General features: G+C 29.7%; 2 protein-coding genes and 1 long non-coding RNA gene across 4 annotated transcripts; 1 reads left to right on the forward strand and 2 right to left on the reverse strand.

The window, feature by feature from the left end:
* Positions 1-18,292: 18,292 nt before the first annotated feature.
* Positions 18,293-22,410, reverse strand: LOC103496619 (uncharacterized). Of its 2 annotated transcripts, none has more exons than XR_539175.3 (4): positions 20,175-22,410; positions 19,819-19,965; positions 18,905-19,170; positions 18,293-18,804 (listed from the first exon to the last, which is right to left on the reverse strand). It is a non-coding gene; the product is annotated as an uncharacterized LOC103496619 (long non-coding RNA). The 2 variants fall into 2 exon arrangements; XR_539174.3 differs by having other exon boundaries at positions 18,331-18,804; positions 19,796-19,965.
* Positions 22,411-32,773: 10,363 nt separating this feature from the next.
* On the reverse strand, positions 32,774-35,175 carry LOC127148636 (RING-H2 finger protein ATL74). The gene is made up of 2 exons (XM_051082788.1): positions 33,866-35,175; positions 32,774-33,750 (listed from the first exon to the last, which is right to left on the reverse strand). Exon 2 carries the CDS (start codon positions 33,677-33,679, stop codon positions 33,071-33,073), a length of 609 nt encoding a protein of 202 aa, XP_050938745.1. The 5' UTR covers positions 33,680-33,750; positions 33,866-35,175; the 3' UTR covers positions 32,774-33,070.
* Positions 35,176-58,272: 23,097 nt separating this feature from the next.
* Positions 58,273-60,013, forward strand: LOC103496617 (expansin-A8-like). The gene is made up of 3 exons (XM_008458552.3): positions 58,273-58,673; positions 58,978-59,290; positions 59,378-60,013. Exons 1-3 carry the CDS (start codon positions 58,556-58,558, stop codon positions 59,679-59,681), a joined length of 735 nt encoding a protein of 244 aa, XP_008456774.2. The 5' UTR covers positions 58,273-58,555; the 3' UTR covers positions 59,682-60,013.
* Positions 60,014-72,089: the final 12,076 nt, after the last annotated feature.

Here is a 72,089-nt window from a genome sequence, read left to right on the forward strand (position 1 = left end):
GAGAAGACTTATATTCATTTTTTTTGAAAAAAAGTAAAATAAAAATAAAGTAAAATAAAGTAAATAAATAAAATTAAAAATTAAATAAAAATAAAAATAAAAAATAAAAATAAATAAAGGATAAAATGTTGTATCTACCGACTTTTTAAAGATTACCTCCCCATTGGATCAAAAAAAATTGCTGGAGTTTTTGGGAGAAAAAGGGCAGAATGGAGAGGGAAGAGTTTTGACAAAATGAAATTTAGAGAGAATTTTAGTAAAAATTAGAGTTGGATTGATTAATTTTGAAAGAGAAGTGGTTAGTAGAAAAAATAAAACATAAAAGAATATGTAGGAAATATTAAGATAATTTGTAACAAGAATCAAAACAAGTTATTTTTTAGATGCAAATTTAATTCACAAACAAAAAGTAGAATGAAAGGGGAGAAACTTTCAAAGAAATTGAATACTCATTGCCCTCTTACCTCTTAGAAGATGACTCTTCCATTGGATCAAAAAAAATTGTTGGAGTTTATTCTTACGACGCAAAATTTATGTCAAGAAAAATTAAATAACGACGCAAAAATTGTGTCATTAAAAATTCTTCATTTGTTATTTTTAACGACATATTTTACTTCTACCCCATCCTTTTTTTTATTTTTAACGACATAATATTTTGATTACTAGTGTCGTTAAAACCTAAATTTGTACTAGTGGATTTACAAAAATGTACTTTGAAACCTTCTTCAAATAAGCTAAACACGTCTAGCATTCAAACCGTACTTAGTTTTTCTTGGAATATCGAGAAGCGTACCTAAAATATTCATGCAAACGTTTTTCTCGATATGCATCACATCTAAACAATGTCTAACATGAAGATGCTTTCAATAGAGGGGCTTGAAAAAAAGCAAACCTCCTATTCCAATAACTGTTGGTGCTTCCTTTAGAGTGTTTTCTTTACTTGTTTATTTTTCCTCTTTGAAAGTCAAGATCTTTAGTTTTTTCAATACAACCTCTCCAAAAAAAGGTGCGGGAATACTTACAAGTTCTCGCTGACCATTAAACGATTTCTTTTGACGACGAAAAGGATTATTATGTGGTAGAAATTTCTGATGCCCAAGTTATGCCATTTTTTTTTCCATATTTCAATTGTATTGAAGATGTGTTATCTTCACAAATTGGACATGCCTTATACCCATTCACGCTACATCCACTAAGGTTTCCATATGCTGAAAAAAATCATTAATCGTCCATAACAGAATTGTTCTTAGGTTGAATAGTTCCTCATTATAGGCATTGTAACATTACACACCACTTTCCCACAAAAGTTTTAAATCATCAATCAATGGTTCTAAGTATATCCCAATGTCATCTCCTGGTTGCTTTGGACCCGAAATCAAAATTGATAACATCATGAACTTTCGTTTCATACACAACCATGGGGGAAGATTATAAATCACCATCACGATTGGCCAACAACTAAACTTAGAGCTCATACCACTATACGGATTTATTTCTTCTGCTGACACTACATGAAGATTCCTAGGTTTAGAATGAAAATTTGGCCCCATGGTGTCGACTAACTTCCAAGCTGGAAAATCAGTAGGGTGTCGTAATTTATTGTCAATTTCTCTTTCATAGCATGCCTAGTTAAGTTTTTAGCACATTCAATACTTCTAAACATCCATTGAAATCGTGGAATATGTGAAAAGTACCACATTATTTTAGCAGAAATTTTCTTTTTCTTATTTGCATCTTTACCATATTTCCACCTAGACTCATCGCATTCAGAGCACACAATTGTGTTGGCATATTCCTTTCGATACAAGCAAAAATCATTAGGGCATGCATGAATCTTTTCATACTCCATTCCTAGTGCACCTATTCTTTGCTTCATACATTGATGTAGGGAAGTAATTAGGAGAAGGTAAGATGTCTTTTAACGCTTTTAGTAGTTATGAGAAACTAATGTTACTCCATCCATGTCTAACTTTTAAGTTATACAACTTCACTAATGTAGACAATTTGGTAAATTTTTAGCATCCTTCGTATAATGGCTTTTCAACATCATTGAGCAATTTCTCGAAACCACTTGGATCCTTTGAATATTGCTCATGAGCAATTTCAATCATTTCTTTTATATCTCCAACATCATTCTCTTCATACATACGCTTAGAGGATTCTCCATGGAATGATAAATTAGGAAGTTCTTCACCATGCCAAAATCAAATCTTCTAACTTTCATCAATGCCATTAAAATATAAATGATCCTTTGAATATCATTGGCTTTATGTTTTGACAATCTACTCTTTGACATCCACGATTTATCCATACTTATAATATGTCAATCTTGGATCTACAAAAAAAATTTACAATATCCAAAATTAGGTAACTCATGCAACTTACTATCCTATCAACAAACAAAACCCTATTCTAGTAGTAAGATCATTTACATCAAAATCAAAGCTCAAATTAACAAGCAATTTACTCTTCGTCAAGGCTAATAGTAGTCTCAAATCAATGATTCTAACATAAAACATAAACGAACTTAACTACAAACTTTACAATCTCAAACCAAAAGACAAAATTAACTTATAAAAAGTCTTATTCACCATACCCAACACGTGGTTTGATTTAAAAACACTTTAAAACTTCAATCGAGCAACACATCCAAAATCTTACTTAAAATGGTCCCAAACTTAATTGGCAATATGGTTTCAACTTTTAAACATCTCTAAAACTCAAATCTAGAGCTCTACATACAAATTTCACATACATTAATCAAACATCACATTGAAATTTATGCAAATTAGTCTATCCTATCAACAAACAAATTTCAGTCAAACGTAGATCAGTAACAAAAATCCATCAACATTTCAGTCAAACATCACATTCAAATGTAGATTGGTAGCATCTCTACCATAGTAGTTCAAAACAAACGTCACACAGAAGTCAAACAAACAATAAATTAAAAAAAAAAGTAAATTACCTAAGGCCTAAGTCAAGCTATTAGGTATTTAATACGAAAACTAAATCAGTCCATCGATGTAACAAACTCTAAGTTCATAGAGGAGAAGAGACATACCAGCGAATAAAACAAACTACAGCGAAGGTGAAGATCCGAGCTTAGGTTGAAAACAAGAGTTGGGGAGAGAATGGTGTTAAGAGGAATTTCAGAGTGCCTTGCATCGTCGTGCATCTTTGTTTTTTAGCGTCTGTGTGGCCAACGTCCAGAATGGTTGTGCGTTTAGGTGGCTGTGTGTTTAGGTGGTTGTGGATCTGTCGTAGAGAACTGCTGGCGAACTATAGAGAGTAATGGGGTTAGGTATCATGAGGAATGTCGGCATCTGTGATGATGAGAACATACTGCGGCGGCCAATGTAGATAGATCAGTGTGAAGAGGCGTGAGCAGTCGGCAGAAGTGGAGATTATGGAAGCGTGTGGTGACAGTTTTTGGAAGAGAAATGGGGAGATGAAAGGGTTGAAGGGAAAGTTTTAATAAAATAATTTATTTTAATAAAATAATTTTTAATAAGTTTAATTTAATAAGCTTATTTTATTAATTTTATTTTAATAAATTTATTTTAATAAGTTTATTTAATAAAATGAGGGAAATAAAAAGTATTTTTATACTTTTTATTTTTATATTTTTATATTTTTAATACTTGACATTTCCAAAGCAATTTTAAATAAAAATGTTAACTATACTTGACGTTATTTCCACGTCAAGTAAATGTTAACTATACTTGACGCAAAAACAACATCAAATAAAATCCACACTATACTTGATGCTAAACAACCGTCAAGTAAAATTTATACTATACTTGAGCGAAACAAAAGGTCAAGTAAAAGCTTACGTAAAATAATTCAAAAATTTTGTTTTCTTCAAACTATACTTGATGAGTTTTTCGCGTCAAGTAAATGTTTGCAATACTTGACACGAATAAAACATCAAGTAAACTCTCCCTTATACTTGACGCGAAAACAACGTCAAGTAAAAAATAACGTAAAATAGTTCAAAAAATTTCATAAAAACTCTGCTTTTTTTAGACTATACTTGACGTTTTCCTTTAAAATGGTTAATAATTGACATTTTTTTAATAAAAATATCAAGTATGTAAAAGTAGCTAGTGTTAGATAAAGTAGATTTTGTAGTAGTGTATGGGAATGCTTAACGTCGGAGCATAGAGCAGAGTCTAGAAAAGCATATGGAAGCATAGGCAACCTCCTATACACAATCGTTAATACATCGATATTGCGAGCTTTGTCACGTTTCTAATACCCTACGTTGAAGTGTTTCACGTTCAACATGTTTGACTTAACTCTTACTATAGAAGAATATATCAAGTGCTTATTAGCCTACCAGTTGACAGACGAAATATGCCTTATATTTATAACCGAAGTTGACTCTACAATGGTCACTATCAAAGTTTATGGGTGACATTCAATCTGCGATAAAGAAATAAATGAAGACAAAAGAAGGTAGAAATTGTATTCCCATCAATTATCTCGTCAATCTTATGTGTGGTTGTTTATCAGGGAAGAAGGGTTTGTCTCTCGTTACGTTATGTATCTAAAGAACAATTATTTTTCTTAATTAAAGGGTATGTAGAAGAAGAGGTGGTTAAGATTTTTGATGGAATAGAATGAGGAGTAAACCTTGTTATCCCAATTATGGCAGACTTTCAGATCACTAAATCATTGTCGAATCCAAGGCAAAGGAAAATTTTTCACTTCTGCGCCTATGCTTTTTATTTGGATTTCCAGTCATCTAAGGTGTCCTAATAATTTTAAATATTCTTAGATAAAATTCAGTAGTCTGTGGAATAATACAAGAAACACTATCAGAGAATTCAATAGTGCACATTGGGATCCAAGTTGTCCTAAATTTGAAATTTTGATGCATTTTTTCAGCCATTTAACGACAGTGAAAGTAGTTTAGAGAGCTTCTTGGGTGCTCACAAGTCCTTTGACATATAGTTGTGGAAAATTGACTTTTATCCCACTGTTAGGCCTATGAGAGGAATTGCTTATTCTCTTCTTTTGGTACTACGTCAATCATGGTCAAAACAATTCGCGCCAATTATATGTGGGCTAGAGGTTTGGAAATTCTCATATGAGTCAGACGTGGCAAATAAAAAAAAATTCATGAAGCAATTGAGGCATGGAAATTCGTAGAGAAAATGAAGAGTTTGCGACCTTGTGAGAGTACTACAAAACAAATATTTGAAGAGCATCCATGTAAGAAGTTTTAGTTCCAAGCATAGTATTGAAGAAAAATCATGACGATAGAGAAAGGGATTTGAAGCGGTTAAGAGAAATGAATTGTGTTTTGGCAATAGAGAAAGAAAAGTTGAGTGAAGAAGTCAAGAGATAGTTCAACAAGTTGTTAGTGCTCAAAGAGATTTGGATAAGGCAAAACGAAGTCAATCAGAGCTGGAGAAGAATAACAATTCTTTAAACACTGAAGCAATCCAAGTGAGAAAAAAGAATAAGAGATTATTAAGGAACATTTCCAACTTGCATGAAGAGAACATAAGCTAAAAAGGTATGCATTACAGATTTGATACAGGAAATAAAAGGATTGAATGGGATTGCTATAGAATTCCAAAATGCACTACATGAACAAGTCACAACATCTTAAAAGATCGCTGTAGAGGTTGAGGTTCTACAACAATCAGTTAAAGAATACAAGTCTCAGCTTATGGAAGCGAAAAACAAAAATAAATTTCTTCAAGAAGCCGTCAACAGTTTTGAAGGCTAGTTGTTGATATGTCACAAGGCAAGGGAAGGCGCAATAGATGACTATGCTCAATTAAAAGAAAAATATCATGAAATGTCCATAGATTTCATGATATGGAGGAACAAGTACGACATAATGAGACGCAAGTATGATGGTGCTAGAGGTCACACGGAACAAGGAGTTCAGAAATTAAGACAAATGATGAGGATGACAAATTAATTTTTAGTGTAGGCTACGATTCTTCGACAAGGCATTATACCAACACACGACACAAACAGAGAATTGTCTCATTTTCTTGGAATCATAGGGCCTTGGACATTTTGGATTCTACCATTAGGTGTTAGAGTGATGTATTTTGCATTGTACTTTTTTTCATTTTAAAAGTAAACTAAGTCTGGTCCCTGACATTTTACATTCATGTAATCCTATTTGAAATAAAATTATTCTACTTCTCCTTCTTTCTCCACTCTTGTTGGTTGAATCATTATTCTCTTTTTAAAAAGATAAAAGGCAAAGACTTGCAAAAGTAGCCTAAGGTTCACCTCCTCAGCATCCATATTGGACAAGAAGAAAGGCTAGAATAATGGATGAGTAAACCAATGATCAGGTTCAAGTAGTCCGTCAGAACGTTGAAGGATTAAAAGATCACTGATCCTGCTTTAGAGGCAAGAAGGATGATGACCCCAAAGAAAAAAGAAGGAGAAGTACACGAGTTGAGCTCGACTCAAAGAGTAGCGACACATGTATCCTCACCAACTATGGGAAAAACAAGTCACTCTCCTAGTTATCAGAATGGAGGTCAAAGCCCATTCAGTTAGTTAACTCAAAGAAATACAAGAAACACAAGAAACAACTAAAATAATGAAATATGGATGCTGAGGAGGTGAACCTTGAGCTACTTTGCAAGTTTAGAACCTTGAGCTCCTTCTATTCCTTCAACGTCCTGACAGACTACTTGAACCTGATCATTGGTTTACTCATCCATTATTCTAGTTTTTCTTCTTGTCCAATATGGATGCTGAGGAGGTGAACCTTAAGCTACTTTTGCAAGTTTTTGTCTTTTATCTTTTTAAAAAGAGAATAATGATTCAATCAGCAAGAGTGGAGATAAGAAAGAAAGAGAAGTAGAATACTTTTATTTCAAATAGGATTACATGAATGTAAAAAGTCAAGGACCAAACTTAGTTTACTTTTAAAATGAAAAGTAAAATGCAAATACATGACTCTAACACCTAATGATAGCATCCAAAACGTCCAAGGTATTATCCTGTGATTCTTAGGAAATGAGACAATTTTATGTTAGTGTCGTATGGGTATAATGCCTTGTTGGAGAATCGTAGCTTACACTAAAAATTGATCTATCATCCTCGTCATTTGTCTTAATTTCTCAACTCCTTGTTCCATCTGACCTCTAGAACCATCATACTTGCGTCTCATTATGTCATACTCTTCCCTTCATGAAATCTATTGACATTTCATGATATTTTTCTTTTAATTAAGCATAGTCATCTATTGCACCCTCCCTTTCCTTGCAACATACAAGCAATTGGCTTTCGGAATTGTTGACGACTTCTTGAAGAAATTTGTTTTTGTTTTCTGCTTCCATAAGTTGGGACTTCTATTCTTTAACTAATTATTGTAAAACCTCGACCTCTATAATGATCTTTTGAGATGTTGTGGGTTGTTCATGTAGTGCATTTTAGAATTCTCTAGCAATCCCATTCAATCCTTTTATTTCCTGTTTCAAATCTATAATGCATAACTTTTTATTTTTTGTTTCAAATCTAATTAGCTTCGGCTCTCTTCATGCAAGTTGGCAATGTTCCTTGATAATTTTTTATTCTTTTTTCTCACTTGGATTGCTTCAGTGTTTAAAGAATTGTTATTCTTCTCCAGCTCTAATTGCCTTCTTTCGCCTCGTCCAAATCTCTTTGAGCACTAACAAATTGTTAAACCCATCTCTTGACTTCTTCTCTCAACTTTCAGTTCTTTGTTGCCAAAACACAATCCTTTTCTCTTAACCACTTCAAATCCTTTTCTCTATCGTCATGATTTTTCTTCTATACTATGCTTGGAACTAAAGCTTCTAACATAGTACTAACTTTAATCCCATCCCTAGATGCTCCCCAATTATCATACTTCCATCGTACTCTCACAAGCTAGCAAACTCTTCATTTTCTTTATGAATTTCCATGCCTCAATTGCTTCATGAATTCTTTTATTTGCCACATTTGACTCATATGAGAATTCTCAATCCTCTATCCCACATACAACTGGTACGAAGAGATAAGCAATGCCTCCCCCCTCCCCTATAGGCCTAATAGTGGGATAAAAGTCAATTTCCCACAGCGGTATATAAAGGAACTTGTGGGCACCCAAGGAGCTCTCTAAACTACTTACATTGTCGTTAAATGGCTGAAAAACTATATCCAAACTCCAAAATTTTGGAACACTTGGATCCTAGTTTGCACTATCGAATTCTCTAATAGTGTTTCTTGTATTATTCCACAAACTACTGAATTTTATCTGAGAATATCCAAATTTATTAGGATACCTTAGATGACTAGAAATCCAAATAAAAAGCATAGGCTTACAGGTGAAGAATTTTCCTTTGCCTTAGATTCGATAATGATTTAGCGATCTGAAAGTCTCTGTCATAATTAGGATAACAAGGTTTACTCTTCGTTTTATTCCAACAAAAATCTTAACCACCTCTTCTACTGCATACCCTTTAATTCTAGGAAAAATAACAGTTCCGTAGATACATAACGCAATGAGAGACAAACCCTTCTTCCCTGATAAACAACCACGTGCACAATTGACGAGATAATTGATGGGAATACAATTTCTACCTTTTTTCGTCTTCATTTGTTTCTTTATCTCAGATGCATGAACGTCACCTATAAATTTTGATAGCGACCGTTGTAAAGTTAACTTTTGATCATAAATATAAGCCTTATTTCTTTTGTCAATTGGTAAGTTAATAAGTACTTGATATTCTTCTATAGTAGGAGTTAAGTCCAAACACGTTGAACGTGAAATACTACAATGTAGGATCCTAGAATTGTGACAAAGCCCGCAATGTCAATGTATTAACGATTGTGTATAAAATGTCACCTATGCTTCGATATGCTTTTGTAAACTCTGCTCTATGCTCCGATGTTAAGCATTCCCATAAACCTTTTAACTCTTTCAGGTTATTATTAACGAATTCTAGCTAACAAGTCTTTGGAAGTGGAACTTTTAATTTCTTTGCCCAAAGCACCGTTGACTCTAGTTGAAATTGTTCCAACCACTGAAATATGTCCTCTCACGAGTCTTCACTAGGAATCAATTGGGCAACTACCTCAGACACGTAAGTATCTACCATCCTAGGGCCAGGTTTAAATAAGGATGAATCTAGAAGTAAATGTCAAATGAAAGAAAGAAAACAATCAAATAATGCAATGGTTCAAACAAACTTAGTGAAGTTAATGCTAGTATCCTATCTGACACATGCCTTCAAAATAGTGTATAGTCACTCTTGATCACACAACCAAATTGTATGAGAACTTTTCGTGTACCTGCACAGGAGCAACAACTTCTCGAAGGTCAAAACTACTACATTCTCGATCTAAACCTATAGGTACAACTCGGGTAGAGGACTTATGATAGTGTGCGAGATTAATATAATAAGGTAGGAAAATTAACATTCTTAAACATATGAATTAACATGATATGCGCATCACAAAGAGTGAAGTTGAGTTTAAGTCCTAAAGGATAAAAGGCCCCCAATTTGATCACAACACTCGCACGCGATTGCATGACCAAATTGAGTGAGAAATTTTTGTGTGCCTACACGAAAACATAAGGTCAACACTACTCCATCCTCGTTCTAATCCTATAGGGTAGAGCTCGGACAGGAGTCTTGTGATTGTGTGTGAAACAATAATAAACAAAACGCTAAAACAAAAAGAAAATAAAACAATGAAAGAAAAGAAAAATAAATATACAAAAATCAAGACAAAGAAAAGGCCAAACTCTCAAGGTGGAACCTCATGTTCCCTGCAAAGTCGCCAAGCTGTCGTCACGTACACGAGACGACGCAGAGCAGCCGACGTCCTTAAAAAGGGTTAATTTTAAAACAAAAAAGGGAGTCGTCACCAATCTTTTTTACGGTGTGATTGGACACTAAAATAAAGTAAATAATTTAAAATAAAATAAAAATGATATGCAAAAAGAACTATAGTTGAGTTTGAATGTCATTTATGTATGGGAAAGGTATTAGCACCCATTAACACCTGTTTAGAAAATGGTGGTCAAATTTAATTTCTTAAATTGAAATCATTATTTAAATAATATTCATTTAGAAAAAATAAAATTTTTGTTTTATAAATATGTCTTATTTCATTGCTCATCGCTCAAATATTTGAAGCAATGACCCCATAAAATAAGTAAAATACATTCCATCAATTAGACTATATTGAGAAAAAATTTCTCACCTTAAGAGAATGAAAAATTATTACAATTTCTCAAAATCTATGATAGGCTAGTCTTTAAATTAAGACATTGATTAATTTCATTTTTTCTTGGGATCGAATCTCAGACTTCCAAATATATTAATCTCTCACCTTAAGAATTAAGAAATAACATAGTCCTATAAATTTCTAGATTCCAACATAAGATTTTTTGTTAGCAGAATCGATGTGAGTTATTAAAAAAAAGTTGATTAAAAAACCATATGAAATATAGATTTAATTTTGAAATTTGAAAACACATAAAAAAAATATAATTTTAAAGAAAAAATTCTAAATGGTTTAAAAAATGAAATTTAATTAAGAAAGATTTCAAAACTATTTATGATTGAAGTTAAAATATTTTAAAACTTCGAGAAATTTTAAATAGATATCAAATAGAGAATGATGCATAATATAACAAATAAAATCAAATAAGCCATACAACAAATTAAGCAAATAACATAAGATTTTATTTTGGGGTATTTTCAAAAATATAAAAAAGCGGCAAAATATTTACAATCTATAGAGCAATTCAAAATTCCATTTGCCCACTGTGTAAAATACTAAAAATGTCCCTCCAACCACACAGTCAATAAGCGCGTGTAATATATTTGCGATTTATACGCGATCGTTTAGATATGGCTATAATTTATACGCGATCGTTCACATACGGTTCAATATATACGCGATCGTTTAAATATGGTTCAATATATACGCGATCGTTTAGATATGGTTCAATATATACGTGATCGTTTAGATATGGCTACAACGCGATCATTTGGATATGGCTACAATTTATCTTTTCAATTACATCGTTTAATTTTGTTACACGATCGATCAGATTTGGAGACCCAAATCTAAATGATTTTTTTTTTTAATTTGGTACACGATTTTTTTAATTATTTTGCTACACGATCGTTTAGATTTCTTTACACGATCGTTTACTTTTTTTTTTTACACGATCGTTTACATTTGGCTACTCCGATTCAAATGAATTTTTTTCAAGATTTTTTATACACACAATCGTTTACTTTTTTTAAACGATCATTTACATTTTGCTACTTCAATCTAAATGATTTTTTTTCAAAATTCTTTATACATAATCTTTTATTTTTTTTACACAATCGTTTACTTTTGTTTTTACACGATCGTTTACATTGGACTATCCAATCTAAATGATTTTTTTCAAGATTCTTTATACACAATCTTTTAGATTTTGCTATTTTTTTGTACACACAATCTTATACACATTAGATTTTGCTATTGTTTTTGTACACAGTCTTATACAAAGTCGTTTAGATTTGGTTACCCAAATGCAAACGCGTAAAAAAAAGAAAAGAAGAAAGAAGATGGAAAGAAATCGAAGAAAAAAAGAATAAGAAAAGTAGAAAGACGATGGAAAGATTAAACGACGTAAATAAATAATTGAAAAATAAAAAAGATGATGGAAAGAAATTGTAGAAAAGAAAAAGAGGAAAGAAGAAAGACGAAATCGGAGGGGAAGAACGAAGAAGACAAAATAAAGGAGGAAGACGAATCGCGGGGAAGAAAGAAAGATGGAAGGGTAAATCTGGAATATTTTAAAAATGACTAACTTTATGGGCTTTGTTACACGGACCGTAAATAGTTTGGTGTTTTGTTACATTTACAATAGTTTCCCTTTTATTTTTTTAAAAAGTAATGAAGATCAATCTCGGACTCCAAAGAACCGGTCGCCTCACCTCAAGAATTTAAAAATAACAGACTCTCATATATTTCTATATTTCTTCGTTTAAGTTTTTTTTAAAAGATAAAAGTGTAAAGAAAAAATGATGTAAAGAAAGAAGTCAAATTAATTAACTATAATACAAAACAATATTATAATAGATTGTGAAAATAAATATAAAATGTCAAAGAAAAGCATGCATACATATATTTAAGCGCATATAAAGCGTAAATAATATGTAAATTTAAGAATGTAGGAAGGAGTTATATGGGATAATAAAAAGTATTGCTTATCAAAATAAATTGCGGTAGAATTTTAATTTTAAAATACAAAGAAAAATAAAATAAAGGAAGAAACGAAATACAAAATAAAACAATTATGGTAGCAATGAAAACTATTGTAAATATAATGATATATTTTAAATGTAGATATCCATAACCTACATAGGTTACAATTTTCATATAACTCTCACATTCAATTCCATATTGTAACATTAATCTCATTGAATTCCATAATGTAACCTATACCATAATATGTCCTATAAATAAAGGAGTGTGGTACCTTTGTAAGACACACCACAATTGAGTTCAATTGTCTTCTCTTCTTCCTCTCTTCTCTATTCTTCTTTTGTGTTCTTATTTAGTTTTTTGTTCTTTATTTCATAACACGTTATCAGCACGACACTCTACAATTTTATTATTTGCAAAAGGTAGGTTATAATATTAGTTTTTTTTTTTTTTTTTTTGTATTTGTGAATATTGCATGAAACAATCCATGTATACATCATGCATAGTTTAAATGTTTGAGAATGTAATATTTTATACCTATTGCATGTTGTAATTTTACATATTACATTTACATTGTTATTGTTTGTTAAAAAATATTTTTAGTTCATGATAATATTATGATTTAGTTCATCTTTAATTTCTTTATGATTTATATGATCGTTTATGTTTGGTTCTTATATCAATTATTTTAAGATCTATGTATAGTTTGTGGGTTCTTTATAATTTGTGTTTATAATTTAGTTGTTTACTTTCTATTAGTATAAGTTTTGTAATTGTTTTTATGATCTAAATGCTTTTATCAATTTACTTAAGTATGTTGTAAAATTAACATTTTTGGTGTGTATTGTTGTTAATTTTTCATAATATGTATATGTAATTTTTATTTGTAATTTTAATTATTGTACATTAACATGCATGTTTTGAATTATTATATATGGGTTCTATTGATTTTTGTATCATGTACATAATATGATATTTATCTAAGGTGTCTTAGAATGCATGTTTGACATGTTTATTAAATTTCAAATATAAGTTAGTTTATTTGTTCTTTGTTATGGTTTGACCATGTCAAGTCTTACCAAATTAGAATTTCTAGCTTTTGATATCAATTGTGATAATTATTTATCATGGGTGCTTGATGTTGAAATTCATTTGGATGCCATGAATCTTACAGAAACGATTAAAGAAGGAAACACGACTTGAAGTCAAGAAAAGGCGAAAGTCGTGATTTTCCTTCGACATCATCTTCATGAGGGACTAAAAATTGAATATCTTACGATAAAAGATCCCTATGAACTATGACAAAGTTTAAAAGAAAGGTATGATCATAAAAAAAAGTGATTCTTCCTAAAGCTCAATATCATTGGATGCACTTGAGGTTGCAAGATTTTAAATCAGAAAGTGATTATAATTCCGCATTATTTAAAATTTGTTCAAAATTATTGTTATGCGGAGAAAAAGTTACTGATGAAGATATATTAGAGAAAACCTTTTCAACATTTCATGTCTCGAATATGCTCCTGCAGCAGCAATATCGAGAAAGAGATTTTAAAAAGTATTATGAACTCATATCATGTCTTCTTGTGGCTGAACAAAATAATGAGTTATTAATGAAAAACCATGAATCTCGACCAATTGGAGCAACACCATTCCCTGAAGCGAATGTTGTATTTTTAAATAATATTAATGGTCGAGGCCAAGGTCGTGGTTGTAATCATGGCCGAGGTCATGACCGTGGTAGAGGAAGAAGTAATTATACTTTACGTGATAATAATCATTTAGATTTCAAGAAAACCACAAATGATGATCATAGAAGGAAGACTCCACAAAATAAGAAAATTAAAAGTGGTGAAAATCAATGCTTCCGTTGTGGTATGAATGGTCATTGGACTCGTACTTGTCGTACATCTAAGCACTTAGTCGACCTCTATCAAGCCTCATTGAAGGGAAAAGGAAAGAATGTGGAAGTAAACTTTGCCTATCAATATGATATATTTGACCCTTCCAACATGACCCATTTGGATGTGGCGGACTTTTTTTAGTCTTCTGAATAGAAAAATGATGTTAATGAAACTTATTGAGTTTCAAAGATATACGTCAAAATGGTTATCATGTTGAAACTAACAATAAAAATAATATAGAATATCTTTATATTACATTTATTGTTTCACATAAGAAGCGTATATTGGAAACATTGTCTACCTTTTCTTTTAGATTATATTATACCCATATACGAGTAATTGAAACATATGCGACCATGAATCCGAAGTTCATGAATTTAAATATGTTTACTATTTGGCATGATCGATTGGGTCATCTTGGGTCAATAATGATGAGAAGAATTATTGAAAATTCTTACGGACATCCACTAAAGAACCAGAAGATTCTTCAATCCAATGAATTATCATGTATTGCTTGCTCTCAAGGAAAATTAATTATTAGGCCATCACCAGCCAAAGTGGGAGTTGAGTTACCTACATTTTTAGAACGAATTCATGGTGACATATGTGGACCAATCAATCCACCAAGTGAACCATTTAGATATTTCATGGTTTTAATTGACGCATCAAGTAGATGGTCTTATCATAAGTATTCCCCAACACAATTAGCTTATGACTAGGAACCAAATATTTCTCATTTGCGAATTTTTTGTTGTGTAGTATATGTTCCAATTTTCTCACCACAACATACTAAAATGGGGCCTCAAAGAAGGTTAAGAATATATATCGGATTTGAATCCCCATCAATTATTAGATATCGTGAACCCTTGACGGGAGATGTATTTACTGCACGATTCGCTGATTGTCATTTTAATGAAACAATTTTTCCAACATTAGGGGGAGAAATTAAGAAGTTGGAAAATGAAATTGCCTGGAATGTATCATTATTGTCTCATTTAGATCCTCGTACAAAGCAATGTGAATTAGAAGTTCAAAAGATAATTCATTTACAAAGTGTAGCAAACCAAATGTCAGATGCATTTACAGATACTAAGAAAGTGACCAAGTCATAAATTCCAGCTGCAAATGCTCCATCTAGAATTGAAATCCCAACTCAACAAGTTGATACAATTAATGAATCAACGTTGTGCCAAAAGCGTGGTAGACCGATGGGTTCAAAGGATAAAAATCCTCAAAAAAGAAAAGTGACCAATAGTCGAAATGACTTAATTGACAATAGAAACATTCAAGAAAAAATCATGGACACGACTAGTAGTAAAAATGTAGAAGAGACTCAAGTATATGAAGATAACAATGAGATCTCGATAAATTATACCATGACAGGAAAAAGGTGTAATAGAATTAATGTAGTTGTGGACAACATTTTTGCATATAATGTTGCACATAATATCATTCATGAAAATGAAGATTATGAACCTAAGTCTGTTGACGAATGTCGTAATAGAAAGGATTGGCCCAAGTGGAAAGAAGTCATCCAAGCAGAACTAAACTCACTCACGAAACATGAAGTTTTTGGACCTATAGTTTATACACCTAAAGGTGTAAAACCTGTGGGATTTAAATGGGTATTTGTGCGTAAACGAAATAAAAATAATGAGGTCACTAGATAAAAAGCACAACTTGTTGCACAAGAATTTTCTCAAAGACCAGGTATTGATTATGAGGAAACATATTCTCCTGTGGTGAATGCTATTACATTAAGATATTTAATTAGTCTGACTGTATGTGAAAATCTTGATATGCATCTTATGGATGTAGTTACAGCATACTTGTATGGATCTTTGGAAAATGAAATCTATATGAAAATCCCTAAAGAATTTAAGATACTTGAATCATATAATTCAAGCTCTAGAGAATTATGTTCAATCAAATTACAAAGATCATTATATAGATTGAAACAATCAGGACGAATGTTGTACAGTCGCTTAAGTGAATATTTATGAAAAGAAGGTTATCAAAATAATCCAATTTGTCCATGTGTTTTTATTAAGAAATCACAGTCAGGATTTGTGATTATAGCTGTATATGTTGATGATTTAAATATAATTGGAACTCTTGAAGAGCTTTCAAAGGCAATAGAATATCTCAAAAAGGAATTTTAAATGAAAGATCTTGGTAAGACAAAATTTTGCCTTGGCTTACAAGTCGAGCATTTAGCCGATGAAATTTTTATTCATCAACCGACATATACAGAAAAGATTTTAAAAAGATTCTACATGGACAAAGCACACCCATTGAACATTCCAATGGTGATTCGATCACTAGATGTAAAAAATGATATCTTTCGACCTCGAGAAGATAATGAAGAATTACTTGGTCTTGAAGTATTGTACCTAAGTGCAATAGGTGCACTAATGTATCTTGCTAATAACATAAGACCAAATATAACATTTTCAGTAAATTTGTTAGCAAGATATAATTCTTCTCCAACAAAAAGACATTGGAATGGAGTTAAGCATGTACTTCGTTATCTTCGAGGGACAGTTGATACTGGTTTGTTTTATTCAAATAAATCAAACTTTGATCTAGTTGGTTATGCGGATGCTGGATATTTATCTGATCCACACAAAGCAAGATCTCAAACAGGTTATCTGTTTACATGTGGAGGAACTGTTATATCTTGGCGGTCTGTAAAGCAAACCATGACGGTCACTTCATCGAATCATGCAGAATTTTTTGCAATTCATGAAGCTAGTAGAGAATGTGTATGATTGAGGTTAATGACTCATCATATTCGAAAAACATGTGATTTATCTTTCAGTAAAAATTTACCAACAATATTATTTGAAGATAATACCGCATGTATAGCACAAATCAAAGGAAGGTATATAAAAGTAGATAGAACAAAACATATCTCACCAAAACTCTTCTATACGCATGACCTTGAAGAAAATTGTGACATCAGTGTTCAACAAATTTCTTCAAAAGACAACTTGGCGGACTTATTCACAAAAGCATTACCCACATCAACATTTGAAAAGCTAGTGCACAACATTGGAATGCGACGACTCAGAGAACTTAAGTGATGTATCTATAAGGGGGAGTAGAAATATTGTCCTGAAGGATTAGGAGTACTACACTTTTTTCCTTGACTATGATTTTTCTCATTGAATTTCCCTAGCAAGGTTTTTAATGAGGCAGTTATTAATGTATAAAAATGATGTACTCTTCTTCCTTCACTAGGATTTTTTTCCATCGGGTTTTTTCTTAGTAAGATTTTAAGGAGACATTTATTTTTATATAATATGGATATTTAAGAGAGAGTATTGTAAATATAATGATATATTATAAATGTAGATATCCATAACCTACATAGATTACAATTTTCATATAACTCTCACATTCAATTCCATATTGTAACATTAAACTCATTGAATTCCATAATGTAACATATACCATAATATGTCCTATAAATAAAGAAGTATGGTACCTTTGTAAGACACACCACAATTGAGTTCAATTGTCTTCCCTTCTTCCTCTCTTCTCTATTCTTCTTTTGTGTTCTTATTTAGTTTTTGGTTCTTTATTTCATAACAAAAACAACATAAGAGTAGTAAAAAAAAATAATAAGGAAAGAAGAAGAAAAGAAAGTAAAGGAAAAGGAAAACAAATAGATAAATAGAAAAAAAAAAAAAAAAAAAAAAAAAAAAAAAAAAAAGGAGAAAGCACCCCTATAACAATGATAATAATAATGCTAATAGTTATGGTAATAATAATAACAATAATTACAATAAATTTTTCCTTATCACTCGTTCTTTCCGTTTATGTTTTAGAGAAGAAAATAAGGATCAACCATTAAAAATAAAGAATAATGATACATAAAAAAAAAAAAAAAAAAAAAAAAAAAAAAAAAAAGCAAACAGTAAGAGAAAATAATAAGATATTTCTTATACATTTTTTTCTCTCTCTACCTTTAAAAAAGAGAAAAAAAAAAAGATTAAGATTCCAAAGGAACTTACTTGTTGTATGAGCGCAGATCCTTACTAAATCTCTATCAAATATAACCTCCAACTAAACTTTCTTTCATCCTGTGATTAGGTTGGTGAGAAGAAAGAAAAAATGTACAAAGAAAAAAGTAATAAAAGAATAAATAAAAACTCACATTTTCTATATAAATATCATTTTTTCGGAGAGATTCTAGTAGAGATTCTCTCTAAAGAAAATTTTTTATATCCATTATATTACTATGAGTCAAGCATCTTAAACACTTCCTAAGATCACCCAAACTATTTATGTTCCGAACATATAAAACAATACCCATGACCTCCAAAGTTAGAAGAAATTATCTTCTTGAACTCTAAAAGTTAACTTCAGGACCTGAGTAATATGAATAATCTAATGTTAATGCTTAGACTCAATGGACATGTAAGAACTCGAAGAAAATTCACTTAAATCACTCCAACACTTAGCAAAGTAACCTTAACTTCAATGAAAAATCCTCTAACGGCCTTTAACTATCAAATCTTAGCATCCAAAAACCCTGGTTTGCTTAATAATGATACCAAAACTGATCAACGGGTTCTAGAGACCCATTCAATAAAGCTTAAAATCTTATCCAAGTTGTGCCAAAGCGCCCGATCATTTCTAGCTTCTGAGTGGCAAGCAGCAGCTCAAACTCTTTTAAAATTCAAATCTAGCATCAAAATGTAATGGGTATTGTTTAATCCAAGTCGAAATTCAATTGGTAGTTGAAAATCTTTAAAAAAAAAATCAACTAAAACAATGAAACTTACCATTAATCTCATATTTGAGGTATAATGGTTAGAAGAGAGCAAGGCTAACGGCAATGCAACTTCAAAACAGTGACGAACAGTGACTGGGTATTGGAGTAACTCAATTGGCGACCAAATCCTTGAGGAACTCGAACAGAACAACACAGATCGAGTCTAACAACTTCATATCTGCATGACCTTTGAAGGGTTCAACGTGGGGTGATCGTCATTCGGCGAGGCAAAAGGTGCATGGTGGCTGGGCGTGGCGCCCACAAGTCATGCCGTAGCTGGAATGAGACACAAAAACAATTATTAGTGACAGAAAATGAATTTAAACGACGAAGAAAAGTCAAGCTTCAACAATTCAGCCAAAGCGGCATGATAAGTCGAATATGTAACAAATTTAATGAGTCTCAATGATTTCATTAGTAAATTAAATCGCAGACAAGCTTGTTCAGTACCATTAACCTATTCAAATAAGATAATACACAAGTAGGGGTGTAATTAGGTCGAGTCGGGGTGAAATGGATCTGGTCGGGTCGGGTTTTTTTATTTCCTTACACTTCAAAACTAAACATCTCTATCTTTTTTTTTTACACTGCTCTCTCCGCTGCATCCTCCTCCCCTTTTACATATATTCTAGAACAATCCCCATCCTCCATATTATTATTGTTCTTCTTCAACACCGATGATCATTCTTCAAAAAAAGTACATTTTCTGTGGCTATATCATATCATGTAACTGTTGCTATTTACAGAAACTGATGAGTACAATAATTTACAAATGTTTATGTTGTTTGGATGGTAAAATGTGAAAAGAAAGTAAACGTATAATAATTTACCAATGAGACCCAATTTAAGCTTGGTGCACCTAGAATCATATACCAAAAAAGTTGACTAAGAAAAGTTGTACCTCCAAGAAGTAGTAAGTTATACCTCCTGACTAATAATATTAACTTCAAGTCAAATGCTTCAAAAGCTTCCATTTCCTATGATCCACTGCCAATTAAGAGCAACTCCACTAAAAATGCCTCCTAAAAGGAACATTACAAGCAAATTCCCCAATGCATTTTGCTCAGATGCCTTCAAAAGAACCAAATTATATATTAGATTCGCCATAAATGAATGATCTTGCTTCTTATGTGCATATGTTTTTATATAAAGTTAAGTATGTTTAGATATTTGCTGCAGGCCATCAATTGACCTTGTAGCCTTTAGGTGCTGCAGTAAGGACACAAACTGTAAGGCGGCCGTTGCTCAATCCTAAGAATGAAGTGAGAAGATCCCCATACCTCGCTATGAAGTAAAATGCAGGGACTAGTAGGAAACGGCTTAGAATCGCAATCAACAGGCCCTTCCTCGACTCCAACTTGAGGCAGTTGATGAGAGGTGCATATCAGCAGCAGAAAACAAATATATAGTTGATGAAAGAAGTATAGTTCCCGCGAACAAAAACATCAATTACAGAAAGCACATACTAGTAGTTCTTTTCATTTTTCTCAAGCTTGGCTTCTTATTTAAACCATAAACTCAAACATCGTTAAGCCAGAACACAGATGTGCATTTGAAGCAATAGCAACAAAAAAGTTATTCAAATACGTTAAATTTTCTTTTACCTACGATTGAATCTATTATCTACGTTACATCTTGTTTATATAACTCAAAGTGCTTCCATCACTATGCTTCAAGACTCTTAAAAAACAAGATTCAATATTTAACAGGTTAACAATTTAAAACAAAAAAAAATGTAAATAAAGATTTGAGAGTAGGGATTTAAACCATAGAGTCATTATTCTACAATTTTCTTGAGTGAAGGACGTAGGCATCAAGGACGTAGGGATTTAAATAATGTGAGTATAGTCCTACGGTAGGAAATTTTGGCTTATTCCTATTATAGAATTTGATAATGCCACAGCTCCAACGCTTGGACACCTCTAAACATACACATGTCTCATTGACAATAAAATTAAGGGGGTTAATGGCTTAAAAAAAACAAGGAACAAACAGTGTCACTCCCCAGCCTCAACTATTAACCTCTATAAATAGCAGCCAAAGCTCAACTACTTTTCCCATCATCACGGACCCTTCCTCTTTTTTCTGTAAAGTGGGAGTTGGTTTTTATGTGAAGAGAGAATGAAGTTGGCGGTAGAATCAAGCAAAAATATGTTTGTTGATTGTTCACATTACATGAACAAATACATTAAAAGAAAACTAGTGAACAAATACATTATAACTTACACATCTATACCATACATAAATTACACATCAATACCATCATCTGAGCATTTCTGGGCATTTTTGATCATCTGGACATAACTTACACATCAATACCATCATCTGGGCACTTTTTTGGCAGTATCAACACCATATCCTAAATTAAACACTATTTCTACTTGAAATCAAAACTCATCAACCAAATTAAACCAAAATTCCTTTATTGGGGGGAAGTGTTCTAAACAACAAAAACACAGACAACAAAGCAAAGAGATGAGAAAATAGTGAAAATGCTACTGATACGACGGAATGGCGAAGTGCGAAAACGAAATGACGAACAGTCAGGGGCCTAAATTAAACACTATTTCTGCTTTCAAGAAATCAAAACCCATCAACCAAATTAAACCAAAATACCTTTACTCGAGGAAAGTGTTCTAAACAACAAAAACACACAACAAAGCAAAGAGATGAGAAAATAGTGAAAATGCTACTTACCAGTGACAACGTAATGGCGAAGTGTGAAAACGAAATGACAAACAGGGGTACGAGGCAAAGACGAAATGACGAACAGAGAATTGAAGAGGTGAAAAATAAATGATGCAGACAAAGAAATGAATAAATGAAGAACAGAGACGAAATGATTGATGAAGACGAAATGAAGGATCAAGGAACAAATGAAAGTTAATGGAATTATCCTAACACAAGAATCAAACGTTTTAGGAAAAAATAAAATAAAATAAAAAGGAAACCGTGATTTAGTTTCTACAATTACATATACGAGCAAGAAATGTGCACAAGGAGAGATATAAGGCCTAACCTGACATCAATGCCCACAATTTAGACCATAAATTATTCAAAACTATGAGAGAAAGAAAACTTCCAACCCCCACCCCCAACCTTAAGCCTGAGAGTAAGATATACAAACAATTCTTTTGTATTCCCTTCATTTCTAGGCTTAACAGAGGATATTATAGAAAAATTGAAGCATAAACAACGAAAGACTAACCCTAATTAGTTCGAATACAAGCTTGTGTCGGATTCGGGAGGATTTTCGATTAAACTTGACCACATTCAAATTTCAGCTAAACGAAGAAAATAAACTGAACAAAAAAAATTGATGCCTACGGCGAGCAAGAGAGGGAGAGGTTGAGGAAGACAAGAGTGTTGACCTCAGTCGAAGAGCAGAAGAATGCAGTACTCGTGTGTGACGGCGGGGTTTGAAGCGGAAAGGAAATGAAGAAATAAAAAGAACTACGGCGACGGAGCGTGCCGGTGGGCGAATGCGACGGAGAGGGTGGAGGGAAATAAATTTTGATAAATTTATTTTATGGAAGGCGGGAAATAAGAAGTATTTTTATACTTTTTATACTTACTATTTTAACTATATTTGATGTTTTTTCTGCACGCGAAAAAACTCCTCGAGTCTTTGAGTAAAATATTCACTATACTTCACGCAAAAAAAAACATAAAGTAAGATCTTCACTGTACTCGATACTAAAAAAAACGTCAAGTAAAAGATAAAGTAAAATAGTTTAAAAAATTTCGTGAAATTTTTGCTTTTTTAAAATTATACTTGAAGTTTTTTACGCGTCAAGTAAATGTTATACTTGACGCGAAACAAACTTTAAGTAAAAACTAACGTAAAATAGTTCAAAAATTTCGTGAAAATTTCGTTTTTTTTAAACTATACTTGACTTTTTTTTTCCTTTAAAATGGTCGATAGTTGATGTTATTTTAAGAAAAACTTCAAGCATGTAAAAGTTGTTAGTGTCAAGTAAAGCAAATTTTGTAACAGTGAGTACTGATATTCCCAAAAGAACTAAAGTCATCTAAAGCTAATGTTAAACGAACATTTTGAGAATCTGAAGTGAAGTGAGTAAATTCACGATCAAAATACTTCCACACTCTCTACATCAGTTGGATGTCGTAACACGTCCTCTGTTTCGACTCTCTTATTGTAACACCCCATAAATTTAAGAAACTTATTATGAGTATTACATTAAGTGAACTTCGAAGTTAAGGAATGTATTTGGTGTTTTGTGTTGGATTAATTAAATATATATACATGACTGTGTATATTTAATTAAAGATAATTTTAGAGTCAATTATCTTAATTTTGTTTAATTATATTTAATTTATTGGGGATTATTTTGAATTCATCTAATGAGAATTATTTGATTTTTGTGGGGTGAAAAATTTGTTGGAGATTTAATAATTATATGTATATGTGGAAATATATATATAGTTATTATGTGAAAAGGAAAAGATAATTATATTTGCTGAAATATAATTATTTAAAGGAAAGATAATTGTATTATGGAGAAAGAATATTTATTAAAGGAGAAAAAAAATAATTATATTTTGGAAAAATATAATTATTTATAAAAAGATAATTATTTTGAAAAAAGATAAATAATAATTAATTATTGTGGAAGATAATTAATTAATATTGATTATAGAGTGAAGTTGTTATGGTTGGGTTAAGATAATTCATGTTGGAAGTTATAAGTGATTTATTGGAAAAGGTTTGATTGATTAAATTAATTGAGTATGTATATATAGATATATATATATATTTAATTAATAATTTGGAAAAGTGAAGTTAATTATATGATGAAATATAATTATATTTGTTTGGAAAAGAAGATAATCCACAAGAAGAGAGATAGTTGATTTGATTAGACGAGAAAAGATATATATTTATTTAGAAAAGAGATTAATGGTTTAAATAAATTATTTATTTAGAAAAGAGATTAATGGTTTAAATAAATATATATGTTTATCGTAGATTTTGGTGAGAGAAAAATAAAAATAATAAAGAAGTATTATTATTATTAATGGTTACAAATGCCTAAGATTTTGTGCATTTAAAAATTTATTTAGGAAATATAATGGAAATAAAGATATATGTATATATTTGATATTATATATATATATATATATATATATATATATATATATATATATATATATATATATATATAAATAAATATTATTGTTATTATTTGGGTCTATAAATAACATTGGAATACTTAAGTTTATTTGGGTCTATTATTGTTATTATTGTTATTATTTGTTGTCGTTGTCTCACCAGTTTTAGTTGTAATTGGTCTCTTTGGAAAGCTTGAGAATTTAAAGTTATGGATTTTTCCATCAACGATAAGAGAATTTATCAACTTCCATTTAGATAGCCTTCATAAGTTAAGGTAATTAAATTAATAATTTATTAATTTACTTTTATACCTTTTTGGGTTTCTTTAAAGGTTAAATTGGTTAATTATTGAAGATTTAATCTTGGATTTTTCCCAATCAATTTTTTATAAAGTTAATTAATTTGAGAGAATTTTTGAATGATAGCCAATTGCTAATTTGATTAATTAAGATAATGAAATTTTCTTTTATGATTAGGAACAAGTTAATTAGAGAATTTTTACTCTCCGCTATGGAGTATTTTGTTTCGCTGAAATCTCAAAGTAATAGATTCTCCTACTAGACCTTCGAACTGAATTTAACAGACCGCATGTAATTATGATTATGCATTGATGGTAAGTAAAATGCATAACTCGATGCTATTGATAATGACTGTCATTATATTGATGATTGATGATAATGACTGATATTATGTTGATGACTAATGTCATGTTATGTTGATGTTGATGTTAATGTATGATTGATGATCATGACTCTTGATGTTGATGTTAATGCATGATATATTAATCACATGATTAAGGACATTAAGATATTCATGCCTTGTTTATGATATGCTACATGCTATGGATGAGCTTCTGTTAACTTTGTTTATTAGAGTCGTATCCACATGGGTGTCCCTAGGGATCACCACCTTTTTTTATGACTGTGTAGTCTGACGGGATTATCAGTCCATTATGACATTAACATTGACATAGACATGATTACGAGTGATTCGACGAGGTCACTCACAGTCCGATTGTCTTAGTGTTTCTTTCAGGTACACTAAAGACCAGATTGTCATAAGTGTTCCTTTGGGTTCACAAAAGACCAGATTTGTGTAGGAATGGAATTCCTAAAGTGAAAGCGTATGAACGCCGTGTAAGTGAAATTCAATTTATGAAACCAAAAAATTCAAAGAAAAATAATAAACATGCTTCTCATGGAGGAAAAATGTGAAAATAAACTAACCTTTGTAGAACCAATTCTTCTTCCAAGCTTCGAGACATCACAAAATCTTCCTCGTTATTCTCCAAGTAAAGAATCACATAGAGTTGTAGGCTTCTGTAATTTTGGCGAGGGAAGAAGCTTTTGGGAGAATTTCATTTCTTTGGGATACAGAGAGATCGTAAGATTGTGCTGTTCTAAAAAAAAAAACTTTCCCTTTTTTTTTCTTTTAAAACAAATCTCAACAATGGAGGGGGAAGTTATCAAAATAACTTCCCCTTTTTTCCCACGTAGAATAATTCTATTTTATATATATATATATATATATATATATATATATATATATATACGTATTAATTAAATTAAATTAAATTAAATTAATATAAATTAAATTAATATATATTATATCTCATATAATATAAAATCAATATAAATTTAATTACAAATATATTATATCTCATAAATTTGATTCCCTTTAATCAATTACAATTCAAATTAAACCAAAATAAATTTGATTCTCGTTTATCTTTATTGAGCTAACAAGGGGACCTTATGGACCTAAAGATTGAAACTCCAATGAAATGAGATTAATTAATTAAACTTAATTTCTATTCATTAACTATTAGTCATTCCACTAAAGACTAATAGTTGCACTCTTCTAACTGTAGATATATTTTTATGTCCATTAGATATAACCAATCAACAGTGCAATGACCCTTCACAAATTGCTCGTAAGTACAACTAGGCCAAAAATTACCATTTTGCCCATGTAGTTACATCTAACTCCTTAAGTACCATTGATTCCTCTAATGAACAATAATTATAGTCCTACTATAACTGAACTCCTCTTAGCCCAAGAGAAGGTGTGGCGCCACATTGTTCAAGTCTTGAAATCAACCCTTAAGAGAGCAATTTCTCTACTTACTCTATCTATAGAGAAGGAGTGAATTCCTTCTTGTGTAGCTGTGTTTCCAACTCCCCAATCAGATGAATCCCCAAAATGGTAGGCATATTGAGTCGGCTACATAGGCCACTCTCACCCATATAAATCAAAGGATCGCCTTCATAGTTCACAACTCACTCAGGATTCAGGTCAAGTCACCTATAGTCATCCTGGTGAAATGTAGTCTCAACTAGTAACGGTGTTAATAAGAGAGACTATTCATTTCATGGTCCAGTCTTATACAAACTCTTTGTATAGAATACCCCCGCTCTAATGTCTCGACATGAATGATTAGGATCAAATCATTTGTAGCACTTTAGAACAATTGTAACAACTACAAAGCAGACCGTATTCGTAGTGTCACCAGGATAAGGTATCCAGCCTTATCCATTTACTACAGACCATTTAGGTTATCACTTAAACATGATCCACTTGTATGTCTCCACATACATGTTTAGGTTATAGAAGATAACCTTGTTTGTTAATTTATTGGTTTTGTGAGTTAATGCAACTAAATGTCAAATAAAATAAAACACTTTATTTTATTAGATAAATAAAAAGTTTGTATAATATATACAATTACAAACTACAAGACCACGAGATTTAGGGCATCAACCCCAACAATCTCCCACTTGTCCTAAAGCTAGTGAGGTGTACAACATAAAAAATAAAATACTATAATAGTACACAAAACAAGAAACTAGGGCATACAATATGCACCCAGTAAATCTCCCACTTGCCCTAGATAAAATGTGGCATGTCACGTAGACCCAGACTCTCTAGATGACCCTCAAACACCTTAGCCGTGAGGGGCTTTGTAAACGGATCAGCAACATTGTGTGTCGAAGCTATCTGTGTGACGATCACGTCCCCTCGATGCACTATCTCTCGAATCAAGTGATACTTGCGCTCAATATGCTTTCCACGCTTGTGGCTTCTGGGCTCCCTAGAATTAGCCACAGCCCCACTATTATCACAGTAAAGAGTAATCGGCTTTGACATGTTTGGAACTACTTCCAAATCAATCAAGAATTTTCTAAGCCAAACATGTCATATGAGCACTCAGTTTTGCTTCCGCGTCTATGTATCAGCGTGTTTCAGTATTCCATTTTTAATGAAAATTTAGTATTCCCTCTTTTTAAGAAAGTGTCTATTGTTATTGTTTCTTTTTAATAATGACCTCAAATTAGTATAAAGAGTTGGGTCGTTACACTTATCACTAGTAGAAAACATCAATTTTCCAGCACATGAAATCATCGAAAAATGTTCAAAAATGCGTCGGGAAGTTTGGTTGAGATATCCCCGTCGGAAGACCATCTCTTGACGTTTAAATATCAATCGTTGGGAGTTACAGATAACTCCTGATGCTACATACGACGTTAAGAGTAACTAACATATGACTTTTTATGAAGGTTGGATTTGTTTTTTGTTTTTTTGTCACTTACCCTTGATTCTAGAGTCCACTAACAAGTTTCATTTTCTATAAATGTTTATCATTTTCTTCTCTCAACAATTGCTAACCAAGTCATCTTCTCTATCTATCAAATCAAACTTAACAGTAACTAACATATGACTTTTTATGAAGGTTGGATTTTCTGTTCATGTCAACTCCAAATAGTAACAATAATTTTATATTCTTTACATTGAATTGATCCCAAAATTAAAATTCCTCTCACTTCTTTAATTAATAATTTTTTTTTTTAAAAAAAAACTTTCATATATTCCTCAAATTCAATCCACTTGTTTATTTAGAAGGAAGGAATAACATTAGAAAAAATATTTTTAGGAAAAGAACAAGATTTTCTCTCTTTCCAAGATTCATCAACAACGATGATTTGTCTTTTTGAATCAAGCATATTGTTTTTATAATTATGTTCTACATGTTTTGTACTATATATTGAAATTTTGTTACACATATTTATGTATGGTCACAATTTTAATCAATTATATAAACTTTATTTTTTAAGAGGGGAAATTTTATATATAATTACTTTGTGGTACATTAGAACAAAGCATTGTGATGTACTTTTCTTTGGTTGATTAACTTTGTCACATTCCATGAAGAGAAGGAATATTGAATAATGATTTTAAGAAACTATTGAAATTTCCACATTTTACTCATGGGGATTCCTCTATTTCGCTATTAATATATTTATTTTCGTTTATATATATCACAATAATTATAAAAATGACAATTCGATTTATCAATTACTTAACTTTATAAATCTGCTTAATTAAAAATAAAACTTATCATCTAATATATTAAAGTATGTTACTTCAGACTTTTTTTATACTAGCTTATATCACATGTGATAAACGTAATATTTATTTATTCTTGGTACATAACTTTTTTATAAAATATTATAATTAGTGAAATAGTTATTTATAATGTTTCATCTCGAAAAAATAAAATAAAAATTTATGATTTGTTTTTAAGATATTGTGTTTCATATATGATCTATTATCTAGATCATATTCCGCACTTGAAAACATACACCATCATTTAGATTGTAATTTTTCACTATCTATTATCTAAATCATACTCTTACACTACACATTAATACTTAATAATATTATACCAATTCATCTTGTAAAGCACCCCAACTTGGGCATGACTATTGCTTATCATATCTTCACAATGAGCATGATGTTTTCAAAATTATGTTAAGACTATTCATCCACGAAAAATAACCAACTTTAATTCAAGTAATTATAATGTACATAGTATGAATTATGTGAGTGTGTATATAAGTGCGAGTCCTTATTTTTCTACTATATAATAAGGGAAATGGTAAGAAAATTAACAATTTGACAAAATATTTACAAAATATAGTAAAATTTTAGATTCTATCCATGATAGACATTGATATGCTTCTATCAACTATATTAATAATAAGTAATAAAAATTTATCGATATTTATTATTCATATAATCCAAAATTTTACTATATGGTGTAAATATTTTAATTTATTTTATTATATTTAAAAATATCTCATGTAATAATTGAATGCGGCATAGAAATAGAAAATAGTCATGAGTTGCATAAAATATACAAACTACATACATATATTAATGTTTTTAAAAAAATACAACTATACAAAGGAGAATCGGTCAAACTTTTGGGGTGTGTTTGGGGAAGGAAAGAGTTAGGGAAGAAAAGGATTATAATAATCCTAGGATTATGATAATCCTAGTGTTATGATAATATGTGTTTGGGAGAAAGATTATTATTGGTAGTGTTATGGTAATATGTGTTTGGGAGAAAAGATATGAAAGGTAGTGTTATGATAGTATGTGTTTGGAGAAAGGATGATGATAGTAGTGTTATGATAATATGTATTTGGGGGAAGAGTTATGATTGTAGTAATTTAAAAAACAATAATAAATTTTTGATTAGATTATTTGGGTAGGGTAATGTAGGGTTATAAGAAAGTAAAAATAGGATAAGATAGGGTTATTTAGGAATTAGGATAACCTTAATCCCCGTTTATCATAATCTTTTGGCCAAACACGGTTTGGCCAAATTTCCTAATCTTTTTCCCCCTAAAACCCCACCCCAAACATACCTTTGATGTTTAAGGTGGAAGCTCATTTCATTTTGATGATTAAATAATTATTTAGTCGTCTAATAATAATGATTAAAAAATGGATCTTTTTACGAATAGAACACAGCGACAAAATATTTTCATTGTATATAACAATTTCGAAAACGGAAAAAGTCACAACTCATTGTGTAAAATACCAAAAATGCCTCATCAACAACACGCACATAATATATTTAATACAACATCAGGGCCCTAATATATTTGATACACAATCGTTTAGATTTGGCTATTATTTGGTACTTGGTCATTTAATTTAACAATTATTTTTTTAATTCTATCGTCTAATTTGGTTACACGATCCTTTAATTTGGTTACGTTTAAAATTAGTTACACAATCCTTTAGATTTGGGTTGCCTACCATTTTTGTTTTGGTACACGATCGTTTAGATTTGGGCTAAACGGTTTTTTAAAATTTCTTTTTACGCGATCGTTTATTTTTTTTACACGATCATTTAGATTATTTTTTACACGATCGTTAGATTTGGATAAACGATTTTTCTAATTATTTTGGTACGATCGTTTAGATTTATTTACACGATGATTTGTTTTTTTTACACAATCGTTTAATTTTTTACACGATCGTTTACATTATTTGGCGACTCCAATCTAAATGATTTTTTTCAAGATTTTTTATACACGATCTTTTAGATTCTGTTATTTTTGTACACAATAGTTTAGATTTGGTTACCCAAATTTAAACGACATAAAAAAGAAAAAGAAGAAAGACGATAGAAAGAAATCGCAGAGGAAAAGAAGAAGAGAAAAAAAAACGATGAAAAGATTAAACGACGTATAAAAAAAATAGAAAAAGAATAAAGACGATGGAAAGAAATCAGAGCAGAAAAAAAAAGAAGAGGAGAGAAGAAAGACGACAAAAGAAATCAGACCATCGAAGAAGAGAAGAAAGATGAAAGGACATACCTGAAATATTTAAAAGATAGCTAATTTGATGGGTTTTGTTATACGGACTGCCGTAAATAGTTGATGTTTTGTTATGATGAAAATTTCATTTGAAAAAATATAAGAAACTTTATTTTTTCTTTTAAGTAAATGGTAAAATATAAAAGTCGTTTCATATTTGGTAATGAAAGAAAGACAACCTCTAATATTACTATTTTTGATGACATAGGTTTCGCATTTAGTTTTTACATGTAACTTTTTTGCACGTGAGTTAGCTATCCATACTCATGCTCAGAGTTTTTATTATTAAACTGCGTGGGTTGAAGACTCGTTCGGATGCTTTTTAATGGTTTGTTTGTTTGTTTTGCATTTTCTTCTTCTTTTTTTTTTTTTTTTTTTTTATGGTTGGTTTTTGTGTTTGTGTCTGTTGTCCTAAAAGAGAAACAAAGAAAACATAGTTTTTCCTTTTTTTTGGGTAATGAGCATTAGAAATAAGAAAAATCCAAAAAACAAGCAATGGAAAGTTATTAAATTTTAAATGTTGTTTTAATTTGGCAGTTTGGGTTTCTCCTTTGGTTAAGAGAAAGAGAAAGAAGTAGGGTTGGAATTGCCTTTCTCAATTAAACTTTATCATTCAATACCCCATCCCATATATGTGTTGTGTGGACCCCAATTTCCCATTTTCCTTTTTTTTTTTCTTTTTTTTTTCTTTTTTTTTTCTTTTTATTTTTATTAATGCTTATACTTAAATTATTACATCTTATAAAGGACACATTTCTACTCACCAAACCACATTAACTTCATATTAATTCTACAAAGCCTATTCTACATCTACTCTAATTATGTGTACTAATAATGTTTATTCTTTGTAAGGATGTGTCACGTCTTAAATCAACTCAACAATTCTCTCCACACCCTTTCATTGCTACAAAGTTTTAATTTTTTCAATATTACCATAATTGAACTATCATTGTTTTAAATTTAAACCATTTTTACCGATTCATAATACCCGTGACGAGTTTTCGTCCATAGATCAATCATAAGCATAATTAGATTGTTCTTTTTTAATCACATTTAGTTAAATAATTTGCTAATGTAATTTGATAAGGTTGTTTATTCTGAGTAATTGTCTTAGTATTGTGTGAAGTCAATTAGAACGGTTTTTATAACGATAAAAATTACTATCACATATTCATGATTTAACCGTATGTAACAATAACGATATTTGAAGACAAAAATTGAAAAATTATTCACAATTATATGAACAAGGCTAACTCAATTAATTCAAGTATCTTTAGTTGCACAATTAGATTACATTTATTGAGTATAGATTTGAGTAGATCCTCTATTTTCTTACGATTATAATATACCGATAAAATAATAAACACAATTATATGTGACACACCTTTCAAATTATCTATGATGAATTACGTTTTCAAACAAATAAATGAATATGACCAACATAATTTAATTACTTAAAACATCACGTACTGCTTGTTTGTTGTTGTTATTATTATTATTGTGGTAAATATATAAATTGATCATCATCAAAAAAATAATATATATTTACTTCCAAAATCTAAAGGGCAAAAAACGTAACCCATGTGTTGTGTTCTCCATTTATTTTCTTTTATTGCCCGGCAGAAATGCTCAACCTAATTTTCTTCAAAATTGGAAAAAGAAATTAAGATTATTTCTTGTTGAGTACAATTATGGGGAGAGAGATTTGAATGTGTGACATAATTAAAACTATTAAGATAACAAATATATATATCAATATATATACTTTAAAGTACTTTATGAATTAAATATATACCTAAGTCAAAAGAATATATTTAATTTAAATAAGATTTAACATAATTTTGAATTATAAGATGCACGAGGCACTAACAAGCTTAACCAGTCATTATTCTTTTTGGTTCATTTGATCTGAATTTGTTAGTTTATTGAATATGAAATGTTAGTAAAATCAAATTCAAACAAAATCCAACTACCACAACTATTAAGTATGCCTTATTGGTGAAGTAATTTGACAATAATCATCAATGAACTTCTGTATCTCTTAAGAACATAACATTTACCTATAACGGTAAGATATTTAAAGTTATTATGGGATAAAAAAAAATCACTAGAAATCATATGTCCTCGTGAACTCCAGTTTAGGTTGAAATCCTCACTCAACCAGGTGTGGTAACAAAACAAAAAGGAAAAAAAAGAAACCTAAAATTTGAAAATTATGCGGTTATTTATTGTACATAACTCATAATTAAGCACTAATTGTATTAATTAGTGTATAATCCAGATTATTAATACTTAAGAAACGCTAAAAAGGAAACTGAAACAATTAAAGAATATTTATGTGCAAATGAAAATAATATGCAAACCCTTGAAATCAGGTAATTTCATCTACTGTTATCGAGATCTCACCTTGCCCGCTAGCCGATGAATTTCCGGCGGGTCGGTTACCGGCCTCTGCTCCCGCCGATTCAGAAACCGACTGTTGTTCCAGCAGTGATTGACGACATGTCGGACACGACGAGTGGGAAGCTAACCAGGTATCGATACATCGAACGTGAAATCCGTGGTTACATTTGGGGAGTACTTTGATTTTCTCGCCGGCGATGAAATCTCCTAGGCAGATAGGGCAATCCGTTTCTCGGATCTCTAGGCCTGTTTCCGAGCCGTATACCGCGACCGGAATTTGGCGTAATGCGCTTTTCTTTAGCCCTGAAGCAGTGAGACGCGAGGCTGTGCCGCCGCCTGTTTCGAAGGCGAACCGTCGGCTGCACCGGAGGGCGCACCGGACGATTGAGTTCAATCCTAGAGCGCAAATCAGTGCGCAGAGTAAAGCGGCAAGAATTATCACCATGTTTGTATCGAAATTGGCTTCGTTGTTATATGAATTTCGCGTTCTGCTTCCGTTGGACGGTGCTGCCGTCGTGTCGGCGTCGAGGAGGAGGCGGTGAGAGCGCGGACGGTGGTGATTGGACTCCATCGTCATAGGAGCTGCTAATTACTTCAAAGCAACAACAGGATTGCTTCTGTCAGGTAATTCACTTTTAGATCTTGAACCTGGTTGATGAAATTCCACAGTGAAACTTGATAATTCAGAACCCTATAATTCTTTGATGACTGAATCGATTCATAATAGAGACTTAAAGTAGAAAGTTCATATCCACTCATGTACCAATAAAACCCTCGTGTTCTCTGTTCACACCTTCTAGCTCTCTCTTCTCTGGACCTTAATCGAAGCTCAATTGTAAAAAGGGGGCTTTGTTTTGATTCTTCCTGATCTGCCTTCAACTAGAAAGGATGATGAATGATGATTCTTTGAGAGTTAAATCAAACAGCTTTTAGGATTCTTAGGAAGTTTCGAAGCATCTTACCAGTCACTCAAAAAACCAAAATACAAGAGCATATCAAAGAACAGTGTCCATGGCTGCAAAAAGCTTGGTTTCCCATGGAGGATCTTCTGAGAAGAACCAGGATAAAACATCAAAAGAACTGAAAATCTCTTAGCCTCACAAAACCCAAGCCCCCTGTTAGAAACCAAGCACTCCCAAGAAAGATTTTTCCTCTAGCCAAACAAGAGAAGAAGAAGAAAATTATTGAGGGGAAGTGGGGGTATTTGAATAGAAGTAAAAGAGAGATTTGAGTAGAATTTAGAATATGGACAAGAAAATTAACATCAAAAGAATGGGTATATTATACATAAAGCCTAAAGAGGGAGGGATGGGGGTAGACAATAATTAGAAGGAAATGGGGGTTTTGCATTATTAATTGAGATAAAAAGAACAGAGACAAAAACTACCCTGTAATGGTACCTGATCCCTGATTAATCTAAGATTAGACAACATAAATAAATGCTGATTCTGAGCACAAAATCTTTCTTACTCTTCTTTCATTTTTTTTTTTTTAATTTCCTTTCAACTTCAAAAGTTAAAGTAAGTTGTCACTTTGGTTTTGGACCAGCGGCAAATGTTCCAGCCAAATGCTTTGTCTGTGTAAGATTTGATGTCCTAGGTTGGTTGATATGGTTTCAAGATTACAATGCCTTTCCTTCCCTCTCATTAGTCACTAATGGGTTTCACTTACAAAGTAGATTCTATAATTGAATTTGGATACCTTTCAATTCTAGTTGTAGTTGTGTATTTTCAAATGGTCAAATTTAGTCGTAACTCTCTATAAATCTTAAATTTAGTTATGCGACTGTTAGCAATACATGCTAGTTTATTATACTGTGGTAGATTTGGCTTCCCTTTCTTCAAATTAAAGGTTCTCCCTGGATAGAAGAATATTTGTTCTCAATAGATAGAAGAATTCTTACTTGACATTATGAAAAGAAAAAAAGGATGATGTAACTGATTTTTTTTATAAGTTCATCATTACTTTATTAGAAAGTTATAAACTTGTGTATAATAGATAAATTCATGGTGCTATGCAACTTTCTTTTGTGATGTGTTTATAATGAAGAAAGTGGTATCAATTCTTGGGAGTGCTAATTTATTTGCGCATTATATATTTGACTTTCTTAGCTAAGTTGTTAGAGCCGTATAAAATTGATTGTTATGTTATTTGCTCATGGGCTTGTTAGAATTTTCCTAACGAAAACAAAAACAAACACGAGTGGTATCAATCGGAAGAGCTTGGAGAGGCTTACTCGTTGACTGTCTACTTTCTTAATTCAACTATTAAACATTGGAGTGAAATTTTCTATAGAAGGGTGGTTTAGAATTTCCATAAATTTTAAGATTTTAAATAAATGGAAACACTTGTTCACTTTATTTTGCAGCAGATCAGTGAGATGCAATTTTAGAGTGGAAGGGATGAACTAGCATCTTCTCTCTACATCTAAATTTGCGTATATGAAAACATGTTTTGTGGTAATTTCAATAACGATAACGTTGGTGAAGTTAAAAGGGTAATAGGGATAATAATCAGTTGTATAACAATATTTTTTAAAAATTGCAAATATTGCAAAGTCTCGTGATCTAAGATCAATATTTGCAATATGTTCTAATAATAGATAGACTCTTTTTAAAATGTTGCAATATATGTTAATATTTTGAATTTTTGAATCTAATCGTTATATTTGAATATAATTAGAGTTTTATAATATAGAAGTATATAGTATGATAATGATGACGTAATCGACAAAGTTTAATTGATTGTTAATTGTCAAAATGAGGTTAGTTAAAGTGATAATTTACATACCTTTTAAGAGAAAAGGTGAATTGTTGTACCAAAAAGATTATTTTAATTGTAAACTTGTTTATAACATGATCGGTTAAGATGTAATAGTATAATATATTTACCACAAATAAGATTGATTCTTCATATGTAATTGAACTATAAAAAGAATATTAGAATTTGGTTTTTTAAAAAAATATTTTTCATTTAAAGTCGTTATCACTCCCTTCTAAACTTTATAAGAAATAAATGTAAGATGAAATAAATTTATTGTGATAGTGACATACAAATTACTTTCTTAAAGTTGATTCCATAACTTTTGAAACATTGCATTGTTACAAGGGAGAGTTTATAGAATGTGTAGCTTGTAAGGTTCATCAATTGGAAGGTTTTGGTAAACATCTAAAATCAAGAGATTTTATATAATAATAAAAAAGCACCCAAGTGAGAAGACAAAAAAAAAAATCAGATAAGGATAAAGAGGTCAAAAAGTTCAAAACGCTGTTACTTGCTTAAAGTTACAAGTCTCAAATGTTCTAAAACTTAGGATTATTCTCAAGTCGAAGTTACAATTCTGTTCGGTAATCTTTTCGGTTTTGAAATTTATGTTTACAAACTTTCAATATTAAATTGTATTTCAAAGTTTTTAAAACATAAAAGAAGGAAACTAATAATAATATATCTGTTAACAAGAAATTTGATAATCAATTAGACAAAACATTTGGTTGATAAGGACAGATGTGAGAAAGGGAAGATATTTGAAGAAGGGTTTGGGGATTTGTTTGATGAAACTAACCCAAATAGGCACATGGAGAGCACGTGGCTGAGGGAAGCTCATTCTTTATTTTCATGGCTCCTTCCTAATTTCCATTGATTATTTCAAACAACAACTAAAATCAATATTATTAAGGGGTTTTTTTTTAAAAAAAATATAATAAAATATATAATTGTATGGAAAAATTTTGAAAACGGGAAAAGTTTATATGCCCATAATAGAAAATACAAAAAATGTCCTCAGTCAACACTTGAGTAATCGACCGCACGCACGCGTATACTTCTTATAAACGAATATGATACGCGAACGTGGAGGAAATGATACGCGATCGTGTAGGTCGTATCAACATCAACCATTCATGTGCACGTATAATTCTTCTACTAAACGATCATGATACGTGATCGTGTAGGAAATTATACACTATCGTGTAGAAAAATGATACACGATCGTGTAGTTATTTTTAGATGAAGGGAAAATGACTTTAAATTTAAATGATTGTGTTGACTACGCTAAACGATCGTATTGACTATGATAAGCGATTGTTTAGATTATATCCACACATGATCGTGTAGTTCTTTTTAAACAATGAGAAAGAGTTTCAAATCTAAAGAAGATAAATAAAACTAGAAACGAGAAAATCTAGAAGAGGAGCTGAATAAATTTAAAAGAGAATATGAAAAAATCGTAAAGAAAAAGAAGTAAACGAAGTTATAAATCGCCCGCAATATCAAAAGTAAATCTAAAATTTATAAAAAAGATTTGCCGGCTTCATGTGTTTTTTAATTTTATTACACGGATCGTAAATATTTTGATATTTTGTTATATTTGGAAAAATTAATATCTAATTTAGGATTTTAGAGTTTGAAACTGATTTTAGTTAAATATACTTTGGATAATATGTTTTAAAATTTTGTAATAGAAAGACTCTGGAATAAGATAAAAATTGAAACAAACAATAAACTAAAACATTGATTAAAAATACAAAAACTAAAATTAAATGATATTTGAATCCTCTTTTATAATTTATCAAATTGGAAGCAATATTCACTTGGATTTTCCACCCACTTGAAATCTCTAACTTGGTTTGACTAATTCCACTAAACTTCATCATTATGAATAAATTATTTTTGCCAAACTTGAGTGGATTTTGATTGGCTTTCAATGAAACTTGGATTTTACTTTGCTCATACTCAATGCTTTCCTACCACTTTTCATTAAGCTTATGTTCATTGGTACACATGGCCTATCTATAATCACAAATTCATATTAGTATTTATGTATAGAAATATTCATGTTAGTATTTATATTATAGAAATATTCATATTAGTATATAAACAATATTGTTATATGTACTCTTTATTATATTATATAAACTTTATTTTGGTAATTAAATGATATGTGGATTAGGAATAATTCATTTGAGTATTATTTTTTCGAAGCAGCCCCATGTAAAGACAAAGTATATGGAATTTTATTTGGGCCACAAATTTCACTTCTGAATTATATGTTTTATTCTAGGGCTGACCGGAAAAGTAGTAAAATAGAAGATTTTGTTTGGATAAATAGTAATTTTTTTATTTAAATTAAATAAAATAGTAAAATAAAAAGAATATGAAAAAAGAATTGCTGAAACAATATCTTAAATGCCACTCTTGAAAACATTGAATACTAAATACAATTATTCAAGAAATCACAAATACCATATAATTAAAATTAATCTCACAACACACATATCACCATTAGAATTCCGCATAATTTCTACAATTGGCAACCCTTTTCATATCTTCTTCAAATCGTGCATGTTCAACCAGAAATGATTGGAGCTAGTTTCCAGCTTCGTCCTCTTCAAACTCTTTCTACATTCGGCGCAAATCAGAGAGATTGACATTAAACAATAGAATTGACTTCTGGGGTTTGGTGGAAAACGGAGAAAGAGCCACCGTGAGAGAATTTATAAGGGCATCATAATCAATCCAAACTTGAATTGGTGCCCTACATTTTAGATTTATATATTGCTTGGTGTTCCCATTATTGAAATAAGAGGCTGAAGTGGAGTCATACAGTGGAGATCAAACTATTGAGCTTGATTCCAATGTGGCTCTCAATGTCCTCAAACTCTTGATTTTAAAAGGTGTCAAACTCGATGGCAAATAAATGGTTCGAGGGGTCTCTGACATTGGTCATATTAAAAAGGCCTAAATACTGAGATGAAGAAGCATGGAGGATTTTAGAGGACGCCATGGTGAAGGCAAGCCATGGCTACCAAGACTCGTAGTTTGGGGACCATGGTGAAAACAAAACTAGGGACTAAGTCCGACTCCAACAAACATCGAAACGTCAAAACCCGTCGCAAATCCACGACCAACGTCGGACGCCATCAAACGCACACTGCTCGAAAAAGACCATCGTTGCTTACGTCGAAACTCCGACGTCTTGCTCTCCATCGGCCACACTTTTCTCTCTTAATCTCCTTCTTTTCTTTTCTCAAATAAAACCTAAAAGAAGAAGATTCAAATAATTGTAAAAATGTCATTGATGCATAATTATATTTTTGAAATTTAAAATTAAATTGTTATTGGAAATATATATTATGTATTATTTAATAAATTATTTAAAATATAACAAATTTGAAAATACACTGTCCAACAACAAAATAGCAAGTTAGTTAAGATTTACCAAATTTGAATGTTGTTTGCAAAATATTCATGTTATTTCCAATATCCTGTCTCATTTTTTGAGCTATTCAAATACGTTGTATTTGGAAAATATGGATTATCCTATACCTAAGGGAATGATACTATATATTTTAATGATCAATTTTTTTACCTTTTTGTGTGTGTCTCAAATCTATTATTTATAACATCATTGGAAATCTTAATTTTTTGATTATTATAAAGTTTAGTTAGTTAAACAATTGTGATTATAAGTCAATGACAAAAACTGTTACAAAAACAGAAAACGTTTACTAGATAGTGCAACTGATGAAGAAATAAATTATTAGATTGGCAAGATTATTTCAAAACGTGTGAAAATAATTAATTGAAAAGTATTGTGCTAAAATATTATTAAATTGGCAAGATTTAATTTTCAGCAAAATTGTAGAACAATTGCAGAATCAATTTGAATCATCCATACCGTTGTATCATAAATTATTATTTCATAAATAATGCAAAATAATGAAGAAGCTGTCTGTTATCTTTAGAATATGAATTGTTATTTTTAGCATTTGAATCATTCAATCAATTCGTTATCTGTAGTATCACTTTAGGGATAATGTATAAAATTTGAATTCAAAATAACAATTGTGATTATGTATTATTTATGAAATTATTGTTAAATAGCATAATTTTGGGGGACGAAGATGTTGTAAATGAAGTTTGTAATTTTAGCATTATTTTAGGGATGATAATCTAACTTAAATTTAAGTTTGGTATATTTAGAGTAGTTTTAGGGATTTAAACTACCAATTTAAAACATTTGAATTGAAACTAACGTTTTTAGGATGGGATATATATTAAAAATATATCAAATATTATTATGTATTATTTAAACTTAAAAGGTTAATAAATATCAAATATGTATTATGTATTATTTATGTCTATTTTTTTATAAATAGTTTGAAGAATAAAAAATACGAAATAGTTGAATTTATCTTTGGTGTCATTTTTGGGGATATGAGGTAAAATTTGAATTCAAATTGACGATTTTAGGAGATGATATAAAATGTAGATTGAAATTGTTATTAAAAATTTGTAATATGTATTTTTAATAAATTTTTGATAAATAATATGAAATATAAAAAATTGTGAATTAATTGATTTAAATCCTAATAATTAGGGAATATTGAAACTAAAGTCATATCTCTAGAAGATGTTGGTGCAATCTTTTGCAGCAAGAAAATATTTTTTGATTTAGTTAAGATTTACGAAAAGTAAATGTGTTTATGAATACACGTGCTCTGTGATATTTTGTTTGATTTTTTAACTTATACAAATACAATGTATTTGCATGTCAGGACGGGGTATACTCGGGCAAAAATAATTGAAAAAAATTATCCAACATACGATTTTGTCATAAATCAAATATTTTTGGGATTTACTATATTTTTTTTTACTATCCAATATTTTGTTATTGTGACGGTTTTGTGTGAGACCATTTAGGATAAAAGTGAGTATGGAATAACATTAAAAATTAAAATTGAACGCATTCAAACACAAAATGGTGTATTTCATATTTGGTAGTAGGGAAAAAAGAAAGTCAATCATCCTCATCTTTGAACATTACTTAAACCTCTTTTTCACTTAACCCTATACTTATCCATAATTTTGATTGTCCATCAAAACTATACCTTACCCAACCTTTATCCTTCATGTATATGTACATACATATGTATATATATCCTAACTAATTTTCTAAATTGAATTTCATCAATGGTTTGCTTGGAATCTCGTGATTTTTAGGAACTAATTCTCTAAATTGATTTTTATAATGGTCCGTTAGGAATTTCATAATTTTTAGAAATTTCGATTCATAACGGATTTCAAATGAATTTTATTGTTTCTTATCGTAGGAAAGAAAATCCAAAATAGTTTCAAATGACGTTTTTACTTGAAAGCTTTCTTGGGCAAATGGGTCAAATTTCACAGTAAATTATATAATTGACTTCATCTTGTTCTAATTTTCAAATAACAACTTCACAGATAAAAGTTAATATTAGTAAATTCTTTAACTTTCTTTTTCTTTTCAATCCAAACTTGAAATTTTAAATACATCAATTTCAAATCTTTCTCGTTCCAAACAAAGTAAATTATTTTAAATCATTTATTAGATTTAAAATAAGTTCTTCACCTTTCTGGAATCCAAACCAACGTTAAGAAAAACATTAATGTCTATCTCAACAACATCTATTTTTGTATATTCTACAATATTGTACAATCATAAGTTGTCATATGGCAAATTATTCTGGCTTCTTTATTAAAAAACATTATAATTGTCTTTTCTTTATGGTAGGTGTACGAGGTACATAAGGATATATAGGTGCATTTTTGATTCACCAAAGCACTACTATTTTATGGATGATGTGAGTGTTTTGGTATGTTTTAATTTTAATTGATATGAATGTTAATAAGTTTTTTAAAATTTTATAAATAAAACGTATACAAGAATGTATAGTAGAGAAACAAGACCTAGGGAGATTAGCAATTCAGGTCATTGGTTTAGTTTTAATACTCTAATTAAATTTAATATTACTAAAATTGTCAAATATAAAAAAATTGACAAAATATTTATATTTGGTGAATGTTAATTTTGTATTTTAGTGACTTTATTAATATTACAACTACAATAACTGCATAACTCAAAATTATCATAGATAAGAGTCTAAGGGGGCGTTTGGCGCATGAGAACTATAAATGTCTGTGTTTGGGTGCAAGATTTAGGAATCTGGATTTTTTATGCCTATACTTAGATGTTGGTTTTAAATTCATGAGTTTTGATAATTTGTTTAGTTTAGTTTTTTTTTTTTTTTTTTTTTTTTATATATTTTGTACTTCTAATTCAATTTCTTTAACTCTGTTGATTTTGTATGACAATAATGTAAAAATGAAAATTTTTAATATTCAATAATAATAATTTTGATTATATAGTTGCATTAACATGAATGGTATAATTATGAATATTTAAAACCATTCATAAAATATAATAAGTCGAATGGTATTAACAAAAGTTTTAGTTAAACAACATTAAAAGGGGTTTAATAGGTTTCAAAATAAGCATAATAAAAAAGATCATGCAAAAGTGAAAATCAAATAGAGTTATCTTTAGCCATTGTTAAGGCTACGTTGTCTTCCTGTGATGCATAGACAATGTATCTTAAACCACTTCTATCAAAAGAGTTTAAATAAAAATGTGTTTATTTTTATACACTTTTCTTTTAAGTCAATTCAATAAGTTTTAAGTCTTCCAGTTAAATTGACCAACGGAAAAAATAAAAAAATGTTATTAAACTAAAAATAAATCATGGTACATGTGATATATATTTAAAATTTTTATCATATTACCAATATATTAATATTTGATTTATATATACTTGAGATCATAATAGATAGTTCATCAATTTTCACCTAAGAAAAATATAACAAAATAAAAAAAAATCTTCTAAAATGAAGAAAATATTAGTTTTAAACAAAGAAGAGAAAATAAATAATTAAAAAAGATGATATAATAATAATATTAATTAAAAAAACTCAAGAGGAAAAGAAAATAGAAGAAAGAAAAAAATATATATTTTAAAAAATGTTATTGTGATTAAATCAAAGACGTATTTGGAAAATGACTCAGAAAAAATTTCAAAAATTCATTTTTATTAATTTTTAAAGGTTTGCGACAGTTGCGGGAGTTGGTGGTCAGAAGTTCGCCAACATAGTTATTAGAAATGACACCAATAGTCGGCCAACAATGGTCCGAGGGTGGTGTTCGGAGTTGGCCGACAAGTTTTCTAGATTGAATTAGCAAAAAAAAAAAAAAAGGTAATACATGGACTTGAATATCGTTTACTACTCAAACCCATGGGAAATAGTGTAAGAAGCCTCAGTGAAACGATCGTTGATCAATGGTGAAGAGATGGTCAATAGTTGCAGATGTTTAATTAAGACAATTGATTGGTCGTTGATCATCTTAACAATCGGTCGCCAAGGGTCATGACTATTGGTCATTGACTATCATGACAAGAGGCAGACATCGATAATTAACGATAACGATTGGTTGTCGTTGATTAAGATGTTTACCTGACGACAGAAACGTCCAAAGCTGTAGGTCACCAATAATCAAAATGGTTGGTCATCGACGATTGATAATCGATAGTCAAGATGATCCGAAGGCGATAAACAAGATGATCCAGAGTCGACAGTTAAGATGATCGGTTGTCGTGGCCGTCAATCAGTCATTATGGTTGATCGTCAAGTTGGCTAACGTTTGTTGTTAATGGTCATCAATAATCAATGGTAAAAGGTTGATGTGAAAATTTTTCTAAAACATATGACATTCAATAATTAAAAAAAAAAACATATTCCAAACCAATGAGTTTGGTTTCTTAATCCCAATAATTTTATTCTAATGGTCCAAACATGTGTTTGGCTTCAAATGTCAAACCCCTCTAATCTCAAACTCATGGGCCAAACACCCCCTAAAAGTCATTTGAGCTAAATTAAGTTCATTAGCCAAGTTCTAAATCTCCAATACCAAGGTTCGAAGATAAGTCAACACAATCACCATTGACAACTCGAACAACTTTCAAATAACCAGATTTCGATAAGTCATAGCACTCAAGTAATCTAAGGGTGTGTTTGAAATACATTATAAGTGTTTAGTTTAAAAAATAAATCATTTTAAAAAAATTAAAGTGTTTAGCAACTATTCAACCACTTCAAAGTAGCTTATGAAGTGTATTTTAAACTTATTTGAAAAATGAGTTTAAATAAAAATGTATTTTTTGAAAAATATTTTAAAATCAATTCAGAAGAGCCCTAAATCTTTTATAAGCATCATCACTTGTTTTACCTAAAACTATGGTTCATTACCACCATCTATAGATTTTTTCGAACATTCTATCAATCTCGTAAAGAGTTTTAAAATGGTTATTATTATCCAACATAACTTTATTCTATAAATCTTTTTTTTTTTCAACAAGTGGAATAGGAGAATTTGACTATTTAACTTTTGAGAGTAATAATAAAAACACTATACCAATTGAATTAGTGTGAGAATGACATTTTGTAAACTACCCCTAGGGATTACATCAAGGATGTCACATCTTAAATGAGTTCTTTGTCCATCTCTTTCAAATAAAACGTTGTTAGGCAAAAGAGTTGAGTGAACCTAAATGTTGAGTGACATTTTGTCTTGTTGATTTTTTTTTTCTCTTTTTTAATTTTTGGTAAACATTTAAAAAAAATAAAAAATAATTGGAGAGAGAGAGAGAGAGAGAGAGAGTTAATAGTGAAAAGAGACAAAATAGATGGGGTCATAAAAAGTAAAATAAAATGTTAAAGAATAAAAGAAAAGGGGGAATGAATAAAGTAAAATTTGTTACGAAAAAGAAATATAGACCGAATAATAATTTGTTTATTTACCAAAGAAAGTAGAAAAGGAAGCATTAAATTGAGAAACTGAATGAGAAAGAAAGGCATCTAAAATTGGTGTATTTTCTATTTTCGAAAAATAAGACCAAAATTTTACTATTTATTTATTTATCTATTATTATTTCATTAATTAAGTTGGAATCGTTGTGGGTCCCAATAACCGACCTCTTACCTGTGGATGTGGGAAACTATATATATATATATATATATATATATAAAAGAAAAACTTACAATAATTTCCATATCATTATTTCTCAAATTAAAATGTAATTTGAGAAAAGGTTTGAATTGTAAAATAAATTTAATTTTATGCATATAATGTTTACAATCTTTTTCATACATAAAAAAAGATCTATTTACTTTAATATCTATCTGTCTCACTCAATTTAAAACCTATTTACCAAATAATCCCATCACTTAATGTAACTTATGTATGTCCTCATGTTAGACAATATTAATATTGAAAACAAACAAACAAACAAACATAGCCCACTTTACTTGACAAAGCATAGACAAATTATTTCCAAACCAAATTCAAAATTGGTCCCAAATCTAAATCAAATCAAAATATTACTTATTTATATAATAAATAAATCCTTAAATTCAGTTTAAACGTAAAATATTAGCTATTTATAATTATACATATTGATTGATTGGTGGTGTATAAACTATCAAAATGTTATCGATGTGAATATTCATAGCTCTATCGAGATACCAATGAATTCATGAGTTCTTTGTATATTCTAGTCTGGTTTATGGATTAAGGAGAGTGTTCAAAACCTATGTTAGTTTTTGCCATTCTATATGTTTATTTCTTTCTATATAAGACATCGTCCTTCCTTTTCACAACATCCACTAATCCATAACTTAGTTTAAAATTCATATGGGACCTCAAACATTTTTGAGATGTCTCCACTAACCAATTAAGGACAAGCGTTCTTCTTTATGTGTAACCTAATTAAATGGAAACTTGATAAGTTTATCTGTCTCTACATCTTGTCTTTTTTCTGTTGTAGCAAAAGTTACTCTACATATTGGAATGTCTTGAAATTGTTATATGACACTACAAACAACTGATTTCCATATTATAAACTATTATCTCTAATAATATTGATCTCTCCTCTACGTTACGAATATAACTAACAGACCTTTAGTAAATCACGTAAAACGATCTAAGTGTTGATTATCTTTTCTTTTACGATTTCTATGTTCTTTTGTTTGGCAATTTCGTAAAATGCTAAACGAAAATAAGACAGTAAATAGATAAGACATCAATTAATGCAGTTTTTCTAAAACTTAAAAAGGTTTTAGGAAAAAGAAACATGTTGTGTGGGTTGTTCTAATTAGATGTCCCTAAAAGACAAAAGAGGGTTAAACGGTCATTTCCATCTTCATTCCCTTGATGAACTCTACATGGGATGGGCTCTTCTACTTCGAAATTGGGCTTAATAATTGAGGCCTAAATTAACTTGTGAAATGTCTTGGGCTTCGTATCCAAAACTGAGTTTATGAACCAAAAGTAAAGATTCTTGTAGCTGCTGCCTGCCTGCCTGCCTGCCTGCCTGCCTGCCATATGCCATACTCCAACCAACCTTCCTATTTCAAATTCCTTTACTTTTCATACACAGAATTAAAGCTACCAATTTAGTTCTCCAACTTTCCAGAATTTACTCACTAATTTGTCGTTGTAATTAACTTAGTTGACTTGATTAAAGATTAAGTGACATAATGTCACAATTAAAATGTGCTCAAGTGAACTAATTTGGGGTTTTTGAAATTTTTTTGGAAATTACTCTTCACTCATTCAATTTTAAACCCACCTTATCAGGAAGAATTGTTAAAAATGATAAAACGGACAAACTATTTAAACTTTATGACAAAATCAAGTATAATAAAATTTTAGTGGTTTTTTGTGATGTAAGTAGTTTGTAATTTTTATTTTTTTTTTAAATCCCAAAAATTATCTATTGTTACATTTATAAGTTAGTTTTAAATTTAAGTAGAAAACATTGTATTGCTTTTTTTTTTTTTTTGAAGTACTCATTTTATTTATGGAATTACAAACTATTAATACTTTAAGCGTTGCTTGATCAAAATTTTCTAGAAGTAATAATTTAGTTTTTAAATTTTAGTTGGTAGTGATTGTACTCTCAATTCTATGACAATTTAATCTCTGTACTTTAATTAATAATAATTTAGTCCTAAAAATTTCACCAAAGCTAAATGCTACATCTTATTACGTTATGACTTAGCCTCTTTGATTTATAAATAAACTTGAATTCCAATTAATTTATTATCTAAATGTGTAGAAATTTCGTTGAATCTTAATAAAAAATTTCACAATAAGAACTAAATTGTTGTAAATTGAAAGTATATGAATTAAATTGTTATCAACAAAAGTCCAGAGACTTAGTGTTGGTTTTATGTCATAAAACTCGTAAATTGTAAATAGTTAATGTAATTCACTGATTGTTATTAATAGTGTTATTATTGTAATTTTCAATTAGAGTTTTTTTATAGTTTTTCTTAATAACCTAAATCCAGTAACTAACATATTAAGTTATCTTACAAGTCTTGAACTGTATGAGACACAAAGATCAAATTAAGATCAAGATACAACTTAAAAAGTTTATAGTATAAGAATAAGGTTGGATACCTTATCCTAGCAGCACTATGGATACAACTTACTTTGTATTTTATACAAACACAATGATCAGCATGTCCGTGTAGATGACATGCGAGTGGGGATATTCTATGTAATGAGTTTGAATAAGATTGAACCACGAAATAGTAATCAATAGATGTAATTCTTTTGGCTAGTTAGGTTTCTATTTCAATAGGATAACCTAATCCAACTTAGTTTTAATCCTGTGTACGGGTGAGAATACCTAGATTGTTCACTCAATAAACCTACCATTTCGACACAATACCGAGTGAAGAGTTGGAAACATAATCACATAAGATAGAATTTCCTCATTCTTGACTTTAAGGTAAATAGATTATCGTTCCTTAAATGGTGTCTCCGAGACTCAAACAAAGATCCCTACCCTCTTAGTGGCACCAGAGGGATTTATGTTTATTGGTTGGATCATAAACATGCTATTTATTAGAGGAACACTGATATTTAAGAACCGATAAATAACCCCAGGGTAAAACAATAACATGATCTAGTTGGTGTTACAGACATTCACGAACTGACTAACTTGTTGTTATTGGTCTATAGTTGTGGACACAAAAATATATGTACAATCATAAGAACTCAATTGTGAATCTTTAGTGAAGTGTACATAGTTAAAGAATATTGACTAACGAGGTTTAATGAGTTCAACCAATATTAATCTTATATTAACGTAGTTTCTGATTTGTAGATCTATTAAATTCCCTTCTTAGTTCGTAAAGGTAATGAAGTTAATATATACCAGATGGAATTTGAATTATTTAAATTCATTTGGAAAATAATGTAATGGATGATAATACATTGCAATATAAAATTTATATTAATTGAATTAAATTTTATAATAATATTTTATTTTGAATTTAATTCAAAATTAATTTATAAAAGAATAAAATATTTGATTTTGTATGAATTACGTAAGATATACATTAATGGAATATGATTTAATTATAGGATAAATTTAATATATGGTAATTAGGTAATTAATTAATTAATTATATTAAATTTGATTTAATAAGATTAATTAATTTAAAATTATAGTTAGTGTTTGTTTACATATGCTTTAAATGAAAGCTATTAATTAAATCGGATTTAATCAATATAATTAATCATCAATTTAATTAATAAACTAAGTATATTGATAATATTTATTTTATGTTATTTTATTCAATTAAATATGGGAAGAGAGTTATTGATACATGGTTTAATCTCACATTCTCCTAACCTCTCTCTCATCTCCTACCTATATGGTAACCTTTTTTGTTTTTTGAGTTACAGAAGTGTTCTATCTATTATCTCCCATTTTCCCAATTCCAATTGGTTCTTCCAAGCCAAAAATCTAAGAAACATATGGGTATTTCCTATTTTCCAACTAAATTTGAGTTTATGGTTATGTGATTATCCCTTTACTATTTCATGGAAGTTGAGGAACAAAAAGTGCTCTTAACACTTAAATAATATGTTTGAAATAATTTTATTACAAATTGTACAAAATAATTAACATTGTTACCAAAATGGTATATATTGTAAGCTAAAACTTAGAGGCTAAAATGAACTTAGGTCAACAGTACTTGAGACGATCTTTGATCGTGGAGGTAAGAGGTTCTATCTCGATTGTACAATGGATATATTGATATATTAAAAAAAAAAAAAAAGGAAAGCTAAAAATGACAAGGGAGGAGAAAGTTTTGTAAGTAGAGAGGGAGGTTTTAGGGAAATGGTCCTACAAATGTGAAGGCATAAATGCAAGCACATGGGTTTGCCGTTGCCCTTCAACCGAGAGGGCTTTCCCTGTCTTTGTGGCTCCAATTTGAAGTGAATCAAATCTCACTCAACCCCTTCCTTCTTCTTCTTCTTCCCAAATGGAATGGCCTCATATTCCTTTCATCCTAAGGCCACTTTCATCTTCTTTTTTTTTTTTCTCTCTTTTTCTTTCAAGTGGACTTTTCTTTTTGGATAAATATTATTGTTTTTCCTTTTTTTTTTAAAAAAAAACTTATTATTGTTGTTTTTAGTTTTCCTCACATGCCCTTTTTGTGGATATCTTTTTTCTTCCTACTTCCATCACTATATATTTTCCCCCATCCATCCACATTTATGTTCCTATTCCTTTTTTTCTTTTCTTTTGTGACAACATCATATATTTGGAACTTTTTTAAAATTATAGTTCCAAACATTCATATATGGTTATGGAATGATAAGAGGTGATGTAATAAACATTTGTTCCCATGTTGTCAATCCAAGTCTCACTAAAAAAAAAAAGTCAAAAGTTAAAAATGTTTAACTTACACGATTCTCCCAGCTTTATTCTAAAATCTAACGGAAAGAGATTTCTCTTTATAATTCTTTACTTTATTACTTTCAATTATGTCAAGGATTGTTTAGAGGTAAGATCCAAAATCCACGAACGAACCTAAACTCATATACAGGATAATGAGAAAAGGATTAAATTAAAGGAGTAGATTTCTCAAATGGAAAAGTCCATAGGCGAATTACCGACAAATATATACTAATAAAAAAATAACTAAGATAATTCAAGATAGACACCTTATAACCTCAAGCGTAAAAAATGTGTATGATACCACACTATCATCGTCACCTTTAATCATGGATATATATATATATAGAGAGAGAGAGAGAGGACAAAGTTATAAATAGTACATTTAACCATCCCAAGATAGAGAAGATAAGTAATGTCTCAAATAAAAGACCCATGACCCGTACTTATTTTGTGCTTAGCTGAACTAGTAATTGTTTGTACTTAACTTAAGTATCAAATTGCAATAGGGTTGACATTACATCACATTAGTATGAGAATCTGTTATATGTAAGTAAACTAAGAACATCTCAAGATTAGAGGAGAAAAAGGTGGATGGAAAATCAAGACCATCAAACACCCGCAACGAAGCCCAACGTGGACAAGATTTGAGGCCTATGTATGTCCTTCATAAGTTTTTAATTTGCTCATTTACCAATTAGCTACATATTTTTTATAGTTAATATTAAATTATTTAAGTTAATAAACACTAGCTTTATTCCTAGTGTCGTTTTGATATAGTTTGGGTTAATCATGAGATTAGAAAAAAGAAACAGTTCCAATTTAAAATAAAACTGAATTTGAAAGTTAGAGATAGAAGATTGAAAGAAAAGGCTCATCATTTCTTAATATCATCTCTAATTCCATACAGTTTTTTGACAATGACAATAAATGAATTTATGAGATAAGAAAAGCCAATATTTTTGACCCCATAAGCACATCACATGCAATATGTTTGGCCAAATCAAAGTCTAATTTATCTAATTTAATTTCAATTTAAAATACTATTATTTGATTTGTTTCTTTTCTTTTTTTAAAAAAAAAAATTAAAAAGCAGTAAAAAGAAAAACAAAAAGACACATTGAGAAAAGGTTGGCGTGTGTGTGTTTATCACATATATATTGTCTTCATGTCTCCCCCACATTTATATTGCTATAAATAATGATATGATATGATGGGTATTTATTTATTTATTTTTCAAAAAAAAAAAATGATGAAAAATCATGCATGCATGCATGCACCTTCTTCATGCACAAAGAGACACATTTTTAGAAGATTTTGCTCAATCAAATGATTTTCTTCTCACATGCATTTTGATTTCTTTCTTACACAAAATCAACTTTTTTTTAAAAAACAAATTGATTTCTTCTTCCAAATTAAATTGTTTTCTTCTCTTCATTCATAGATATATATTTATGCTACCTACCTTGGTTCTTTCTTTCTTTTATATGATCCATTCATTTCAATATGCCAAAGTTGACTAATATATAATTTTACCCTTGAAGAATACAAACATTGGACATATCCATCAAAAAATTAAATACTATGGCTTGAGAAAATGTTTTCAAACATATATTAAAAGTAGTATATATTTACTTTACGCAAACAGAGTTTAATTAAATACATTTTTTATATTTTTGTTTGGTTGGGCACGTTTTGGATCTAGTTTCTATTTTAGTTTTTTAAGTTCTAAAATATTATGATTGTAGTGTTTAAGTTTTGAGTTTAGTTTCTATGTTTCAAAATATTATAATTTTACCTTTAAAATTTGAGGTTTCATCAATTTTATCTTGATTTCAAAATTTACATTTTTAACTTTAATTTTCATTTAATATTGCTAACTTTTTTATGTAAGCATGTGTCTATTAATTTAACATATTAATTTATGAAGTAAAATTTTAAAATTAGTGCTAATGTTGAAGAAAAATAATGAAACTTATTTCATTTCAATTCTTTGACATTAGATAATAGATAATGTTAATGCTCAAGACAGAGAATAGAGATTTAATGAAAAATCATGGTTATAAGGGTAAATTATCTTCAAACATACAAACTAAATTGAAACAAAACCGGAATCTCAAAAATATCATTAATGATGTAATATAGACACTAAATTAAAATCAAACTCAAAACTTAAGGGACAAAAAATGTAACCTTTAAAATCCAATAACCAAATAAAAATAGACTCTAAACCTATCCAACAAAATGCAGTTTTTTCTATAAAAATCACAAAATTATTTCTTATAATTAATATTAACTTAAAAGCCTTTACTTCGATTTTAACTTTACTAAAGCTTGTCAATACGTCCTAATGTACTTCAAAAAAGGACTTTTATCAAAAAAAAAAAAAAAAACCACTTTTAACTTAAATAATAGAGAATTGATGCAACAGAGAAATGAATTTAAATGAAAAAAGAAAAAAAAAGAGGTGTATTAAAAAGACTTATAATTCGACTATTTGAAGTTGGGGTGGATTAAATTTTGTGTTGGGTTAGAAAATTAAAAAAAGAACTGAGTTGAATAATACAAGTGAAGAATCGAGTTGACCAAACCCAACCTAATTATATATGTATATATATAAACCTAAAATCTAAAAATAAATAATTATAAACTTTGAATTTGAATATATAATATATATATATATACCACCCAAGACAATTTTATATGAATTATGGAGAGAGAAAAGAAATAAGGACTGGAATTTTTTGAGTTTGGATTTAATTGATCTTTTACATATCGAAGCATACAGTAAATTTATTTATTTTTTGGACCCAAATAGTTTAGATTGATATATAATTTTGGTGGAATCCGATCTAAGGTGGGTCAAAATGAAGACATGATTTCGCAAAAAGGGTGTGTTAAAACTAATTAAACTCAAATATTGTCGGTTAGAGCTTTAATTTATATCTCAGTCATTATTTTAAACCAAAAATAATGAAGAGCGGTCCAATTTCTTTCCAAACCAAATGGATAAAAACCCCTTTTTTCTTAAAATAATAATAATAATAATAATAATAATAATAATAAAAGTCTCTAAATTAAAAAGGAAAGAGAAAAAAAGATGTGGCAGGGGAAAACCTAGAAGAAAGGAAAATAGCTTTAGTGTTTTTGTTTGTTATTATTATTATTATTTATAAAAGTAAATAAATAAATAATAATAAAAAAAAAGATAATTGGTGATGTTCATAGGGATTTTAATTTAATATGAAAATAAAAGTCGGTGTCTGACAAAAAAAAAAAAAAAAATAAATAAATTTGGATTTGTGTTAGAAATAGAGGCGCAAACATCGGCCCTTCCATGTGCTCCCTAACATGGTAGACCCCATTTTTCTTTTTCTATTTCTTTCTTCTTATTTTTATTTCAATTCTCTTCTCTTCAATTATAAATCCATCAAAATCAAACTTCATTTTATATTTAATGCCTTCTATTTGTTATATCACTTTTTTCAACTTGTTCTGTTTTTTGGATTATATATGGACGGTTTTCTTTTATAAATATTTGGTTTATAAAATTTATCGAAACTGAAATGGGTTGGGAGTTATGCGATACAGAAATCAATTTATGAATTAAGATTCCCATATCTTTTTCTTTCTTTTCCCTTTTTCTTTTTCTTTTTTCTTTTTGTTTGCATTTAATGGCTTCTTTTGGGACAATCTTGTTACTTACTTTTACTTCACAATCCCAAGTTGTCTTGTCCCCCCCTCCCTCTTTTAATTTACATGATGCTCCTAATCTATGAGGAGTTAATATTACTTTCTTCTGAACATTACTACAATGGTTTGTTTATTCATGTAAGTGACTATTAAGAAAACCAAAACATTAACTTTTCTTTTCTTTTTTTTCCTTTTTTTCAAACTTTGTGTTTTTTTTTCTTAAAGCATTCTTGGTCAAGTAACAAATCTATGTAATAATTTAGTTTCAAATATTAAAAAATCATGAATATTAGATGTCTATCTTTTATTATTTTACAATAAAAAAATTTTATTTTATAAAAATATTGAGTTATTTACATATAAATTTTATTAAATCTTAATACTAATTTCTATCTTATAAACTAAATTATTATTTTCATGATCTCACTTATGTTATTTACAACTATTTGTATTTTGAAATATATAGGAATGAATAGTTGAGACTTTGATTCCTCTTATGAATTTTTTTTAACTAAAAAGAAAGTCAAAATTTGTTATTTTGAAAATATAAGGCTAATCACCAAAAGTCAATTTATAAAATAGCGAACACTTTGAATTTGAGTCAAAATTCATCGATTTAATTAGGTTTTAGGTTGAATTGATTTGAGTGTTAGTCTAATTTTAGGTTTCAATTTTTTTTTTAATTATTATGACCAAATACTTTAATTGTGAAAAAAAAAAAGAAAAAAGTTAATATGAAGTCAAACATAATTAAGCTCCATTATTCTTGAGAGTTGAACTAGTCTATTAGAATATTAATATCAACAATAAATAACATTTCAACTGATTTTTTTGTCTAATTAAGTTTTTGTTTTAATTAATTTAAATAATTAGTTTAACACTTTAATCGAGAGATACTCTTTTTTAAATAATGAATGGTAGATCGATCTTCAAATATGGATCCAACAACAATTTTCTATTTCAACACTTTACTTTATAAATTCAATTAGTACTATTTGAATAATTTGTTTCTTACAAGTTGTGTGTTTGTTCTTTTAATTACTGTTAATATATATAAATATATATGTATATATATGTACTTAAAAACTCCAAATACTAACATAAATATTATTCACAAACTACAAATATTTAATTCATTGGCTTTCACGACAATCAAAATATGCAAAAGTATACAAATCTAGAGCTTCAATGTTTAAAATGGATCAAACTTGTTAGAATTATTAATTCAGTATGATATTTTAATGCGTATGAAAAAAATCAAACAATAAAAAGAACGACTTAATAGAAGAAAATACAAATGTCAATTGAGTTGACTTTATGTTGATAAATTATATATTGGTTACTATTTAGGAAAATTTTATAAATATAACAAAGTGGTAAAATATCTACGGTTCATATAATAAAATCTATAAAGTTAGACATCGTCTTTCTTCTTTTATTGAATTTTTTTCTTTCTTCTTTTATTGTATTTTTTTCTTTCTTCCATGTTCGTCTGTTTCATCGTCTTTTTTTTTCGAGTGTTATTTGGTTCATCATGTATCAAATATAAAATATCTATTTTTTCAAACTTTTTTATTTGGTTGTTCAAGATCGTGTACTAAATATAAAAGCATGGAAAAATATGACGATTTGGGTAGCCAAATCTAAACGATGGTATAAAAAAAAAGTCAAATCTAAACGATCTTATACAAAGAATCCTAACAAAAATCATTTAGATTACGTTAGCCAAATCTACAAATGTAGACAAATGTAAAGCCAAATCTAAACAATCGTGTATCAAATATTTAAACAATCGTGTACAATAGACAAATCTAAACGATCGTGTACCAAATATATTATGCACGTTGTTGACGACGTGATTGACGGGACATTTTTGGTATTTTCCATGATGGGCCTGTAGGCTTTTTCCGATTTTAGAATTGTTCTCTACAATATAAATATTTTGCTGCTTTGTTATATTTTTTAAAAGATCCCTACTGTTTACTTTCATTCATTCAGCAACTCGACTGCAAATTCTTTTAGACAAGTAAAAGTAATTATAAAATAATGCTAACCTTTTTTTAAACATTAATCACGCAATTTAAAATGGGATTATTTTAAAAAAATATAATAAATCGACAAAATATTTACACGATAGAACAATTTCAAAAATAGAAAAAGTTCACAAGCCCACAATAAAAAATATGTATAAAAAATGCCTCAGTCAACATGTGATTAATTGGCCACTTGCAGACATAATATATTTGGTACTCGACACAGTGTAAATATACCGTGTAAATACCAAAAGTACCCTAAACCCTAATATATTTTGTACCAAGATTGTTTAGATTTGGCTACCCAAATTTAAATGATGTTTTTTTAAGTTTTTTTTTTTGTTTTTTTTCAAGATTTTTTGGTGCACGATCGTTTAGATTTGGGGTGCACGATCTTGAATCAAATAATACTACGAGAACAAAAAAGATTATTTATGATCGATTGAAAACAAAATCATGATTTCAAAAAAATATAAAAGAAAAATTACAAAAGAAAAAGAGAACAAAGATAATGGAAAGGAAAAGAAAAATTGCGGAAGAAGAAGAGAAAAAAGAAGATATAAAAAGTAAAGACAAACCTGTAATATTTTAAAAGAATAACTTGCTTCGTAGACTTTTTGATTTTGTTATATAGATCGTAAATATTTGAGTGTTTTGTTATATTTATGAAAATTGTTCCTTATTGTATTGAATTTTTTATTTTTCATAAACAATATGCAATTTTTTAGAAGAAAAAATGATTTGTTTTTATCATTTGAAATTAACATTTGTTTTATACGTCTATTTTAAACAATTATTTAATAATTATAAATTATAAAAAAATTTAATATTTAAGTTCATCTTGGTTATTATATCTTCAACATGGGAATTTAATATTCATTTTGCAAACACCTAACCAATTTGTTTAAATTATAAAGCTGAATTTTTTTATAAAACACCATTACACACTTTATATTACAAAATTAATTTAAGCAAGATTGTTAGCTATTCTTCTTTAAGAAAAATCATTTAAAAACAAAATATTTGACAAAATATTTATAATTTATATAAAAAACGAAATGTAATTAAATTTTTTTTAGTGATTTTGTTTTATGGAGTGTAAATAGTTAATCAAAATTTTCTATTTTTGAAAGGAACCCATTATATTAAAAGCTACGACAATTATATTTTTTTTATAGGTAGATTTTGGAATCATTGATAGAATAGTTGAAGGAGAGCAAGAGAAGAATGAAGTAATGTGCTCAGAAAAGAATCGTGCTTGGTCAACTTTAACCCCAACTAATGAAGTGAAGCTTCAACCAAAGACCGAGCATAGATAGATCTAAAGAGATGAAACCTAATACGTCAACAAGGATGTTGGGCAATGGTGTCAGCGTGGACTCACATCCAATTAAAAACCCTAATTAGATAATGAATAGGAGAAGATTGAAGCCTAAAAATGACACAAGGAGAATCCATACATGGAAGAAGCACTTTTACCTAGTAATACAAATTTAGGGTTAAGGACAATTTGTAATTAATAAATTAATTTGTAAACCAAATATTGACATCAACAAGTAGTATAAAGGAAAGTTAAATTTTGAGGGGAAAGAATGATTTAAATGATTTAAGGTGAGATTAAAGGAGGAAATCCAAAAGTGGTTGCAATAGGATAAAATAGAATAGAATATAAAGGGCGGAGAAGAAACATAGTAGAAGGGGTTGAGGGGCAGCAAAGTGAGGTATCATAACGGCACAGATTTCTAACTACCGTTTACCAACGAACAATATACCAGCCACGTGGAAATTACGTATTTCCCCATCCTTTAGAAAAATTTATAAATTTAAAGAAGAAAAAAAGCATGTGCTTTGTGGGCCCAGCGGTGTTTAAAGAGTTGGTAGTCCATTTCATACGCCTCCCATGTGCCCCCCCCCCCCCCCCCCCCCCCCCCCCTCTCCCTTTCTTTCTCTCTTTCTTTCTCTCTTTCTTTCTCTTATAACTCAGTAAAAATAATTGACTGAACTATACATATAACCACCACAAAAGTCTTAAATCTATACTAAATATATTTTCTTTTATTAGGTTTTATTAAGTATATGAGTTTCATACATCAAGTTTTAGTATCCAATTTTTTAATTCAAAGTGAATTATTTTCGTTATAACTATGCCCTTCCCAAAGCCTCTTTCATATTCATTGCTTTCATTTTAAAAATATTTTAAAATATTTTATTTTTACTCTCTAAATTTTCACTTTAACTTTTATTGGATTTCTATGTTTTAAAATATTATTTTTTATTTTGGACTTTTTAATACAAAATTTCATTCTATATTTTATATTTTTGTTCCTGAGTTCTTGTTCATGTTTAGTATTTGAAATTAACTTATAAATTACTAACTTAAATAATAATTACAAGGCTGCTTTCTCCAATTAATTTCTACTGGGTCGAAAAATTAGTGGCAAATAATTTATTTATAATCAATTTAGCTTCTATAAATTATATTGATAAATATTAACACAACACAGTGAAACTGAGTATTTAATAAAAAAGATAAGATTATAAGAATTGTTAGAAAAATAATAGGCTATCTAGCAAATTAACGAAATGAAATAAGTTTTATATTATAAATTGAGTTCAAAATGTTTTGTCCAAACATAAAATTTAGATTACACATTGCTCCATCATCAAATGAAACAAAATGTTTTTAAAAATCCTATAGCTAAATTGTAATAAAAATCAAAATTTAATAATAAAAATATAACTATTAGAAACCTAACAACTAAATTAAAATTTATAAAAATTATAAAAAAAAATAGAAAAGTGGAGTGTAATAAATTTTATGATTCTTAAACATTAAACTCAAAATATTATCACACACCAACTAAATTAAAATATGCTGAAAACATAGAACAAAAAATATATTTTCTCCTTTTTATTTTATTTTACCTTTTGCTTTATTCTATTTTCATTCCAATCTCCACCACAATTATAGCCAACTTGTACTTTTCTCCAACTGTCTCCTTTTTCCCTCTATTTAAATAACACCCTCTCTTCTATTTCTTCCCACTCCCACACTACAAACCCTTCACTAGAAAACCCTTAAACCTTCCTTCTCCCATGGCTCCTTCACCACTCTCTTCTCTTTCAATTTTTTTCCTCATTTTCCTTCCTTCAATCTCTGCTGATTACGGCCACGCCACCTTCTACGGCGGTGGTGACGCTTCTGGCACAATGGGTAATTTTACTAATCAAAACTATATCCATCTTCATTTCTTCCCTTTCACACATCAACTTCAGATTTTGAACCCTTTCGTATTTTAAGATTTCAATTTTTACTTTCTCTTCAATTAACGTTTTACTCATCTGCTTTGGGTCGATTAGTATTTTAAGATTACAAGAGTTTGTAAATTCAAATTTCTCCATTGTTACTTCCTCTCTAGTTAATTTTCATTTTGTTTTTATGGTCAATGGTGATTTATGATCATTTCTTTGGACTTCTGTCCTAATGACGAATTGGATTTTTTTTTTCTTTTTATCAGGTGGAGCTTGTGGGTATGGGAATTTGTACAGTCAAGGATATGGAACGAACACGGCGGCACTTAGTACTGCTCTGTTCAACAATGGCCTCAGCTGTGGCTCTTGCTATGAAATCACTTGCAACAGTGATCCTAAATGGTGTCTTCCAGGAAAAATCATCGTCACCGCCACTAATTTCTGTCCACCAAACTTTGCTCTGTCCAACGACAATGGCGGCTGGTGCAACCCTCCTCTTCAACACTTCGATTTGGCTGAGCCTGCCTTTCTCCAAATCGCTCAATACCGTGCTGGAATCGTTCCTGTTTCCTTCCAAAGGTCAAATTAAAAACCAATTTCTTCGATTAATAACAGTCTAAAACCATCCCTTTTTTTTTTCTCACCTCTGATTTTGATGAATTACAGAGTACCCTGTATGAAGAAGGGAGGAATAAGATTCACCATTAACGGACATTCTTACTTTAACTTAGTTCTAATCACCAATGTGGGCGGCGCCGGAGACGTCCATTCGGTGTCAATAAAAGGTTCGAAAACAGGGTGGCAAGCGATGTCAAGGAATTGGGGACAGAATTGGCAGAGCAACAATTATTTGAACGGACAGAGCCTCTCTTTCCAAGTGACGACCAGCGACGGCCGTACCGTCACTAGCTACGACGCCGTTCCGGCGAACTGGCAGTTCGGTCAGACGTTCGAAGGAGGCCAATTCTAAAAAGAAGTTGAGAGAGGGTAAAAAGAGGGTAGAGTAGGAAGATCTCCGGCCGCCCTCGTTTCGGTGGCCGGCTATGGCAGTGGTGGTTGACTCACACCCGCTAGGTCTTTGGGATTTAGAAAACCCAAAAAATATATATATATAAATAATAAATATATATTCATAAACATAAAATATATAGGAAAATATTGTGTGTAGAAGAAAAATGGTTAAGGAAGAAGGAGTTTTCTATGTTTAGAAAGGAATTGTTGATTTAGTCCTCTCAATTTATTAGTATGAGGACATTGCATTAATGCTTTTTTTTTTCTAATATATATGATTTTTCCTTTAAATTGAAAACTTTCTTTTTCTTAATTTGCACATCTTATTTTCCTAGTACTTCTTTTAATCTTTTTGTTATGCCTATTATCTTTTTGGCATTCTTTATCACTGGTGATAGTTAATGAAAGTTTAATGTAATAAGTTATCTATTATCCATCTATTAACAAACCTTTAAACGAAAATTATATCCATTTGTCCGTTAAAATAAGTTTTAATGTTACTCTTTAACATTCCATACAAATATCAAAATTAATGTTTTACTGCTCCGAGTTATATAATCTTTTAACGTAAGATAGTTTTAATAGTGGAAGTTTAAAAATAATGAGTATTTTTGACATAAATAGCAAAACTTATGGATTGTTTTAGGTGTGTTATTAATTGCACTTTTGAGGTCTAGTATTAATTCTTTGTCTACTTTTTTTTTTTTTTTTTTTTTGTAGAAATAAAATTTTAAAACGCAATCAATGCTAATTATCATAGTTGCATGTCATCTACGTCGTAAAGTTTACTTGCTATATCCAAAAGTAACTTGTTACTATTTAATGACGATAAAGGCATTTGGATAGATAGATGGACCAACTTTGAAGGCAATTTAACATAAGAAGAGAAAAAAGAAATGAAGTTAGGAAGTTTGGTAGTTCACGTTTAGAAGTAGAAGTTGTGATGGAAAGAATAGATGATAAAAAGGTAAAATAAAAAGAACGGCTAATACTAACATACTGTAATAAATAAAACATAAACTACTTTTTTAAAAGTAATTCGTCTGCTTTGCATTTCTTGAATTATGAAAAGAAAAATAGAAACTAAAAAAAAAAAAAAAAAAAAAAGAGATATGAGAAGTGGACAATAGATTATTATGAGATGATATGTAAGAGTACAATGATTCAATAAACCAAGTTTTGGTTGGATGTGAAAACTCATATGACCATCAAAATATAAAAATGGGACACCATTTGCTAATTTTGACTTTTTCCCACATTTATAACTCATATAATCATAGTTTGTTTGTCTATATGTGTGTATAGCATATTACAGAAACAATATACCAAATATAATTTTACATATAGAACAACGTACCAAATATAAATTAAGCATATATATATATAAAAAGAAACGTATAAATTGTATTTAGGTTGTTCTATTTTGCTTGATGTTATATGGTTTGTTAGATTGTATGGAATATCGGTATTTCATTGATATCTATTCATTATAATCAAAGATTACGGCCTCATATATAACCATATTAAAACACAATAAAGGAAAGAATATACAAGAATAATATAATATTTCCTAAGAATAATATTTCCCAAAAACTCTAATTATGTCAATATGGTTAATGAAATATTGCAAATAATGTGAATCTAGTTTTAATTATGTACTGCAAATTTACAAATTTAAATAATGTCCTTCTAATCAAAATTTACCCTTATAATTTGGCGAAATAACTCAATTCTACTGGTTTTACGACTTAGAATTTAGGCCAAATTTACCGATCCTAATGAAATTTGGTTTAATTGTATGAGATTATATATTAGTTGATCAATTGTAATGGGTTTCATCTGCAAATTAAATGGTAATGATAATGGTAAAGGAAACAATAAGTGTGACAAATTCATAATTTTTATACACAATTAGAATATGTAATGGTAATAGATCCCAAAAAATTTTCAAACACAAGCTAGCTAACCCCAGAGTTCGACTATGAAACAAATGGGTAAACAACAAAAAAAAACGTGATTATCATTGATTCATGATAAAATTCATAAATAGTCATGGTAATTTGATAAAATCTCTATAAATAGTTCATATAGACTAAATTCTAACCTTGTCCAACTCATAAGAACCAAATTTGTAATTTAAAGTTCCAAAGTTTTCCTTTTCAAGTCCAAACACATTATGAAATAGGAGAAATTAGATAAATAGCAAAAATGAAGTTTACTTTGTAAAAGTAGTAAAAATTTATTTTAAATATAAAAATGGCAAAAACGAAAAAAATGGAATAATAAATTATTACAAATAGGACTAAATGTCTCTACTCTAGTACAAATGACACATTATAAAATACAATCAGTGAAAACAGAAATACATCATAATTAAGACCCACATCTCAAAACAACATCAAATCAAAACATTTTTATTCCTTCCCAAAAACAAAAACATCAAACAAACACTCAAAACTCTAAATTCCCATCCAAATTGTTCGATCTTATTCTTCATCTTCATTGAGGATCAACACCAACCTCCCATCAATCTAGAAACATACATTCATAGAGCTAGAATCATTGAAAACTAGTGGTGATCGACAATGTAGACTACAAACCATCGAAAAACGCTGCATAACTCCAACTCCTTGTCCTTTGTTGTTTTTTGCAAAATCACGATTTGAAAACCTTTGATCTCTTCTCTTTAATATACAACGGAGATAGATGACGAATCTTCAAATGACAACAGAAGAGAAAAAAAAGGTAACTTTTAATCCATAACTTTGTAGTAACTATAAAATTTTCTTATAACATATCAATTTATTTATATTAATTGAAAAAAAAAGGGTAAAAATAGAAAAAGAAAGGAAACGGACAAAGAGAAAAAGAGACGGAAGGGAAAAGTCCCTATGAGCCAAGAAAAATTAGAGGTATGTGACAAATCAATTACACTATATTTAAAAATCATTAATGCACACCATTTTGAACTTAGCTTGTAGAGAGTAGAACGTAACTGAATCTTTTCTTGAGTTCTTCCAAGGATTATTATTATTAAAATGTAGTCAGGTTGTTTTCCTGTGTATCAATTGTTTTTGGGATTGATCTCCTTGTGGTATTATAAAGTGAATTCAATAATACATGGTTGAAGTACTCCGTATTTGAAATGTTTCTAAATAATACATCTTTCTAATTTGTATATAGACGTTCACACAACATTTCTGGCACTACTACAACTTTAGGTTTTAACGATATAAATTTTGTGTCATAAAAACTCTCAATGACACAATTTTTGCGTCATTAAAGCCACTGTCAATAAAGGCTATTTAACGACACTTCGAAAAATGTGTCATTAAATATGCTTAGATGACACCAAAATTGTGTTATTAATACATTTACCTTGACGCAATAAAAATGTCACCGTTATCTATAACTCAACCCCAATATATTGTCATCAATACCCTTACATTAATGCAAATCATGTGTCACGGTTATCTATACCTTTGATACTAATATATTGCCATTAATACTCTTACATTGACACTTTAAATGTGTCATCATTATCTATTACTCGACACGAGTATATTGTCATTAATAACCTTATATTGATGCTTTAAATGTGTCGCCGTTATCTTTACCTTAACACAAATATATTGTCATTAATACTCTTACATTGACACTTTAAATGTGTCATTGTAATCTATCACTCGACACGAATATATTGTCATTAATACCGTTACATCGACAATTTAAATATGTCACCGTTATCTATCACTCGACACGAATGTGTTGTCATTAATACTCTTATAACGACGCTTTAAGTGTGGCACCTTTCATTATAACTCGACACTAATATATTGTTATTGTAAATGTTTCGTTACACAAAATTATTGTCAAGAAATGTACTTTGACGACACTGTTTCTATTTAATAAAGGTTTATATGTCAACACATGTTTGGTGTTGTTATTCTTCATTTTCGCAACACATATTTTTTTGTCATATATTTCTTCTTTCAAAAAAATTAAATACTAAATTTCAACATTACCCACATATGTTTGGAATGATATTTAGATCGATAATAAAAAATATAAATTACATTATCGGTAAAGGTTTTACAATAATACAAAAGTTAAATTGACTGTAATATTAATTGTATGTGTGATCTAATCTAACCAAACTGATGCATAAATGTACTCGATCGATACCATGGTCCATGGATTCTTCAACTACCTGAAAATTTGAAGAAAATGAACCTTAGCCAACATTCATCACGGAAAATGCATAAGTATAAGCATAAACATCAAGTACATATACGCCAAACAAAAATCACCTTCTTAATAAGTAGACTAATAAACTTTTCAAAATAAGCACCCAAAGTTCATACAACCAAGGTTTTTAATAAAAGGCCCATAAGGAACACAAAATATAAAAAAAAAAAAAAAACACCGACTATATAAGATAGTATATAAATATTGCAAATGTAAATTTCGATTTAATCTTTACGGACCAAACAATGTTCTAGTTTGCACCAAATTGAAACTTATAAGATAACGATATAAATAATGGTGACACATGTAAAGCGTCAATGTAAGGGTATTAATGACAATATATTTGTGTCAAGTTATGGATAGTGGTGACATATTTATAGTGTCAAGGTATAGGTATTAATGACACAATTTTGGTGCATTCAATCATATTTAACGACACGTTTTTCAAAGTGTCGTTCAATAGCCTTTCATGACAGTGACTTCAATGACGCGAAAATTGTATTGTTGAAACTCTTTATGATGCAAATCTTACGTCATTAAAACCCAAATTTATATTAGTGTTAGCATAAACTTACCCTTAGCCCCCTTCCTCCAAAGCCATTACAAAACAACATGATTCCTATAACATATGTCTAAGTAGATCGAACAAAATAGCTTTTCAATGCCTACCATAACTGCAGTCGTCAACGCAATAAAGTATCAAGTTCCTTAGTACATTTTAACACGATTTCTAAAACATATGTCTAAGTGGATCACACAAAATAGCTTTTCAATGGCTACCACTGCAGAATTGTCAAAGCAACATTCCTAAGTACATGTCAACATGATTCCTAAAATAAAATAATTAAGTTACGGTTGCAAAGCCTAAAGCACGCTTACCTCTTTCTTTTACTAAATCCCCACCCCTCATATGTTTTGTCCACAATATCGCCTTGCTTCGGACATTATCCATCAGAAGAAAAAAAAGAAGAACAAAATAGTTAAGTTACGGTTACAAAACATAAAACATGCTTGCCTCTTTCTTTTACTAAATCCCCACCCCCATATCTTAATTACCCTTCACAAAGGCTTCTTCTTTCTTGCAAGTTCAGAAGCCCAAAATAATAAATAGCAAACTACGTAAGTTATGTAATTATTGTTTCATATGCAACATATTAACTCATTATTTAATCTCTAACGGAGTTCATGATAAATTAAGTTAATATCATTCTCAAAGTTATCCAAGAAGAAAAGTTGCAACTAATATTATGAGAAAACAACAAACAATATAACAAATAACAAACAATCTAAAAATTTGCATCAGTAACTCCAAAAATTTAAATAATATATAAAATGTCACTCCTAGAAAAATTAAACAAAAACAAATGGCTTAAATATAATAAATGACATCAATTAGTGCTAAATTTGAAGCAATAATAAAAGCATAGAAAATCCAATTGACCTAACCCCAACAAAATTAAAGTCACTGTAAAATCAATTAACGAAATTCCAACAAAAACAAATTTGAAAAAAATACACCGTTTGACAGAATAGTTACATTTAAAGACCAAATTGACAGAATAGTTTCCTTAGTTTTTTTTTCAACCATTCCAATTGATCTCAATATAACGGACCCTCTAAAAAAGAAATCCTCCTTTATTTTTGTGTTTATAAGAGATAGAATCATGTTTTAAGAGTGGAGAAGATGAGAGAGTAAATAGGGAGGAGATGTGATATTCATTTTTTTAAAAAAAAGAAAAAGTTAAATTCAAATTCAAATCCAATTTTCAAAATAAAATAAAATAAAGTAAATAAATTAAATAAAAAATTAAATAAAAAATAAAAATAAAAAATAAATAAAGAAAAAATGTTGTATCTACAACCTTTCAGAAGATTATCTCTCCATTGGATCAAAAACGATTACTGGGGTTTTTGCGAGAAAAATGGTAGAATGGAATGAAGAGGGAAGAGTAAAGAAAGTTGCTAGAATTTTTTGGGAGAAAAATGGCAAGGGAAGAGTTCTGGCAAAATGAAATTTAGAGAGAATTTTGGTGAAAATTGGAGTTGGATTGATGACTTTTGAAAGAAAATTGGTTAGTAGAATAAGTAAAATATAAAAGAATATGCAGTGAATATCAAAAGAAGTTGTAACAAGAATCAAAACAAGTTATTTTTTTATATACAAATTTAATTCACAAACAAAGTAGAACTAAATGGAAGAAACTCTCAAACAAATTGAATATCTATCCATCACCCTCTTACCTTTGAGAAGATTATCCCTCCATTGGATAAAAAAAATTGCTGGAGTTTTTGAAAGAAAAATGATAGAATGGTGAGGGAAGAATAAAGAAGAATGCTAGAGTTTTTGGGAGAAGAATGGCAGAATTGGGAGAAGAGTTTTGTCAAAATGAAACTTAGAGAGAATTTTGGTGAAAATTGGAGTTGGATTGATGAACTAATGAGAAATTAGGAAAAAAATACGTATTTATAGAAAAGAAATCAAAATAACAGTTAGAGAAGTTCGAAACCATGATCTTGAGCTCGTGCACGTGAAATTGAAGTAAAAACGGAGGATTTTCATAAAGTTGATAATTATTTACTAAATTACCACTCGAAATATATGAGAAAAACTTATTTGTAGTTGTTGAGATTCGAACTTGGGACGTCTAGGGCGCGCAGATGAGGAGACAATGACACGTGGCCGCAACGGAGAGGCGAATAGTGAAGAAAGGCACGCACCTGAGGAGATTCAAAAGATTTCAAAATTAGTTTGCGCCTGGTGAGTTTTGAACGTTTGACCTTCGAGTGGTACGTGTGGTTTTGATATCGACACATGTCGATAATTTTCAACCTATTTACCAAAATGTTCTTGATCTTCTAATTATTCGTTCTTTTTTGTTTGGACTCCATTTTTGTTGATTTTTATTGTGTTAGCTTTGTAATGGAGTCTATTGTAATATTCTGCATAAAAATATATAAAAAAAGTGAATATATGTGTGCTATAGTTGAGAAATTAACATTCAAGAAACCAGTATTAATTTTACAAATAATTGTTTTTGTTGATTTTTGTTGCGTTAGCTTCGTAACAGAGTCTAGTTTATTAATCTGCATAAAAATATCAAAATAACGAGTATAAACATATTGTGGAACACAAAATAGACAGATAACTATGGGGCAATATTTGCCCCATCATGTACTAAGGAAGGCGAAGAGTTATGGAGAGTAAAAGATTGGTTAGGGAAATTACAAAGAAAGGGAAAATATTTGTTAAATTTTGGAATAAGTATTTTTTTATTAGAAATTTTTTAATGACATGAAAATTGTGTCATGAAAAATTAAATTGTATCATTAGAAATATGTTGAGAAATAATTCGTATATTTATTTTCAACGACACAATTTACCTCACCCCACTTTTTTTTTTAATTTTTAACGACACAATGTCTTGATTAGTAATGTCATTAAAACCCATTTTCTAGTAGTGTAGAGAAATGTAATTCGTGGAATTGAATTTTGTATATTGATTTATGTAATGTTGTGGATACAATCTCTAGTATTTACTCATTTGATTCTTTCTCTCACATACAAATTAAACTTAGAACATCTTGGTCTTCGATCTTCAGGAAGTTGTAGTTGCAAGTCAATTTGAGCTTCAATCTTCTAGAATTCTATGAAAGCTTAATCTTCCAAGTCTTTAATATTTCAGAAGATGATGATATCAAGGTTGACAAAAACTTGCACGTCTTGAGTCAGTTTTTTAAAGTTTCAATTCTTCCTTCAACCAAAGATCTCTAAAATGAATGGGAAGATCTCTATTTATAGAAAATTTTCATGGGCTTTAAGTGAGCTTGAGCCCATTTGCTTGTTGGGCTTGGATTTGGGGTCATTTGCTTGTTGGACTTGGGTCGTTTGTTTGTTGGGTTTGGGCTTGGGGACATTTGTTTGTTAGGCTTGGATTCAGGCCCATTATTTCTTTGGCCCAATTTTTCATCAGGGGCTGGAATTGGGTTGGATATGATAAAACTTGACTACCAAAATCCAATCAAATATAATCATCACAATTTTGGTGTGATGACGTGATACGATTTAATTGGCCAAAATTTCTTGTTTAACAATGTCATTGATTTGATTGCATATGATATTAGTTGAATTTTTATGTGTATAAACTTATACATTATAAATTAAGATTGATTAGCCACATATATTAGGATTGTGTATACCTGATGTGTTCTACTTGGCACAACGAACCTTTAAAAGTAAATCTTCGAACAAAAAGCACCATCATAGAAAAGGTGAAGGAAGACCTTGGAGAAACCTGACTAATAGGTTTGGAGAAGGAACTTTTAGACATTTCAAGGACTTCTCAATTACAAATCAGTTATTCAAACTCTTACTACACTTAATCCAAAGAATACGCAAACCTAGATCAACAATACAACTAAACTTCCTGATAGAAGGGAGGATGTTAAAGTTTGAACTAAGAGAATTCATATTGATAATAAGATCACTAAATTGTGGAGACATATCCACAGTGAAAAAAGAAGAGATGGGGCTGGGGGAGGGGGACATCTAAAAAAGATGTATTTTGAAAGTTTGAAATCTATTACTAGGCAGTATCTGAACGTAATATTAAATGTAAGCACAACTGGAACTAACAGGGGTCCCCTCAAGATGACGAAACTATATTTTCTTAAAAGCTTTCTGATTTCAAAGCAAGAAAACGTGAATGTTTGTTGGGACCATATACTTATGGTTGATGACAACAAGCTCTTCGATAGCTATCGATGGGGCATGGTGGTGTTTGATTTGCTAGTTGAATTTATGAACAAGGCAGTAGGTAGTAAAGGCCAAACGAGAATTTCAATAGAAGGGTTTATATTCCCATTATTGGCTTGGGCATACGAGGTAATACCTAAGTTGAGTGCTCCACTCAATTTCTTTGCAAGGAGGATATCAAATAAGGTTCAAAGAACCGTTAACTAGGCTGCAAATATGTAGCCAAAATGGAAGGACCTGACATAAAAGGTGTTTGATTCTCCAACGGTATGCAATTCTTTAATAAATAATAAATACCTATCATTATTTACTACTTTGATTAAATGTTCTTGATTTGACTGTTAACAACACTTGATGAGGTCAAAATGCCATATTTTTTGCCATTCAATGAGGATGAAAAGCGAATATTAGAAGAGTTTGAAGATGAATCGAGAAGAACTCAACCACTAGAAAGAGTAGCTCAAATCTCAATAAAAAAAGGCTTGCCCTCCCCATCTCAACTTGACGGATTCACCAAAATGTTAGATAAAATTGAAAAGACTTAAAAAAAAAAGACATGGAAAAAATGGAAGAAATGTTTGAATCCTCATAGTTTGTTGATATGAACATGAATACAAAGATTGAGGACATGAGAAACATGTTGAAGAGCATAATTGAACACATGACAAGTCAACAAGCTGGATCTTCAAATGCACATGAAGGCGAGAAGTATATGGTATGACTGTAAAATACATTGTAATTGAGAATTTCTATGAATGAATGTAGATAACGCATATTTGTAAATTACAGTATAATTTTAAATGCAGTCTGCAAAGGAATTTGAGGAGCATTTAGACAAAGTCAAAAAGGAAGAAAGAAGGAATTGAACCTAGATTTAGATACCGTAAATATGCTTCAGAAAAATGATGAGGAAAAAGATGATAGAGGACAAGGAAATTAAGATACAAGATCAGGGTTTACAGAAGGAGAACACAATACAATAGAAACAACAGACAAAAGCACACATAGAATCAGAAAAATGGGGAGAAGGAACAAGATGCAAGGTAATAATTAGACCATATAATTGTTATAGAAAAATGAAGACATTGATGAAGAAATCAATAAACTAATCATATCAATAAACGAGACAGAAATTTATGAGAAACTACAAAGGACGAAAAATGAACAACTCAAGAAAATGTTAAAATACTATATCTCACAACATTAATATACTTTTATTAGAATCATAATACAAAATAATTGATGACAACATTCAATTCTCCACAAGGTTATTGTACTTTCAATTCAACAACTCAAATCATGAAGAAAGTTCAACCGTCCATGGGCAAAAGTACCAAAGACACAACAAAGAGGAAGGTGGTAAATGAGATACTAATATAACCGTAGTGCATGTGTTTTATTGATGATTAACATTTTGCTTTGATCAATGAACACTTGTAGGTAAAAGAAGCATGCAAAGTGAGGATAGACTATCAAATATTGATTAGAATAATCCTGGCATAAGAGTTGTACTAAAATACATAAGCACAACTACCATTTTAAAAAAGATTAATTATCCTAACTATATGCTAAATATTAATGAATCTTTATTAATTATCATTAGCTGAATACAAGCAAGGCAGAATTGATAAAGATGTTCGAACTAAGGGAATAACAAAATGAGCAAAAATAAAGAGAGAAGGCCTACATAAGAGACAGTGACAACATGCATATGGATAGATGTGGCTCGAGGAAAAACATGCATAGAAATCGGAAACAATGGAAATGCTCCTCCAACAATGCCTTCATTTGACTTGCTTCTTAGCCAAGCTTGAGATTGAATAGGACTTCTGTTTGACTTGACTTCTTTTGACATCTAGTTACTTCTGATGTGAACATCTCAAACTATATAGTTTTAGGATATTTTGAATTGTCAGTTTAGTTTCATTTTAGAATTATCAAAACTTTAAATCTTTATATGAATGACGGACATAGTTTTCTAGTATTGACTTCTTATTATCTAAGATAGGGAATATCAACATTTGTCTGTGTAGTAAAAAATCTAGATTTATAAAATAGTGATTGTTAGAAAATGTCAGATACCATATCTACAGAGGGTGAATTGTGAGTGTGTCTAAATACTCACTAACAACTTTCAATGTATTCAAATAATATTTATGTATTCTAACAGACTTAAATTGCAAGCCATTGCTAAGGTATCCCTATACATAAAAATAATAAATTGTACGCAAAACTTATCATGCTTGAATACGAATAGTTCCCAAAAAGAAAATACATTGTTATGTAACTATGGTTGCATATCACACAAAAGCAATCTTGTCCTTAAGTATGATAACATAATTCATCAAATTCTGATTATGAAAACGTATAAGTATTTAATTGTAAAATAAATAAAGTTGAGTTTAATACCAATAAACAATGGTAGGATCTTTAGAGGGTGAATTGTGAGTGTGCTTAGGTATTCACTAACATCTTTCAAAGTATTCAAAATAACAATAATATATAATAATATTTAAATTGTAAGTCATTACGAAGGTACCTTGATACGATCCAAGAAATTGGAATTGAATAAAATGAAGAAGTTGAAGATATCAACACTTGGAAGTTGAAAAGTAATTTGGATAACCCAAAAGTCATAAAATTAAATATTTAAAAATTATGTATTTATTTAATATTATGCGTTTCATTATTATAGTCGTTGAAATGACATAAAATTAAATATTGTGACTTTTAATTTAATATTTTAATTGGTATAAATATGGTTGTATTTTTCACATTTAAAATAAAAATTTGGATGAATGATGTTTGAAAATTCTAAAATGTAGAATTTTGTTCTTGTGATAGAATGCATGGATATTTGAAGCATTGAAGTGAAAGTTGATGAGAGTTTCAAAACTTTGTCCAATCCTTGGTTTGTTAGTTCATCTAAGTAGTATGAACCTAACCTATCTTAGGGGTTGAAATCAAATTGATTTTAGGGCTATTGGAATTGTATTATTTGAGTCTTGTTGTTTAGCATGGTTCTCAGATTCAATGCCTAGGGATTTCATATCATACCACTATACAAAGAAATAGAGTGTACGTGAAATATACCATACTTAAAGACAACAATTTCCAAAGGAAAAATATACAGTACGGCAACTATGATTACATATAACACAAAAGAAATCTTGTTCCTAAATGAGAACATTAGTTATTAAATTCTGATTATGAAAACATATAAGAAATTAATTACAAACTAAAGAGAGTTGAATTTAATACCAATAAACTATGATAGGGTAACTCATGAAGTAGTTATACTTATACGGTCCCAAATATATGAAGCACACTATAATTGAATGACTTAGAGACGAAACAACATATTTA

The sequence above is a fragment of the Cucumis melo genome, chromosome 3 (genome assembly GCF_025177605.1).
Source record: "Cucumis melo cultivar AY chromosome 3, USDA_Cmelo_AY_1.0, whole genome shotgun sequence".
NCBI lineage: Eukaryota > Viridiplantae > Streptophyta > Magnoliopsida > Cucurbitales > Cucurbitaceae > Cucumis > Cucumis melo.

Coding starts and splice junctions, on each gene's coding strand:
- LOC127148636 (XM_051082788.1), bottom strand. CDS start 33,679: ATGACGATGGAGTCCAATCACCACCGTCCGCGCTCTCACCGCCTCCTC.
- LOC103496617 (XM_008458552.3), top strand. CDS start 58,556: ATGGCTCCTTCACCACTCTCTTCTCTTTCAATTTTTTTCCTCATTTTC. Junction 58,674..58,977: donor TGACGCTTCTGGCACAATGG/GTAATTTTACTA, acceptor TCTTTTTATCAG/GTGGAGCTTGTGGGTATGGG. Junction 59,291..59,377: donor GTTCCTGTTTCCTTCCAAAG/GTCAAATTAAAA, acceptor GATGAATTACAG/AGTACCCTGTATGAAGAAGG.